The 71,518-nt window shown below is 42.6% G+C and overlaps 6 protein-coding genes across 6 annotated transcripts; 3 read left to right on the plus strand and 3 right to left on the minus strand.

Moving 5' to 3' along the window:
- Positions 1-2,640: 2,640 nt before the first annotated feature.
- LOC308151190 (amine sulfotransferase-like) lies at positions 2,641-3,454 on the minus strand. Its single transcript, XM_080524015.1, has 3 exons — positions 3,365-3,454; positions 2,991-3,162; positions 2,641-2,906 (listed from the first exon to the last, which is right to left on the minus strand). Exons 1-3 carry the CDS (start codon positions 3,413-3,415, stop codon positions 2,782-2,784), a joined length of 348 nt encoding a protein of 115 aa, XP_080380141.1. The 5' UTR covers positions 3,416-3,454; the 3' UTR covers positions 2,641-2,781.
- Positions 3,455-6,746: 3,292 nt separating this feature from the next.
- Positions 6,747-13,076, plus strand: eif3d (eukaryotic translation initiation factor 3, subunit D). The gene is made up of 16 exons (XM_080524563.1): positions 6,747-6,836; positions 7,531-7,656; positions 7,764-7,809; positions 7,960-8,096; positions 8,240-8,325; positions 8,433-8,505; positions 8,726-8,841; positions 9,100-9,232; positions 10,664-10,811; positions 11,037-11,167; positions 11,285-11,370; positions 11,628-11,757; positions 11,894-12,036; positions 12,209-12,401; positions 12,575-12,668; positions 12,981-13,076. The coding sequence occupies exons 2-16, from the start codon at positions 7,534-7,536 to the stop codon at positions 12,992-12,994; spliced, it is 1,653 nt and encodes a 550-aa protein (XP_080380689.1). The 5' UTR covers positions 6,747-6,836; positions 7,531-7,533; the 3' UTR covers positions 12,995-13,076.
- Positions 13,077-13,312: 236 nt separating this feature from the next.
- sult3st1 (sulfotransferase family 3, cytosolic sulfotransferase 1) lies at positions 13,313-15,090 on the minus strand. The gene is made up of 6 exons (XM_080524564.1): positions 14,821-15,090; positions 14,449-14,651; positions 14,195-14,321; positions 13,904-13,998; positions 13,530-13,701; positions 13,313-13,445 (listed from the first exon to the last, which is right to left on the minus strand). The coding sequence occupies exons 1-6, from the start codon at positions 14,960-14,962 to the stop codon at positions 13,321-13,323; spliced, it is 864 nt and encodes a 287-aa protein (XP_080380690.1). The 5' UTR covers positions 14,963-15,090; the 3' UTR covers positions 13,313-13,320.
- Positions 15,091-16,662: 1,572 nt separating this feature from the next.
- Positions 16,663-17,729, plus strand: LOC308150306 (GTPase IMAP family member 4; the record flags this gene model as incomplete). The annotated part of the gene is made up of 2 exons (XM_080523152.1): positions 16,663-17,537; positions 17,672-17,729. 2 exons carry the CDS (start codon positions 16,663-16,665, stop codon positions 17,727-17,729), a joined length of 933 nt encoding a protein of 310 aa, XP_080379278.1.
- A 30-nt stretch (positions 17,730-17,759) lies between these two features.
- LOC308150307 (uncharacterized protein) lies at positions 17,760-22,483 on the minus strand (the record flags this gene model as incomplete). The annotated part of the gene is made up of 5 exons (XM_080523153.1): positions 17,760-17,765; positions 18,838-19,777; positions 20,287-20,448; positions 20,720-21,316; positions 22,446-22,483. 5 exons carry the CDS (start codon positions 22,481-22,483, stop codon positions 17,760-17,762), a joined length of 1,743 nt encoding a protein of 580 aa, XP_080379279.1.
- A 9,881-nt stretch (positions 22,484-32,364) lies between these two features.
- Positions 32,365-41,205, plus strand: LOC308150308 (uncharacterized protein; the record flags this gene model as incomplete). Its single annotated transcript, XM_080523154.1, has 4 exons — positions 32,365-32,739; positions 33,404-33,612; positions 38,767-39,360; positions 40,155-41,205. The coding sequence occupies 4 exons, from the start codon at positions 32,365-32,367 to the stop codon at positions 41,203-41,205; spliced, it is 2,229 nt and encodes a 742-aa protein (XP_080379280.1).
- Positions 41,206-71,518: the final 30,313 nt, after the last annotated feature.

Raw genomic sequence — 71,518 nt, forward strand, 5'->3', positions numbered from 1 at the left:
CTTTGTAATTGTTAGCTAGTTATAGATAGTATGATAGTATAATAATAGTGTAATGGTAAGTTATAGCTAGTACACTGTTATTCTGGTGCGGAGAATTTATTAAGTATTAATTATAATTAAGTGCTGAATAGAATAGATTTCTAGATCCTTCTGCTTGTTTATTTGTTTGTTTTATTTATTTATTTGTTTTTGTTTTATTGCTTGTTTGTTGTGGCAGCTCTCACTGACGTCAGACAAGCGGTATGCAGGGGTGGTTCAACCCGTGGCTCGAGACCCGCATGTTCATTCTGTTCAAACCATCCAACCGTGCATGCTCGTCAGGTTCATTCAGGTGGGTTAAACGCCATAATACTGTTGGTTCAAATGTCATATATTAATGAACAAGTTCATGTCATGTTCTGTCAGTACAAACATGTTCTAATTAAATGTTATTTTAGTGAAAAACCCGACCTAACGTCACTCGCGATTGTGAAGTTAACTGTAACAACTAGCTAGTTAGCGAATGTTAAAGGGTACAACAGCTAGTTTAATGTCTCACACACACACACACACATACATACACACATAGTTTGTATATTTAAAGTGTTGTTTTGTAGCTTGTTCTTGGTGCTTGTAACAGGGGAGGCTGGTGGAGGTAGAAATAGCAGGAAATAGCAGGATCATTGTAACGCACAGGGAGAACAGAGATGGAGTCCAACGATGCTTCTGAGGTTCCAACGATGCTTCTGAGGTTCTTCTCCAAATCGGAGGTGAGAAGTAGTTAGTTCTGGTGTGGGTGTGGGCGTGTGCGCGTGTGTGTGCGCACTGACTGTCCTGTCTCCCCTTCAGATTCAGACTATGATCGACAAGGCAGTCGACAAGGCAGTCAAGGAGATAGATGCCAAAATAGAGAAGCTTCAGCAGCAGCTGGAGTGTCAACTCGACCTCACACAATGGGAGGTGTGTGTGTGTGTGTGTGTGTGTGTGTGAGTGTTAATTTTAATTAATTAATTAAAGAGTGTGTGAGTGAGACCCCCCCCCTCCTTCACTCTTTCCCAGTGTATCAACTCCAACTTTTTCCATGTATTTGTTTCTCTGAGAGAATGTTTTTTTATTTGAGTGACATGTCTCTCTCTCCCTCAGGCACAAGTTACGAAGATGGAGCGTACAGTGCGTAGATTGGATGCAGAGAGGAGTAGGACAAAGGTAATATTCATGTCTTTCCCTCACACCCGAGCACTCCACTAGGTGGAGTAATTCTCTTTTAAAACGTGCTTTTAATCTATTTTTAGTGTTCCTACTACTACGTAGTACGTCATCATCATGTCCTCTCCATGAAATGTAGTGTATTTGAGTACTGAGAAAAGCTGTATACAACATTGCATTATTATTATTATTATTAATACTATTATGATGATGATGATTATTATTGTTGTTGTTGTTATTATTATTATTATTGCTATTGTTACCCATCTAGATGTGGGTACCTACCAGTGATAATATACCGTAGCGCTTTTTTGTGTGACTTTATTTTACTTCATAATATCATAACAATGATGTTTATTGTTAAATATTACAAGTTGCAATTCGATACTTTCAGAAAAAGATATAGCCCCTCTTTACCTCTATGAACTTATTCTTAGCTGAAACCCCGGGACTCGTCTGTTGAGGTGGAAATGAAGGAGGAGGAAGGTGAGATGGAAATGAAGACTCCATGTTGCACATGGTGAACAGTAAATTTGCGTGTGGGCAGTAATCGAATTGCTCATTGCAACAGAAACAGACAACAGCTGTTCTCAGAATATTTGATAGACTTGAGTGAAGTGAATGATATTACAAGTATACTGTTTATTTGTGACATTTTTGCACATTACATTCAAACAGTCTCTACACTAGATGTTAATTCTATGATTATGTTTACTGGTGGAAACATTCTCACCTCCTTTACTCTTTCTCCTGTCCTTCCTTCCCTCCCTCTTTCTCTTCCTCCTTTATTGTTTCTAGATGAAGAGAACTGAGGTGTGGAGATGGCTCCAGTGACCAACAGGGGTGCAAACATGTCACCTTTCTGCTAAATTTTTATCTCGTTTTTATCTCGTTTTTATCTCAAAATATGTAATTCACGTGAATTGTGTAGATCTGCAAAAATATATTTTTTTGGGGGGGGGGGGCGGGGGTCTAAGTCTCATCCAAGTCACATGATGCGCAAGCTAACTAATCTCCCTGTCTGCTAAACTCTGCTGCTGTTGAAATAACCTTTAGCTTCAGGCAGCTAGGTACAGTTTCAGACAGCATAGAGAACACAGTCACAGTAAACTGTTTTCAAAGTAATTCTGCAGGTGTTGAGGTCAGGGCTGCCGCTACTTACACATGCATCATTGTTAGTCCACCGTTAGTGCTAGCGATATCTATTTAGCGCCATTAGTACTAGCACTAATCGTTTTCAGGCAAAAAAAATATGTCACCTTTTTGGGCCATCACCAGTTTGCACCCCTGGACCAAAGCTGTACCACACAAACACGTGTTGCCCTCTAAACATTCAAATAAAGATCTGAGAGAATGGCTGTCTTGTTTCAGTTATTTAGTCTTCTTTCCCTTTTAAAGATGGGATCATTATTCGTTAATAGAAAAATTATGGTTCAGCAGACATTAATCTGTGCATGTGTATGAAGTGTCGAGTTGATTTGAGTTTTTGTCATATCATCAAATGTTATGATGATGATACGGTTTATGTACACAAGTGTCCATGTTAATTCTTAGTGCCCCTCTGGGACATTTGTCGTTTAAAGCAGCTTCTCATCACTATGAGTGCTCGTCCATGTCCCAGATGAACTTCAGAGGCGTAGCCCCCATCCGCTCCTTGAAGACCTGGTCAAACCTCTCACTCTGGGCCACCGTAAACGTGTTCTTCCAGTCTCCGATTTGACCTGCCATAGAACATGGGCATGTTACTGTATGTTATGTTGTGTATGATAAGATACCAACTGTCTACAGTATATATGAGTTCTAACCTTTACGCATAAAGGGTGCTTTGAGCATATCCTCTGGAATGAACTCATAATTAGCCTTTGGGTCCTTCCTCATGTTGTTGAATGTGCTATTTTCCACTATTTTGACAATGGCTGCTTCACTAAGGTCTTTGCCAAGGAATTGGCTGATCTGGACCACTGCTGTCCTCAAATCCTGAGAAAATGAACATTAGGTCATCGAAGAAGAAACCTTCAAGTGTCAACTGAATTGTCAACAATGAACACATTCAATCACAATGAAGGTGGCACTCACTGCATGGAAGATGCATACATTCACATGATTATGTATTTCTGATAAACAGGGCTGCTCCTAATCTCTCTAGCTAGACATGGTGTAGTAAGTCTCCATCTCTTACCTTGACCATGTCCTCATAGGACAGGAATAGAATGTTGTACTGGTCTCTCATAGCATGCCACACTTTGATGTGATCAAACCAGGACTCAGCACCAACTGAAAGCACAGATTAGAAATACACATTTCTCACCATCCCCTTCCTTGAAAGATGCCCTTTTGTGATTCACAATAAAAACCATTTTAAAGTGTTTCCTCTCATTGTCATAAATCATTACACACGTATGTTGGCACTTGTCTCTGCCGATTGGGCACTCGCAGGTGCTGTACCTGACTGACTGACCCTCAACGTGCACCTGCATTGAAAACAATTGTATCCCTAACCACCCTTACATAAATAGCTAAACAATATTGCCAGTGCTGTCTGTGTTTATATTAGCTAACTATAGTTAGCCAGGGGGTGGCAGCTGTCAACTAGCCTAACATCACTAACCCTACAAAACCTGGCTGGTACTGTTAAGTGAAATGAATTATATGTCCTCAGTTGTATATAGATTGTGTTTATTCTATGCCCAGGTTAATAAGGGGATGCAGTCATGTTGTTATACCACAAAAGGCACCATCAAGAGGGCACAACAGCGGCTATACACCCTGAGATGCCTCAGGAAAGAACACAACAAGCAGGAGATACTGGTGGCCTTCTACCACGGCGCAGTGGAGAGCATCCTCACCTACGGCATCTGCAACTGGTTCCACAGCTGCACAACAGCGGAGAGAAACGCGCTACAGAGAGTCGTGAGAACAGCACAGAAGATCACCGGCGCCCCCCTCCCCTCTCTGGAAGAGCTGTACAACACACGCTGTCTCAGGAAGGCCTCCAAGATCTCCAGGGACCCGACCCACCCTGGGCACGAACACTTTATCAGGCTGCCCTCGAATAGGAGGTACAGGACCCCGGCCGCTAAGACAAACAGACTGAAGAACTGCTTCTACCACAGGGCCGTCAAGGCCCTGAACACAGCAAAGGCCTAAGTTCTGGGCCCAGGACAGTCCGGACGGATTGTATGGCAGCTAGTGCTGAGGCACAAACATGTACATTTCAAGCCTGCAAACTGTGACACTTTAAAATAACGTGAAAAAATACTTTTGTGCAATATGACAACCCTAGTTGACTATCTGTGCAGTATAGTACAGTGGATTGTGTACATAGCCTTTATTTATGTAAACCAGCTCCTTACCTTCTTGTGATTTTATGCTTTTTCTAAAATGTTTTTTTTTTCCCTTTCCTAACACCAGGGGAGCCACCCCTCCTAAATTTCGTTGTTTGGTACCTGTACTGTAGCAATGACAAATAAAGTCCATCCATCCATCCACTGAGGGGCGCTACGTAACCCTGCAGGCTTGTGTTCATCGTCTCCGTCCAATATTTCGTTTTTCATCTTCATAGCTAATAATAAAATAGCTACCTCAGCCAGAACATGGCATATCATCTCAACTAGCTAACTTACTGCTAACTTAACTCACCTCAACCTCGTAAATCTTTTTTTTCATGGATGCCTGGACACTACCCTTGATAATACCCCCTGAGAAAACCGTGACACTAACCACTTTGTTGGAATTGAACGAATTTAGACCCTTTTTAACTCTCAATGGTGCCTCACTAAAGAAATACGTGATCGTGAAAAGGTTCACAGGTTCAGCCATTGTTGACTAACTTTGTAATTGTTAGCTAGTTATAGATAGTATGATAGTATAATAATAGTGTAATGGTAAGTTATAGCTAGTACACTGTTATTCTGGTGCGGAGAATTTATTAAGTATTAATTATAATTAAGTGCTGAATAGAATAGATTTCTAGATCCTTCTGCTTGTTTATTTGTTTGTTTTATTTATTTATTTGTTTTTGTTTTATTGCTTGTTTGTTGTGGCAGCTCTCACTGACGTCAGACAAGCGGTATGCAGGGGTGGTTCAACCCGTGGCTCGAGACCCGCATGTTCATTCTGTTCAAACCATCCAACCGTGCATGCTCGTCAGGTTCATTCAGGTGGGTTAAACGCCATAATACTGTTGGTTCAAATGTCATATATTAATGAACAAGTTCATGTCATGTTCTGTCAGTACAAACATGTTCTAATTAAATGTTATTTTAGTGAAAAACCCGACCTAACGTCACTCGCGATTGTGAAGTTAACTGTAACAACTAGCTAGTTAGCGAATGTTAAAGGGTACAACAGCTAGTTTAATGTCTCACACACACACACATACATACACACATAGTTTGTATATTTAAAGTGTTGTTTTGTAGCTTGTTCTTGGTGCTTGTAACAGGGGAGGCTGGTGGAGGTAGAAATAGCAGGAAATAGCAGGATCATTGTAACGCACGGGGAGAACAGAGATGGAGTCCAACGATGCCAGAACTGTGGTTCTTCTTCTGAGGTTCTTCTCCAAATCGGAGGTGAGAAGTAGTTAGTTCTGGTGTGGGTGTGGGCGTGTGCGCGTGTGTGTGCGCACTGACTGTCCTGTCTCCCCTTCAGATTCAGACTATGATCGACAAGGCAGTCGACAAGGCAGTCAAGGAGATAGAGGCCAAAATAGAGAAGCTTCAGCAGCAGCTGGAGTGTCAACTCGACCTCACACAATGGGAGGTGTGTGTGTGTGTGTGTGTGTGTGTGAGAGTGTTAATTTTAATTAATTAATTAAAGAGTGTGTGAGTGAGACCCCCCCCCCTCCTTCACTCTTTCCCAGTGTATCAACTCCAACTTTTTCCATGTATTTGTTTCTCTGAGAGAATGTTTTTTTATTTGAGTGACATGTCTCTCTCTCCCTCAGGCACAAGTTACGAAGATGGAGCGTACATTGCGTAGATTGGATGCAGCGAGGAGTAGGACAAAGGTAATATTCATGTCTTTCCCTCACACCCGAGCACTCCACTAGGTGGAGTAATTCTCTTTTAAAACGTGCTTTTAATCTATTTTTAGTGTTCCTACTACTACGTAGTACGTCATCATCATGTCCTCTCCATGAAATGTAGTGTATTTGAGTACTGAGAAAAGCTGTATACAACATTGCATTATTATTATTATTATTAATACTATTATGATGATGATGATTATTATTGTTGTTGTTGTTATTATTATTATTATTGCTATTGTTACCCATCTAGATGTGGGTACCTACCAGTGATAATATACCGTAGCGCTTTTTTGTGTGACTTTATTTTACTTCATAATATCATAACAATGATGTTTATTGTTAAATATTACAAGTTGCAATTCGATACTTTCAGAAAAAGATATAGCCTGCCTACTGATGATTATAGGTTGTTGTTTTTTTACATACATAGTTGTATTCCACATTTTACGGATTGCACCTTTAAAAAGAAAGTCATTGTCGTAATAGAGCAGTGCTTTCACGACAGAAAGAACCTTTTTGCGGCACTTTACCACTTCCTTTCTCGCCGGCGCTTTGGAAGAAACATTGTGACACTGCAGGCTGGTTGATTAAAATCTCTCGATAGGCTGTCACAATCATTAAGGTGAGATACTAACAACATATGTAAAGATGCATGAAAATAAAACATTGACGCTGATGTATAAAGCCATAATGGTGAGAGACGTTCTCATGAGGAGATGGCGTCCCACCCAGTTAGCTTGCTCGCTAGCCGCCACCTGGCTAAGCTGTCGTCCACTGAACCAGCAGCAGACATGCTGAGTAGCATTCTTCATAGCATTAGCATGCTAACAGAGAGATGCTTGTTAACCAGCTGCCCAGCTGGATCCTAGCTTGTTTATGATGCCACGTATTTTGTCACATTACAGACCTCATATCTTGCTCTATATTGCTATTTGTGCCATAATATTGATTAGGCTAGGAAGATTGTCACTCCCGTTAGCTGGAAAGCTTACGGAGATTGCTTCATTAGGATTAGCTCAAATGCTACCTCAACAGCAGGTTTTTGCTGTTAAACAGTAAAACGGCTGATGGTCATGATGAGTCAGTGATGACTAGTCCACTGCGCAAGCTGACCGGTGCTAAAGTGCATTAGCTGGAGAAAGCAGTGCTGATCGTTGTCTGAGGCCGTCTCTGCGACCACGTAGTACCACTCCCATATGTAGACATCTATTAAACTCTAATCCTAATGTCATGTACTGTACGTGAAAAAGGCATATCCCAAATCTGTATTTTGCTTGAAATCCTCATGTGCTTGTATCCATGTTCTCCCACCTCAGATCATGGCGAAGTTCCATGCCCCTGAGATCCAGGACAACCCTTCAGGATGGGGACCCTGTGCTGTTCCTGAGAAGTTCAAGGACATGCCATACCAGCCCTTCAGCAAAGGGGACCGCCTGGGAAAGGTCGGCTTCCACCCTGCTGCCTGTTATCTCTCGTCATGAACTGCAGCTTCAAGAGTAGGCTTCAGTAAACCCGCTCATCTATTCTCTCTGTTTGTTCATCACTGCAGGTGGCTGACTGGACTGGAGCAACATACCAGGACAAGAGATACACAAGTGAGTGATTTTTTAAATATTTTTTTTTTTACTTCAGATGGTCAAATGCAGTGAACCCAGTGTGTCTCGTCCAGTCTAAACGTTTATGTTGAGTACTTTTTATTTTTTAAGCCAATGTCTTGATGCAAATGTGTGTCTGTGTTTTGACAGATAAGTACTCCTCTCAGTTTGGGGGTGGTAGTCAATATGCCTACTTCCATGAGGAGGATGAGACGAGCTTCCAGCTGGTGGACACTGCGAAGACGCAGAAGACTGCCTACCAGAGGAACCGCATGAGGTTTGCTCAGGTACTAACCCGTTGCCTGCTCCGCCATAAACAAACCACACACGCAAATGTACAAAAGCGTATATGTGACGCAAACACACACACACACACACACACACCGTGGATTTATTGTACTCAGCCTCATATCTTTTGTTACTTTTACAGAGGAATCTGCGTAGGGACAAGGACCGTAGGAACATGACCCAGTTCAACATGCAGACCCTGCCTAAGAGTGCCAAGCAGAAGGAAAGGTGAGCTACCTTCAGTCAGCCAATCCACCTCATACGTGACTCTCTATTATGACCCATGTCATTCCCTGCATCTCTCTTTAACTCTAATCTAATCTGGCTCTGTCAAGGGATCGCATGCGCCTGCAGAAGAAGTTCCAGAAGCAGTTTGGTGTGCGTCAGAAGTGGGACCAGAAATCCCAGGTATGTGATAGTGGCTTTTTTCAGAGTACACCACCTGACCGTCTTGTGGAACCTTGTTGTAATGTCTCAGACAGGTAAGGCATCTGACCTGGTGGTCACCCACTGCACACCTGCTAACGCTACCATTCTTCCTGTGTCTTCTCCACTCCCTCTCCTCCCCCCCCCCCCCCTCTCTTTCTCTCGTCATCCCCCCTCTTTACCTCTATGAACTTATTCTTAGCTGAAACCCCGGGACTCGTCTGTTGAGGTGCGGAGCGACTGGGAGGTGAAGGAGGAGATGGACTTCCCCAGGCTGATGAAGATGAGATACATGGAGGTGGCGGACCCTACTGAAGTGTGAGTATCTCATCCACACACAGTATCCACACACAGTACACACGCTTACAGAGTTCTCATGAAAAACCCACTCTTACCTGTAACGGGTCATGTGTGTGACTCATCTTCCTTCACTTCATCTGCAAGGGGCTAGCACAGTCAAGATGCTCAAGCTGCTTGTTGTCTGTGATGAGTCAGCGTTTTCACCAGAGGGACACTATTGTACAGGATGTTTTCAAATACAGTGAGGTTGATCTATATGCCCGTCTTCCATTTAAGTGAGAGCTGCGGTGCGTTGGAGCACTATGACAAGGCCTTCGACCGCGTCACCACTCGCAATGAGAAGCCCCTCAAGAGCATCAAGAGGATCTTCCACACCGTGACCACCACCGACGACCCCGTCATCCGCAAGGTACACGCTCGCACTACACACTTGAGAGATGCCGTTGTCAAGGAACGGAGGGATCAGGCATTTATGGTTTTTGGACTTTAGATTAGACAAATCGCATCACCTACGCTCTTTTCTCACACACACACGTGCGCACACACACACACTTGAATACTGTATATTCTGTCCTCAGTAAAGCATTACATCAAAGAACCCAAAATATAACAAAAGGTCATACAATTACACACACACACTATATATATATATAGTTATATATATATATACCGGTATATATATAGTATATATATATATTACATTAGTTAGTTTCAAGTTGATTTAGTTTTAAAGTACAGTGTCACCAGACAACTACATCATTATTACATAAAAGCACTTTGTTAGGAACACGTGTACACCTTCTCATTCATTCAGGTTTAATACCAATCAATCATCGCTTGAATGCCACCGCCTATTTGAGTATTCAGTGCCAATCCAAAGGACTTGCCACGAACCTGCTTCAAGACTTTCCCGCAACAGCGCGAGCAGTGCTTAAATACAGATGTAGTCTAAAGTGTGTGAGCTTACAGCAGCGGGGTGGGACTGAGAGACGCTTTGCTGAAGCAACGGCGCCCAACCCAATGTTAGAGATCTTTTATGTTATTATGAGAAGTGTAAAAGTATTTTAGGTTCGTTATGAAACTGTAGGCTGCCACAATTTAGGTAATTAATAGGAAACACTGTTTCAGTGTTCTTCAGTGGCCTTCCCAGTCACTGGATCTGAATCCAATAGAACCCCTTTGGGATGTGGTAGAACGGGATATTCACAGCTTGATAGTGCACCTGAAAAATGCAGGAATTGCGTGATGCAATCATGTCATTATGGACCAGAATCTTAAGGAAATGTTTCCAACATCTGGAGCCATGAAGAATTTAGGCTGTTTTGAGAGCAAAGGGGAGCCCTACCCAGTATTAGTATCGTAGTAAAGTGTTTGGTGAGTGTACAAAGTACACTCATGGAGTTGGGAAATGGCAGTAGGTAGACAGAGTTTCTACGGTCAACCGTATGCAGATCTAAATAAGGGCAGGAAGGCTTTTACACAGAACTGGTGCTCTGAGGGTGCGAGTGGGTTGGTAGGATCAGATCTGCTAAATAGTCAGGTGCAAGACCGTTTAGGGTGTTATATGTTAAAAGCAAGACTTTGAAGTGTTATTGGTAGCCAATGCAATGATGATAAAACAGGGGTGATATGATAACATTTTCTGGTTCTGGTCAGAAGTCTGCCAGCTGCATTTTAGACTAGTTGCTGACTTCTTATGGCTAGAGGAGCCAGATAGAAGTGCATTGCCGTAATGGAGTAGTAGAATGAATGCTGTGTCCATAGCCCTGTTGGAGTGGATCTTGGTCTTCTATGCTTTGTCATATGACTCCCTCCCCTGTATCCCCCCTCTGTTCTCCAGCTGGCTAAGACCCAGGGAAATGTCTTTGCCACTGATGCCATTCTGGCCACTCTGATGTGCTGCACACGCTCAGTCAACTCCTGGGACATCATCGTGCAGAGAGTGGGCAACAAGCTCTTCTTTGACAAGAGAGACAACTCTGACTTTGGTGAGGTTTTTCTAAAGTTCATCCACTCATGAGCTATTAGTCCGCCCTATCAAAAATAGTCTTGCATAGACTAACGGTGAATCACATCATATCCATCTTTATGTAGGAGTATTTACCTTTGTTAGGTGAAGTGGCTGTCTTAAGATTCTGTGAGATTTAGTTGTTTTTTTCCTTCTTTGTTTTCCTGGTTTGGTTGATCTAACCTTCCGTTACGATTCATCTCAGATTTGTTGACCGTGAGTGAGACTGCCAACGAGCCACCTCAGGACGAAGGCAACTCCTTCAACTCACCCCGTAACCTGGCCATGGAGGCAACCTACATCAACCACAACTTCAGCCAGCAATGTTTGCGCATGGTCAGTACACCTCCAACTAAATGCACTTGAGTGGTTTACAGTCACCAGCATAGGATTTCCCTTGTTTGAATATGTTCTTGTAAAGTAATTGTCTTTTCTTTCTTTTTTTACCACAAGGGAGGTGAGAGGCACAAGTTCCCCAACCCCAATCCCTTTGTGGAGGAGGACATTGACAAGAATGAAGTGGCCTCTGTTGCCTACAGGTGGGTACTGACCCCTACTGGTCTTAGTTAATACTACATACAGCCTCTTACACAGTTGGACCATTCATAGTCAATGTAACATTTCTTGGGTTCCTCTCCAAAGACACATTATTTCGATGTATTCCCTCTTTATTGAGTTCCATCTAATCTGTGTCTTGTAGCACTCCAGTCCTCTGCTGCCATGCCTCCATTGGGTTTGCAGTGTGAGAGCAATATCTGTACAGCACCACAAACTGCCCTGTGTGTTTGTGTTCCAGGTACCGTCGTTGGCAGCTAGGGGAGGACATCGATCTGATCGTGCGCTGTGAGCATGACGGAGTGATGACCGGGGCCAACGGAGAGGTGTCCTTCATCAACATCAAGACCCTCAACGAGTGGGACTCCAGGGTAAGAGAGAGCGGGGAGAAAACGAGTTGATAGAGAGGGGGGGGGGGGGGGGGTGCAAGAGTTGGTTTGCGAGAGCCCTCATTTTATCCCAGTACAGTATTAGTTGTTGAACTCCTTTGCCTCCCGTCTTCCTCAGCACTGTAACGGAGTTGACTGGCGTCAGAAGCTGGACTCCCAGAGAGGAGCTGTTTTGGCCACAGAGCTGAAGAACAACAGCTACAAACTGGCCCGCTGGACCTGCTGTGCCATGTTGGCTGGCTCTGAGTACCTGAAGCTAGGGTGAGGACCCTACAGCACAGTACACACACACACACACACACACACACACAGAGTGTACAACTGGAAAAATCAATACACACCAACAATTTCCAAACATTATCAGTTGATACGTTTCTTCACATCAGTACATTCTCTGTGAAATGACTGATGTTATTCCCTCCCCGACGTTTAGGTATGTGTCTCGTTACCACTCAAAGGACTCTGCTCGTCACGTGATCCTGGGCACCCAGCAGTTCAAACCCAACGAGTTTGCCAGCCAGATCAATCTGAGCATGGAGAACGCCTGGGGCATCCTGCGTTGTGTCATCGATATCTGCCGCAAACTGGATGAGGGCAAGTACCTCATCCTCAAGGACCCCAACAAGGTGAGCCAAGCCCGGACCACTCACCACTGCGTCTCTATGGGACCCCAGAGCAGGCCGTGTCTTCAAGACTGTCTGTCTTAACGGTTTCAATAAAGCTTCTATATTGATCTATAGATTTTAGCTTACATTATGTTCAACATGAGTCCACATCTTCTGCTTTTTTTCGTCAACAGCAAGTGATCCGTGTATACAGCCTGCCTGATGGGACCTTCAGTTCAGATGAAGATGAGGAAGAGGAGGAGGATGACGAGGAGGAGGAGGAGGAAGGTGAGATGGAAATGAAGACTCCATGTTGCACATGGTGAACAGTAAATTTGCGTGTGGGCAGTAATCGAATTGCTCATTGCAACAGAAACAGACAACAGCTGTTCTCAGAATATTTGATAGACTTGAGTGAAGTGAATGATATTACAAGTATACTGTTTATTTGTGACATTTTTGCACATTACATTCAAACAGTCTCTACACTAGATGTTAATTCTATGATTATGTTTACTGGTGGAAACATTCTCACCTCCTTTACTCTTTCTCCTGTCCTTCCTTCCCTCCCTCTTTCTCTTCCTCCTTTATTGTTTCTAGATGAAGAGAACTGAGGTGTGGAGATGGCTCCAGTGACCAAAGCTGTACCACACAAACACGTGTTGCCCTCTAAACATTCAAATAAAGATCTGAGAGAATGGCTGTCTTGTTTCAGTTATTTAGTCTTCTTTCCCTTTTAAAGATGGGATCATTATTCGTTAATAGAAAAATTATGGTTCAGTAGACATTAATCTGTGCATGTGTATGAAGTGTCGAGTTGATTTGAGTTTTTGTCATATCATCAAATGTTATGATGATGATACGGTTTATGTACACAAGTGTCCATGTTAATTCTTAGTGCCCCTCTGGGACATTTGTCGTTTAAAGCAGCTTCTCATCACTATGAGTGCTCGTCCATGTCCCAGATGAACTTCAGAGGCGTAGCCCCCATCCGCTCCTTGAAGACCTGGTCAAACCTCTCACTCTGGGCCACCGTAAACGTGTTCTTCCAGTCTCCGATTTGACCTGCCATAGAACATGGGCATGTTACTGTATGTTATGTTGTGTATGATAAGATACCAACTGTCTACAGTATATATGAGTTCTAACCTTTACGCATAAAGGGTGCTTTGAGCATATCCTCTGGAATGAACTCATAATTAGCCTTTGGGTCCTTCCTCATGTTGTTGAATGTGCTATTTTCCACTATTTTGACAATGGCTGCTTCACTAAGGTCTTTGCCAAGGAATTGGCTGATCTGGACCACTGCTGTCCTCAAATCCTGAGAAAATGAACATTAGGTCATCGAAGAAGAAACCTTCAAGTGTCAACTGAATTGTCAACAATGAACACATTCAATCACAATGAAGGTGGCACTCACTGCATGGAAGATGCATACATTCACATGATTATGTATTTCTGATAAACAGGGCTGCTCCTAATCTCTCTAGCTAGACATGGTGTAGTAAGTCTCCATCTCTTACCTTGACCATGTCCTCATAGGACAGGAATAGAATGTTGTACTGGTCTCTCATAGCATGCCACACTTTGATGTGATCAAACCAGGACTCAGCACCAACTGAAAGCACAGATTAGAAATACACATTTCTCACCATCCCCTTCCTTGAAAGATGCCCTTTTGTGATTCACAATAAAAACCATTTTAAAGTGTTTCCTCTCATTGTCATAAATCATTACACACGTATGTTAATTAATAAATTAGGCCTCTAGTTATTGTGGTATGAAATCTGAAATGGTCTGAGAAACGACATTACCGTCCCCTGCCAGATACTGCTCCAGAAACTCCTCAAAGCTCTTCGGCGTCTCAAGCTTGGCCCAGGCACAGGCGAAGTGAAAATAAGAAACCACATTGTCCTTTGGGTTCCTCATCACATAGACAATCTACCAAATAATAGAGCAGAACATTTCCCAGTCACTATACTAGAGCAGTGAAATTGAACTTTGTCACACAGGCTTGAGGCTGTGGATATGAATGACCGTAAAGCCTTCATCCTCTGCTAGAGCCTACCTTTGCCCTCTTATCCCTCAGGCCTGGGGGCATGAGCATAGGGGTGAGATGAGAGGCGAACAGCCGTGGAGAGGGGCGTAAGGAGTAGTCTAGACGACCCTCTGTATACTCCAGCCACGGCATGGTCTCCAGGTTGTTGGAATACACAGCACTGTCCTCTGACTCATAGAGGGAGGTGATGATCTGTTGTGTCCATATAGTTCCTGAGTCAATTATGTGTGAAAAGATCTTTGTTTTTTATTGTCTTTATCATCAATCCTGTTACTAGGGCATCCACTGTTTCGGTTTCTTTATGTATTCATACACAAATGTTGAGCTGCATTTCATGTGTTAAAGACTATTCATATTATTGCTATTAAAGTTGTCACTCACCTGATTTTGGATACGTGACTAAAAAGACGTCAGTGTCCCTAATCTCAAATCTCTGCAGGGAGTCAATGTACTCAGCAGTGGTGATACCAATGGCAAAGTTGTAGTTCTTGTACCTGCAGAGGTTGTTGTTCAGCGGCTCCATAATCGTACTTACAATAGCTTATATCAATATCATGTACAGTGGTTACAATGCTAGCAGATACCAGTTAGACGAAGGCAGACAGAAATGGACTTTAGAACCCTGACGTTTCCTTTTATGCACATCTGACACTGCCCTCCTGCTTCAAGCTTCTGAAGTGTCAACACAGAGAGCTGATCTTCTTCTACATGACTATGGGGGGGAAAGGCTGACTGAAGGTCTATAAGCATTGCTGCCATCAACAGGTTTGGAGTATAGATACAGAAGTCCCTGGTAATAAATATGGGATCAGCTGCAGTACATTTTAAAAAAAAGAATTTCCCCACATATTCGAAAAGAATTGAGAAGAAGTACAAACTTATTTAATCCCACCTCTTCTCCATAAATCATAAAGATGCTTCCTGTTCAAATACTCAAATTAATACCTTAATATTAATTGTATATATCTCATATATACAAATACTGCGTACCCAAAAGTCAAATATCGTATTAATTACATTAAAAAAGAAAATAAAGAATACAATACATATTTAGGAACCCAAATGATAAATGATAATTGTGGTAACCTTTAAACGTAATAAAGCCACATGACGCTTGATGTCCTTTCGGTTTGTACTTTATATAGAACGGGAGCATGGAGTCATACATACATGTCTGTGCGTCTTACACTGCGCACCTGTATTCCTATCTCTGAATACCGGATACGGAAACACATCCTGTCTACATCTCTGTAGTCCTAGAAATAATATAACTCCCCCTGGTGGGAAAACATAGATATTGCATCTCAATATAAATCCTAGGTATAATGCTCACATTATAACAATAATAAATAAACAATAACCCCTGTAAACACCTTGTGATTATTAACCCCCGCCCCCCATCATTCCTGTACATTATGAAGACCATGTTTTTATACCTTATTTTAAACTGGATTATATTTGGACATTGCTTTAACTCCACATTCAAAAACTGTTCCAAAGCTTCTCTCCACAGATTGATATACAAAACCCGTTCCTGGTGGTACGAATACTGTGTGTTTTGAAATAATAAAAAAACATTAAATGATAACCCCCCTCTCGATCACTGAACATTTTTTTTATATTTCCTGGTAGCAGGTTATATCCCTGAGGGCGGTATAACATACTGCTCTACTGTCTTCTGGAAGGTTGTGTTTATCTATGTGTGAACCTTGGATCCCAGTAACAGTAAAAGGGGCTGTACATATTGATTAAAAGGGAGTGGTTGTAGACAGAAAGCCATAGGCCTACCGATAACAAGATGGCCATCAGTAGAATAGGAACTGCGTGATGTTGTTGTTTTACTAATGCAGCTACCTGGCACTTATAGTTCAACGAATCAGGACATATAAAAGACATCATTCTCATAAGGTACTGGTCTCTTGTTGCCTTCTCATACAGTCATAGGGAAAACAGTGGATGTTAACATACAGAGGACGGTGAGTTGGAAATGGAAGCAACTGGCAGCTCATCAACTTGTCAACCAGGTCAGTTTCCTATGAACTAGCAAACATAAGACCAGAGAGGTGATTTGTTTCATTTCACTTTGCTGTATACACCAAAGTCAACACCAAAGATTATTTAAGAGAAACAAATATATATCCGGTGCCAACTTAATGTAATAGGGATTCAATTCAATACAATTAACAACCTATCTACTGCACCCCACTCATTTAGCATTGTATGATGTTTTTGCAATCTGTGGCAGGCAAAGCTGTCCCCCTCTCTATCATCTCAGGGTTGAGAATAATCCTGATTGGGGAGAGAGAGGTTGGCAAGAGTGCTGTGGGCAATGCCATTCTGGGCAAGGGGGTGTTTGATGCAGTGGGGGTGAGAACCACGGAGGCAGTGAGGAGGCGCGGCACGGTAGCTGACAAGCAGGTGACGGTGGTGGACACGCCGGGCTGGGAGTGGTTCCCCTCCAGGGGCTCCTCACTGGAGGTCAGAAGGGAGATCGTACGGGGCGTGACCCTGTGCGAGCCAGGTCCACATGCCCTGCTCCTGGTGGTGCCGCTCTCCTTCTCCTTCTCCAAGCGGGAGCAGCGGGTGGTGGAGGAGCATGTGGAGCTGCTGGGCGAGCGGGCGTGGAGCCACACCATGGTGCTGTTCACGGTGAAGGGAGGCCGCCTGAAGGACGCCACGCTGGAGGAGGAGGTGGAGGAGAGCGAGGAGCTCCAGGGTCTGGTGGACAGGTGTGGCGGCCGCTACCATGCCCTCTACGGACGGCCCCGGAAGGGCCATGACGCCGTGGCAGAGCTGCTGGGGAAGCTGGAGGACATGGTGGCTGCGAACGGAGGGAAGGTGCTCCCCAGCCAGGAGATCGTGGAGGAGGCCAGGAAGAAGGGGGAGGAAGAAGAGAAGAGGCAACAGGAGGAGGAGAGGGAGAGAGAGGAGGAGCTTAGGAGGGCCAGGGAGGCTTTGAGGAAGCTGGTGCTGGATGAGGAGACAGAGGAGGAGCAGGAAAAGGGAGAGGAGGCCATTGGACAGCAGAGAGCACGAAGAACAACAGAGGAGACCTCACACGACAGTAAAACTCCTACACTATTCCATGTCTATTCAATGTCTTCTCATTACAGAGACATTTTCGGAATGCATAAACATTTGGTACAGCTGCTTATGTCCACACATTCACTGACATGAGATGATGACATACATGTACCTATAATGTATGTATTCCTTGTGTGTTGTTCAACAGCAGCAGTGGAGAGCAGTCCAGCAGGTCCTACAGCAACTCCACACCTCAGTTGGTCTGACCTCAGGGCAATGTGCCCTGTGCCCTTCAGTCAGAGCTGTAAGACACAATGAGAAGAGGGGAGAGATATAGAGAGGTAGAGATGCAAATGTTACCTTAGATGCAGATGTCTCTGACTGCCTGACCTGCGTCTTTGTACTGTATACTGTCTGTCATAGCAATCCAAATCACAGTACTATCACAGTGCTGATTTTGAAATTGGACTTGATCTGGGGATCTCAAATGAACTGAAAATGATCCCCACTTAGGTGTTACTGTTTGCTATGTATGCACATACTGTACCATATTAAACACTGAAAGGTTCACCATCACATTTGCATGTCTTTGAATGGTTTTGATTTTCTGTACTCAGTGTGAGCATTTGAATTGTTATGCCAAACCCCACCAGTACTAAAAACAGAGCTTGCTCTGATTATCACAATCAAGCCAATCAGCCTTTTATTACCAGCCCTGTTCACTGTTGCCAAGGCCACATGGGGACAGAGGTCTGGCAGTATTCCAGAAGATCAGTTCCTGCTCCATGCAGTCGATGAGGAGCGACTCTGGGACTGCACAGTCTTTAAAAACTGTGTGAGCCTCGATCTCTTGTGAATCTCAAGCACATTTTTTTGGAGCATCATGTGTGTGAGTTGTTTATCACATCACATTAAACATTACAGACAGTTTACATAACAAGGCAGCATAACTCAGTCATCTGTGCATGAAAGTTTATGCCACAAACAATTAATACTGTTTCAGTTATAGTATGTTGACAGTCTAAGGAAAATCTTAATCTTGGACAAACCACTATATCTATCACTGGAAATCATGTCTTAATTACAACTGATTGATTGGACTGCTAAGCTGAATGAAGTGGGGTGTGTGAGTCTTATTATAAATATTACAATTTAGAATGACAATGACAATGTTATCATGTGATTCATATCATATCTTAAACGGGCAGAATAGGCTCTATTCAAATGCTAAATGTGTTGTATTCAAATGCTTGATGATCCAGCTACACTTGAGGGAAACAGACTCTAAAATGCAAATACTAGTGCGTCATTGCTGCTGTCATTGTGTCATACAAAAACAACTTTTTTCTCTTCTCTTTCAACTTTTCCCCTCACTCTATAAAATTGTGTCTCCAGGATTCTCTGGCTCTTCCTGAACCTCCAGATTCCTCGGCACAGAGAGTCATGGATCTTCTGCCATGAGTCCAACTCTGAACGCCACAGCGCCGCTCTGGCACGGATGAGCTGGGAGACCTCACTCTTGCTGCCTTTGGCCAGGCTGAGGCTGTCTTTACAGATGAAGAAGACGTCCAGGCCAATGAAGAGGGCATTGAGGGTGATGAAACCAGCCCGCGCTGTCTTGGAGAGGGCGAGTGGGGTCCCTTTGGCCATCTGTCCAATGTCTGTGATGTCCGCTGTCAGACTAGGCACATTCCGGACCACCTTTCCCTCCTGGAGCACCAACTTACCAGCAGCACTTGCGATCATCTCTTTGGGCTTAAGAGCCTTGACTGCTGAGGCACAGTCAACCATGGAGTCAATGCCCTTTCCAATAACCCCGGCTTTGGCAATCACCATGCCTGCTCCCAGCACTATGAGCCCCTCACTCCCCCCCACTATGGGAACAGATTTGCTGGCCACCTCTTCCAGACACTCCTGGTGCCTCTGCACGTCCTTCATGAAACTCTGGTAGACTTTATTGGCTTTCTTCTGATAATTACTATTGACTGTTATCTTTGTGACCGTGGTGACTGCACTGTTGATCCCACTGGTGACACCCAGTCCCAGTCCCATGCCGGTGAGTGCCAGCGATGTCCCAACGGTCACAGGGGCAAGAGCAATACCCACAATGGACAGGATCCTTCCAACTGCCCCTACAGAGCTGCCTGTCACACTAGACATCTTTGCTCCCTTCCTCATACTGTCTAGCTGGACAGCGCTCTCCTCCAGCTCAGTCAGAAACTTCAGCATTCTGGGCTGGCGCTGACTGAACACACCAATGAAGTTCAGAGAAGCCTCCTGGAACAGGAAGGCCAGTCTGAAGTCCTGGTCCATCCTGACAGACGGGAGAGATTCATCATCAATCTTATATGCACTTAGGTGGTTTACACTAACAAGTACTACAGTATATAAAATGTGACAGAGTCTGGTAAAAAAAAGTCCTCAAGTCGCAGATTGTAAGCTTTCAAATGATGTGTCATACATTGAAAGCTGAAAATAGTTCAAGAAGATATGCTTATTGAATGTTGGTACCCTTCAAACTAGATATCCAATTCACTAATTTATTGTAAAAAAAGTATTAAAAGTATTTAGTGATCCTCAAACTGTTGTTTTTAATATCGAGTGGGCACTTCAACACTATAACTTTCGTAATATGCAAAAAAAAGGTAAAACACATAAAAAATAATATATATATATATATATACTGTATATATCTGTTTGGTCATTTGTGACTTGAGAATTGTCGACATGCAGACCTTTTGACCAGACCGTATCACAAATGTAGTACTGTAACTTGGACAAACACATGTTTTGAAGGAACAATAAACTGAAAGAGTACCTTACCTTATATCATTCAACTGATTAAGATGGTCAAGCATGTTTTGCATAGACTCTTCACTCACCTGAGCATTGAGGTAAACCACAGGCTTGTCACTCTTCTTTCTCCAAAACAGCATTCGGCTGATGGAGTAAAGAATTAATACAATGAAGGCTGGCATGGTGTAACTGATTTAATATGACATGGCAATTTAACATGACATTCATTATTGTAGCATTATCAATTCAATGCTATGCATTGTGCATCATGGCTAGACATCATAACCAGCATTCAAAATGCATAAATGTGACAAGTTCCCAAATCTACTCTTTACTCTTTACTAAACTTAATCGAGAGGGAACAAGGGATATTAAATATTGTTTAAATGTCACTGAGGAACAATAAGACTAATACATTAAAAATAGCCTTCTACAGTGGCTGATTTAGAGTTCCACTTACGTTTTCTCCATCCTGTCACAGAGCTGCTGGGAAGTGCGTATGTAATTGTTCAGCTGAATGGCCAGCACCTCTATGTTGAGAAGGCTGGGGAGGAAGAAGGCCCCTACATCCCTCTTAAAGTGGATGAGGAGGGGGAAGGCCAGTCTTGCAGATGTGATGACCGCTCGGATACTTACAGGACCAGTACCTTGAGGCAGATGGAAAAACCAGCTCTCCTCAGCAAACACAGACAGAGAGGTGACCGCCAGCTTCTCCACAGCATCCAGGAAGTAGTCAAACCTCTCCAGCCCACCCAGAGTGTCCTTTAGTACCGCGCCCAGCTTCTTCTCCAACTCCTCACGCTTGCTGTCAGCAGTCACCTGGGTCAGGCCACTCCATACATACTCCCCAAACGCCTTGGCCTTGTCGCCCGATTTACGAATGTGATCAAACTTGAGGTTGATTCTATCAGCCCTGTCCTTGATGTCCCTCATCTTCTCCAGTTCTGTCTCCCTCTGCAGGGTCCATTTTGAATGCCTGTTGCAGAATTCCCTCACAGTGTCGATGTAGCTGAGGGTGTCTGAGATGTATTGGCACAAGACCTTCCTCAATTCCTCTCTGTAATACAGAGGAGATTATTCAAATCGTTTCTTTCAAAGCATTTGAGATGATAGTGTAAATCATCATTCATCCTTCATTCCCATGAAGTACACTACACAGTAGCAGATAGATTATATAGCCTACTTCTGTAAAAAGATGCTCCAAAAGGTTATTTACTAGCAAATTTCATGTGATATGCTGTAAGGGTGGTATACGCTGGTTGTATCTGCTACTCTACAAGAGGTTGCACAAGTAAACATAAACTGAAACCCAAAAACACATAGTGGCTCTATCGCTGAATAAAAACCTGCTTCAAGATATCCAACTTTTTTGTTGTTTCTTTCTCACGGACAGTTGAAAAGAAGTCAAAATATGTGTGCCGTCTCATGCCAAGTACACCCCTTTTCCCTTTGTTAGGAAACTGACAGACAGTCTGGAGCAATACTCTTATATTATATACAATACATATATATATATATATATTTTATAATGTGTCAGAGACTACTGTACCATCTGCAGAATAGGTCATCAGCCAAACTATGGACGAAGGTGTCAGGTACAAGTCAGGTTACAGTTTGCTAAAAACTACCTAAAAAGCCTCCAGAGGTCTGGATAAAGGTCTTGTGGACAGTTAACATAAATATTATCATACATAAAACCATATATTAGGTATTAGGTTTGGGCATGTATAGCTACCACTAGAACTTACTAGTCTGAACTGATTATTGTAACTGCTAAGATGATGACCCAAAACATACTAGGGAGTTTTTCAGAGCCAAAAAGTGTAACGGTCTTGACTGTCCTAGTCAATCTTCAGATTGAAATCCAATTGAACATGCACTTAATTTCCTGATAAGATTTTACATCAAAACAAACAATAACTGCAATACAGAGCTTCACCAGAGAAGATACCCAGTGTCTGGTGGGGTCAATGGGTCGCAGACTTTTTGACATTTGATACATCTGTCCCATTACTTTTGGGTACCCTGAAATATGCATATAAACTGGTGGAATTTCTGAATGGTGAAACCAATACAAATAAAAGCTGAGAATCTCTACAGTTGGTTGACAGTGTGGTGAAGTGTAGGCCTACCTGTTAGCACACATTTGCACATCATCAACAATAACACACATTTCCCAGTCTCACCGTAAGCGTGACAATCGCCATCTCTCATGTGAATCCATTGAAAGGTCAGTAGTTAGCAGTACTCAGATATAGGGCCTACATTTATAGGACGCCTCCGTTTGGAAACTTCTCAGTGCCCAGTTTTCTCTAGTCCCATTAGGTGTGAAGATTAATATAAATATAAAATAACAACGTAGCTTTTGCTTCGATCTACCATAACCTTGTTCCCAGGCTAGTACATACAGCTTATACAGTATATGCTTGTAACAGTGACTCAGACTTGGCATAAGTTGTAACCAAAAGGAGGTTTTCTATTTCTGATTCTCGGAGGGGAGGGAGCTACAGTCAGGTGGTAGCGACAGTCAGAGTAACTTGACACTTTTCATGTCATGCCATGCTCTTCGTGGTGCCACTCTCCTTCTCCTTCTCCGAACAGGAGGACCGTGCCCTCTTACGGACGGGCCACAATGCTGTGGCAGAGCTGCTGGGGAAGCTGGAGGACATTGTGGCTGCAAACAGAGGGGACATGCTCCCCAGCCAGGGGAGGCCAGGGAAATAGGAGGGGAGGAAGGAGGAGGAGCTGTTTTCACATAGTGTGTGAATCGTTAACTCTTTGACTGCCAGCCATGTTCAGAGCGGAGAGCTCCACACTGCCAGACTTTTGGGGCATTTTCGCTGAACTTTGAAGACCCACCAAATATTGACTTTTCGGACTACATAAACATTGAACATATCTACCAAAACTTTAGACTCTCTTCTTTCATCAGAAAAATAAAGTTTGTTTCTAGCCTCTTTGAGTGTTTAGAAATCGGCCGTAGAACATAGGGTGGTTTCAGCAAAAACACCTGATTTTGACCAATAAACAGAGAAAACGAGCTTTTTCTGCAGAACTTTTTTTTTTTTTTTTTTTCTGCACTTTTTCTGTATCGTCCGACTCTGAACTGTTTGAAGAGTCGCGCGATGGCCGCGATGCTCCGCAATGCTCCGCGCCGCAATGCTCCGCGCCGCGTTTGGCACATACCCTGATCCGTTTTGCCATTACTACAACCCACAGCAAGCCACTTCCTTCTCCAGGCTTTTATTTTTTTTGATTGATTGAAAACTTTATTAGAAGATTTGCAGAAGTAGGTACATGAAAGTACATATTACATACAAGGTCAACTAACAGGATAAAAACCCAAGAAAGCCACTGGCTTATTTCAATTGGGGTCCTTGATACTCAATTAATCGTTACATGTAAGACAGACAAAAAACTAGTACTATCTACAAGATAATACAGACAAATAACTAGTACTATCTACAAGATAAACATACATCCAACATGGGAAGAACAATACAACAAAACATAAGGTATGTACAGCGGGTAGGACAGGTGGGGACATACACCACAGGTGGGGGCGGGGGACAAAACACAAAGTATGTACAGTGGGTAGTTCGGGCAGGGGGACAGACATATAATATGTACAATGGGTAGTTCGGGCGGGGGGACAAAACAACAAGTATGTACAGTGTGTGGTCATGGTGGGGGGGGGGGGTACAAAAACACCAGTAGATTTAGGCGGGGGGGAGGGGGGGGGGGGGACATAATAACATTGCGTTTGCTCAGAGTGTAGACCAGGTAGGGGGGTGAGGATTGGGGGATGGGGGGGGGTTGTCCATTGTTCCACGGTTTCGGTAGAGAGTCTCCGGGTGGTGGGGGAGGGGGGGTCGTCGCCGGGTGGGGGAGGGAGGGGGGAGGGGGGTCGTCGCCGACTGAAGCCTTTGGTCGTGTAAGCCTGTCTAACCTCGCTGCAGCTCCGGGCTTTCATCTCCCCTCCAGACAAGGACAGCAGCACAGAGAAAGTGAACCACAACACCACTTGTATTCTCCACATCGCACACGTCGGTAGTAAATCCCAGTAAATGTTTGCGTAAGAAATATATCCGTTATAGCCGAGACCCCCAAAACGTCTGGCTGGACAATCCCCGACGGTCCGCGATCTCTCACTTTCTCCCTTCTGCAGAAAATGTCAAATGTTTATCAACCAACCCCCGAAAAAAATAAAACATAAAAATCACTCTCCACTTTCCATCCGTCCAGCTCCTAGCAGGAGCGTCTCTCTCCTCTGTCCTCCGCCGCGGAACAAGAAGAGCGCGAGTGTTAATTCCCAATATAGTGAAAATACCACCGCTCATCCGTGATCAGACTTAACTGGGGTGCTGCAGCTGAAGAGTATCATATAGAGTGCAAAAAAGCAGCATCTGCACACTCAAATCTGTGCAAAAATCGATGTTTATGGCAAGCTTTCGGTCCCCAGGCTATCGGACAATGTATCGGACAATGTAAACAACAGCTGTGTCCCCATCTGGGACCGAAATACATTACACCCAAGTCTGAAATTCACTCGCTAGGTGTAGAACATGTCAATAACGCGATCCCCGCGAAAAAAAAAAAAAAATCCCAGTCAGTCAATGAGTTTTAATGAGTAATGAGCAAACATTTTGTTAATCATTTTGTAATGCTGGTAATTGATATTTACATATTTCTTGACATATGTAAAATGTACTCGACAGAAGATCTTACATCAAACCCATACCGCAGCTGGACTGACCTCAGAGCAAACTTCAGTCAGAACCATAAGGCCCAATCACAAGAGAAAGATGCAATTATTTGTCACCAGCTTTTACGAGCAACCTGAAAGACTACTACTGTTTACACAAATGTGCTCTTAGTTTAACTGACACAACGGTGCCGCCACGTTGTCATAAACATGACATAACAAGACAACATTATGATAACTTATGTTACTAAATGTCAAGACAAATTCATTTTCCATTCATTGGAATGTTATGACAGGTTTTATGACCAATGATGTGATACTATGTCTAGGTGAAAACAACACACACAATTGTACAAACTATCAATAATTACCTCATAACATGTGATCACATGATTCTCACTTATTATCACATGACTTTCATTGGCTTAGTTTAGATGTCAAGTGCATTGTGCAATGCATAAGCAGTAGCCTGACAACTGAAAATATTATTGGCTTAAATGGTAGAAGGTAAAATGCAGATCATCCGGTCTCAGATTTCAATAGTGTGGAGGCTGCAGGTATGAATGAGTTCCTGAACTGGTTCTTCAGCCTGGTGTGTCTGTAAGGTGAGCCTAGGCAAGGGCTGGAATTCTGAGCAGAGGGGGTAGACACATGTACATTCCATTGTTGGCATTTAGCAGATGCCTTTATCCAAAGCGACTTAAAACAAATACATTTGACTCACATTGGTCGTAATGCTAGAAGAAGGATTTTTTTGTTGTTGTTATGCCAGGTGATTCCATCTGATCTGAAGTGGCATCTATAAACCACGTAAACAGGTAAGACATTTAAGAGGTAGGGCTTGAACAGAAAAATAAAGGGAGAAAATGAAACTATAATATCCTTCTGGACAGCCCATTATAAGTAGGCCTGTGCTGTTAATTCACCACAGAAGACAAGTCTGAAGAGACACCATAGGCTGCATTTACACCGCAGACCGTAATGCCTAGTTCCGATTTAGATCAGATTTCTTTTAACGCCTGCTTACATCTACTTTCTAAAATGACCCATATCCGATACCTGTGCTTACCAGTGGCGGCTGGCCAATAGAGGGCGCTGGGGCGCCGCCCCCACCTTCACTTCCTAGTTGCAACATTGTTTATTCACAAAATGCGGCTGATATTCTGTCGGCGCCTATCAGCATTCATTAAAAATCCTCCAATACAATAAACATTTTATCTGTGTGTGTGTAAAATTCACTGTTAAAATACATAGGGGAGGAGTCGGGGCGCCGGCCGAATGCAAGTCTATGGCACTGCAAATACTTTTGGCTTACACGTGAGCTGTAGCAGCGCTCCAATTGGCTGTCTCCTATTTCTCGGCCGGGGCGCAAAAATTGCGCCCGAGCATGCGCAGATTATAGGCTTACCTAGGCTGCAGCCTAGGGCCACTACCACTAGGGGTAGTAAAAAAAATAAATGCGCTGAATATCCCTGAATATCCGGTTGTTAAGTCTGACGTCAAACGTGACGTTTTGCAATTTCCGGCTCCAAACCAGAAATTCTCGGCACCAGAGTACCAGTGAACTACAGCGGTAGAATGACAGTTTAATCGTTTTTTAGACTCGGATCTATTCATACAACAAGGGACACAGCAGCACTTTCACGTTGTCCCCATATTGTCAGGGTATTTGAGCCTCGGAAAAGCGCTATATAAATATAATTAATTATTGTTATTATTGCGGCATTTCGAAGACAGCGCCTCAGCCAACTTTGGACCCGGAAAGGACAACAGGAGAGGAGAGCAATAGAGACAGAACTGAGGTGAGGTGAGCAACAGAGATAGTTCAGGATGATAACAAACAGTTCAGTATGACAGAGACAACTAATAGAAAGACAACTGTATGATTATAGAGTTTACATGTTCAAGGAAATATTGTATGATAATAGAAAGGTACACTTTAATTTAATTAAAGAAGTAACAAAGAACACATTTATTATCACAATTGCATTGTGTTCCATGTCTTTCTCCATTGAATAAATAATGCCTAGTTGAATGGCTAAACAAGACAACTGTCTGGACAGTACTATATACAGTATATTCTCATGCTAAAATCGACTGTAAATCCAGATTTTAAAGTTGATATTCTATTCATCACAGTGGAGAACTCTACTGTAACCCCCTCCCTGACAGCCAAGAACCTTGGAGTGATCCTGGATAACCGACTATCCTGTGCGGAGAACATTGCAGCAACGGCTCGCTCCTGCAGATTCTTCCTCTACAATATCAGAAGGATACGACCATTCCTTACCAGAGAGGCAGCGCAACTCTTGACCCAGGCACTGGTCATCTCCCGCCTGGATTACTGCAATGTACTCCTGGCTGGGCTCCCCGCTTCAGCCATTAGACCTCTGCAGCTCATCCAGAATGCTGCTGCCCGGCTGGTATTCAACCTCCCCAAATACTCGCATGTCACCCCTCTCCTTCGCACCCTGCACTGGCTCCCGATAGCAGCTCGCATCAGATTCAAGACCCTGGTGCTTGCATACCAGGCAGCTAAAGGGACAGCCCCTGCCTACCTGAAGGAAATGGTAACCCCCCAAACTCCTGCCCGCTCACTCCGCTCCTCCACCTCGGCTGGCCGACTGGCCCCACCTCCTCTACACAGCAGTCGGGCTGCCCGATCACGTCTCTTCACAACACTGGCTCCCCGCTGGTGGAATGAGCTCCCCACGGCTGTCAGAACGGCAGAGTCACTACCCATCTTCCGTCGTAGACTGAAGACCCATCTCTTCAGGTTACATCTTAACTGCTCCTCCTGAGACATCTTCTGACCCTCACCACTACGTCTCCTAAAGACACCCGCTTTCCCCTCTACTGTGTCCCTAAGAACTTCTATTGCCCCCCTTGTACTGTTTCTCAGTTTCTCCAGTAATATAATAATAAAAAAAAAGTTTTAGTAGAAGGCGATAATAGGGAGAAGGTTTTTCCTTCTATCAGTGGCCCCGGGCCCGAGCTAGAGTACTCTTCCTGCAACGAATGGTGGACTGCTGATTCACATGCTTAGTATTCAAATGTATTGATTGTAAGTCGCTTTGGAATAAGGCGTCTGCTAAATGCCAAAAATGTAAATGTAAATTTAGCAAAAGGTACAAACAACTGAGAGCAATACAACTAAAACAAAATGGTAGACCACATCAGTAGAATGTATTATCAGTAGAAAAGTACAATACATCTTTATTTCTTTTAACAAAGCGTGGTGTGCATCTCCTGCAGTGTGATATCTGTAATCATAACATTTGTAGACTCTGGCAGTCAGTGACAGTGTGAACCTGGCCGGACCCTGCCCTTCTGCCTGAGTTTGAGTATGATGCTGCCCAAATAAATTTTATTGTTTAGTGCTGTACGCTTTCGTGGTATTATATTGTGTGAATTATCATCTGTATGTTGTTTTTCTTTCACTCGACTAACCGCCGAGATAATACTTGAGACATGTACTTCCGTAAACATGAATCCAACTGTCCTGCAGTTCTAATTTGACGATGTGTCCCCGTCTATACCATGGCGGAGTGGTCAAAAACAACTCTCAAAAGGTTTTTGACGGACGCGAAAAACACAGAAAATCGAACCTGTTCCGAAATTTTTTATGACGGACGAATATTTCGGATTCGGTGTGCAAGCGTGATTGACACAACATGAGTTCTACTTTTTTTGTTTTGTTTTTTAGGACGTAAAAAACGCATTGGTGTGCAAGGGCCATTATGTGACAGGCCTGGTTAGATCGCAGTCGAAATTACACATTATCTGACCGTGGTAAAGTTGTTTTTATATTCGACATTCAACAGACATTCACATTCGGCATTTTAGGGACCGTGGTAAAAGTGTGGTAAAAGTAGTGAAAAACCCAATGGAGATATGGCTGTCCTGATCAATAACTCTGTCAATATTGGGCCAATGCACCTCAAACCAATTGTAGATTGTTCTGGGAGTGGCCCTCCAAAAATGGCAACCTTTATTTTTCCCAATCAATTGATTAGGAATTTATTAAAATTCAAGAACTCAAAAACCCTATGGAGATTTGGCTTTCCTGATCAATAACTCTGCCAATATTGGGTCAAAACACCTCAAACCAATTGTAAATTGTTCTGGGAGTGCCCATCAAAAAATGGCAACCTTTGGATTTCGCAATCAATTGATTAGGAATTTATTAAAATTCAAGAACTCAAAAACCCTATGGAGATTTGGCTTTCCTGATCAATAACTCTGCCAATATTCGGTCAAAACACCTCAAACCAATTGTAAATTGTTCTGGGAGTGCCCATCAAAAAATGGCAACCTTTGGATTTCGCAGTCAATTGATTAGGAATTTATTAAAAATCAAGAACTCAAAAACCCTATGGAGATTTGGCTTTCCTGATCAATAACTCTGCCAATATTGGGTCAAAACACCTCAAACCAATTGTAAATTGTTCTGGGAGTGCCCATCAAAAAATGGCAACCTTTGGATTTCATAATCAATTGATTAGGAATTTATTAAAATTCAAGAACTCAAAAACCCTATGGAGATTTGGCTTTCCTGATCAATAACTCTGCCAATATTGGGCCAATGCACCTCAAACCAATTGTAGATTGTTCTGGGAGTGCCCATCAAAAAATGGCAACCTTTGGATTTCATAATCAATTGATTAGGAATTTATTAAAAATCAAGAACTCAAAAACCCTATGGAGATTTGGCTTTCCTGATCAATAACTCTGCCAATATTGGGCCAATGCACCTCAAACCAATTGTAGATTGTTCTGGGAGTGCCCATCAAAAAATGGCAACCTTTGGATTTCGCAATCAATTGATTAGGATTTTATTAAAATTCAAGAACTCAAAAACCCTATGGAGATATGGCTTCCTGATCAATAACTCTGCCAATATTGGGTCAAAACACCTCAAACCAATTGTATATTGTTCTGGGAGTGCCCATCAAAAAATGGCAACCTTTGTTTTTCCCAATCAATTGATTAGGAATTTATTAAAAATCAAGAACTCAAAAACCCTATGGAGATTTGGCTTTCCTGATCAATAACTCTGCCAATATTGGGTCAAAACACCTCAAACCAATTGTAAATTGTTCTGGGAGTGCCCATCAAAAAATGGCAACCTTTGGATTTCGCAATGAATTGATTAGGAATTTATTAAAAATCAAGAACTCAAAAACCCAATGGAGATTTGGCTTTCCTGATCAATAACTCTGCCAATATTGGGCCAATGCACCTCAAACCAATTGTATATTGTTCTGGGAGTGCCCATCAAAAAATGGCAACCTTTGTTTTTCCCAATCAATTGATTAGGAATTTATTAAAAATCAAGAACTCAAAAACCCTATGGAGATTTGGCTTTCCTGATCAATAACTCTGCCAATATTGGGTCAAAACACCTCAAACCAATTGTAAATTGTTCTGGGAGTGCCCATCAAAAAATGGCAACCTTTGGATTTCGCAATCAATTGATTAGGAATTTATTAAAAATCAAGAACTCAAAAACCCTATGGAGATTTGGCTTTCCTGATCAATAACTCTGCCAATATTGGGTCAAAACACCTCAAACCAATTGTAAATTGTTCTGGGAGTGCCCATCAAAAAATGGCAACCTTTGGATTTCAAAATCAATTGATTAGAAATTTATTAAAATTCAAGAACTCAAAAACCCAATGGAGATTTGGCTTTCCTGATCAATAACTCTGCCAATATTGGGCCAATGCACCTCAAACCAATTGTAGATTGTTCTGGGAGTGCCCATCAAAAAATGGCAACCTTTGGATTTCGCAATCAATTGATTAGGATTTTATTAAAATTCAAGAACTCAAAAACCCTATGGAGATATGGCTTCCTGATCAATAACTCTGCCAATATTGGGTCAAAACACCTCAAACCAATTGTAAATTGTTCTGGGAGTGCCCATCAAAAAATGGCAACCTTTGGATTTCGCAATCAATTGATTAGGAATTTATTAAAAATCAAGAACTCAAAAACCCTATGGAGATTTGGCTTTCCTGATCAATAACTCTGCCAATATTGGGTCAAAACACCTCAAACCAATTGTAAATTGTTCTGGGAGTGCCCATCAAAAAATGGCAACCTTTGGATTTCAAAATCAATTGATTAGGAATTTATTAAAATTCAAGAACTCAAAAACCCCATTTGGCTTTCCTGATCAATAACTCTGCCAATATTGGGCCAATGCACCTCAAACCAATTGTAGATTGTTCTGGGAGTGCCCATCAAAAATTGGCAACCTTTGGATTTCGCAATCAATTGATTAGTAGTTTATTAAAATTCAAGAACTCAAAAACCCTATGGAGATATGGCTGTCCTGATCAATAACTGCCAATATTGGGCCAAAGCAGCTCAAACCAATTGCAGATTACTATCGGGGAGGTGACAGCAGAATCTGCTGTAATCACTGTAGCACAACAATACAAGGCTTAGGCTATCAGTAGGTGTACTTATTTCAGTCGAGGAGCAGATTTTCTCAGACTCAGCAAAATGGACACAAAATGTTTATTTAAAAAAAATATTGGCACAAAAAATAAACTATTATAAAACTATCTCTCCTAACCAGCTGGAACAGAGAGGAGAGAGGGAGGAGTGATGGAGGAGTGATGGAGAGGAGGAGAACAAACAGCTGATATGACGCACAGAACAACACTGGTGGGGAGGGGTGAGGCGTCGAAGTCGTTAGTTAGAACAGGGCACTGCGCATTCTGGTGTAGTCACTGAGCTGCTCAATGGGCCCTGTGGAATGGAGGAAGAGCGAGAGAGAGGGAGAGAAGGGTCAATGCGTAGACAGGCCACATAGCCTGAACCCTGGCGTAACGCTTTTGGACTGGGACATTTCCTCACATTTAATTCAAACCCATTCTCTCTTTCTTTCTACATAATATTTACTTCAAAGTAATAATTCAAAGACATTCTCTCTTTACTTCTCCATATATTCTGACACATTAGGCTGTGGTGTTCAGAAAACAATGCCACCAGTCCATAGAATGGGTGGTGATAGTCTTATTTGGGATGGAAATTTGTTACAATTCAGTCATTGATAGTAAGGTGTTTTTCCTTGTGTCAATGGGCTTTAAGGTGCTACATTCCTATGTACCTGAGTTTACCCTTTTTACTGTCACAGCAAAGACGGCACTTCCAGACTGGAGCTCGCTTGGCCTCATTCTGGCCCAAATCTGTCATTCTGGTTGATGCAGACCCTCTTGAGGATCTCCAAAGTGACAGTCATCCGAGTCCACCAGGTGGAGCTTGATTACAGTTGGGCCTTAATCCAGAGTGCCCTTCTGACCTTCAATAAGGAGAATGTCATCATTTACATCGAGAAGGCACACCTTCTTATTGAGGGGAGATTTACCAGGAGACAAATGAGGAAGATGACTGTTGTCCACCTCTGCTCTGCTCATATCATCAAGGCTGTGAGTGGGGCGTTCAGCAGGAAGACCACAGACAAGGCTCTTAGAGAGTTTGCAACTTACTGCGTTGCACAGCTGTTGAATAGCACATGCATGCTGACTGCTCTCACAGTCTTTCGTCACATGTGTGTTGTGTTCACGGCAAAGTACTCATCAGAGGTGATAAAGAAGAGTATCACTGTCTTGCAAGGGCTCATAGCCAAAACTGGCACACTACATGGTGATACACAAACAAAGCCTCTCCTCCAACAGAATGAGCTTCCAACAGATGCTGAAACCATCTTTGCAAGGTGGAGCTGGGGTCTGAACCGCCGCACCTCGATGGGAATGTCCATGGTTTGTCAGCAAGACGATGGCGAGTGCTTCGGACACGTCTCTGGTCTCGAAGTCGCAGCCGGGGAAGGGGCATTCCACCTTCATGGTGTTGACATGAAGAAGACTCCTCAATGTCTGTTTGTGATATTTATTTAGACAAATATGTCAACACCCTGTGGGTGAGAATACAACGTATGAGTGAATACAATGACCATAACAAGACACACATAACAAGATATAAACAAACATATCATACACAACAGACATGAGACAATACTGTTAGCATACTATAACACATATAGGTAACAGCACTAACAATAGGTAACAGCACAAACATGAGCGAATGCTATGGACATAACTTGTAATACATACATATATATGAACACAAACATGAGCGATTACTGTTCACATCAATCTGATATCAAAATACATATATATATATATCTACAAATTTGTCAAAGTGTACATACCGTATGACACATATTGATATGTAGTATGATGTTGTCTAAGAGGGTCTGAAATCATATTTAACAATTTCAACTAATGTGTTTCAGATCAACTCTCTCTGGGGGAAGGAAGACAGTGGGGTGGTAGTGGCATTGATTCATTCCAAAGAAAACAGGAACGTGTCCTACACCCTCCGCCATGCTCTTAACACTTAACCCAGTACTCCATCGCCCGATAGCGGTCGGGAGTACACTTCACCCTGCAGTCACCTTTTACAAAGGAGTTCAAGGGAGTGTTTGAGGAGGTCTCTGGTGAAATCCGGATGGAGAGTAACCATCAAGCACTTCCAAACCACTACTACTGTCCTGAGCTACTAGATGTGCTGTTCAGTGACTACTTGGGAATCTTCCCATTGTGGAGTGGAATCCTCCTTGGTGACCTCTGCCGGTATGCTGTGGATGGAGACCACATAAAGGAATTTTAATAAATGCCTAATCAATTGATTGGGAAAATTAAAGGTTGCCATTTTTGGAGGGGCACTCCCAGAACAATATACAATTGGTTTGAGGTGCATTGGCCCAATATTGGCAGAGTTATTGATCAGGAAAGCCAAATCTCCATAGGGTTTTTGAGTTCTTGAATTTTAATAAATTCCTAATCAATTGATTGCGAAATCCAAAGATTGCCATTTTTTGATGGGCACTCCCAGAACAATCTGCAATTGGTTTGAGGTGCATTGGCCCAATATTGGCAGAGTTATTGATCAGGACAGCCATATCTCCATAGGGTTTTTGAGTTCTTGAATTTTAATAAATTCCTAATCAATTGATTGCGAAATTCAAAGGTTGCCATTTTTTGATGGGCACTCCCAGAACAATCTACAATTGGTTTGAGGTGTTTTGACACAATATTGGCAGAGTTATTGATCAGGACAGCCATATCTCCATAGGGTTTTTGAGTTCTTGAATTTTTATAAATTCCTAATCAATTGATTGCGAAATCCAAAGGTTGCCATTTTTTGATGGGCACTCCTAGAACAATCTGCAATTGGTTTGAGGTGCATTGGCCCAATATTGGCAGAGTTATTGATCAGGACAGCCATATCTCCATAGGGTTTTTGAGTTCTTGAATTTTAATAAATTCCTAATCAATTGATTGCGAAATCCAAAGGTTGCCATTTTTTGATGGGCACTCCCAGAACAATCTGCAATTGGTTTGAGGTGCATTGGCCCAATATTGGCAGAGTTATTGATCAGGACAGCCATATCTCCATAGGGTTTTTGAGTTCTTGGATTTTAATAAATTCCTAATCAATTGATTGCGAAATCCAAAGGTTGCCATTTTTGATGGGCACTCCCAGAACAATCTACAATTGGTTTGAGGTGTTTTGACCCAATATTGGCAGAGTTATTGATCAGGACAGCCATATCTCCATAGGGTTTTTGAGTTCTTGAATTTTTATAAATTCCTAATCAATTGATTGCGAAATCCAAAGGTTGCCATTTTTTGATGGGCACTCCCAGAACAATCTACAATTGGTTTGAGGTGTTTTGACCCAATATTGGCAGAGTTATTGATCAGGAAAGCCATATCTCAATAGGGTTTTTGAGTTCTTGAATTTTAATAAATTCCTAATCAATTGATTGCGAAATACAAAGGTTGCCATTTTTAGAAGGGCACTCCCAGAACAATCTACATTTGGTTTGAGGTGCATTGGCCCAATATTGGCAGAGTTATTGATCAGGACAGCCATATCTCCATAGGGTTTTTGAGTTCTTGAATTTTTATAAATTCCTAATCAATTGATTGCGAAATCCAAAGGTTGCCATTTTTTGATGGGCACTCCCAGAACAATCTATAATTGGTTTGAGTTGTTTTGACCCAATATTGGCAGAGTTATTGATCAGGAAAGCCATATCTCCATAGGGTTTTTGAGTTCTTGAATTTTAATAAATTCCTAATCAATTGATTGCGAAATCCAAAGGTTGCCATTTTTAGAGGGGCACTCCCAGAACAATCTACATTTGGTTTGAGGTGCATTGGCCCAATATTGGCAGAGTTATTGATCAGGACAGCCATATCTCCATAGGGTTTTTGAGTTCTTGAATTTTTATAAATTCCTAATCAATTGATTGCGAAATCCAAAGGTTGCCATTTTTTGATGGGCACTCCCAGAACAATCTATAATTGGTTTGAGTTGTTTTGACCCAATATTGGCAGAGTTATTGATCAGGAAAGCCATATCTCCATAGGGTTTTTGAGTTCTTGAATTTTAATAAATTCCTAATCAATTGATTGCGAAATCCAAAGGTTGCCATTTTTAGAGGGGCACTCCCAGAACAATCTACATTTGGTTTGAGGTGCATTGGCCCAATATTGGCAGAGTTATTGATCAGGACAGCCATATCTCCATAGGGTTTTTGAGTTCTTGAATTTTTATAAATTCCTAATCAATTGATTGCGAAATCCAAAGGTTGCCATTTTTTGATGGGCACTCCCAGAACAATCTACAATTGGTTTGAGGTGTTTTGACCCAATATTGGCAGAGTTATTGATCAGGACAGCCATATCTCCATAGGGTTTTTGAGTTCTTGAATTTTTATAAATTCCTCATCAATTGATTGCGAAATCCAAAGGTTGCCATTTTTTGATGGGCACTCCCAGAACAATCTACAATTGGTTTGAGGTGTTTTGACCCAATATTGGCAGAGTTATTGATCAGGAAAGCCATATCTCCATAGGGTTTTTGAGTTCTTGAATTTTAATAAATTCCTAATCAATTGATTGCGAAATCCAAAGTTTGCCATTTTTTGATGGGCACTCCCAGAACAATCTACAATTGGTTTGAGGTGTTTCGACCCAATATTGGCAGAGTTATTGATCAGGACAGCCATATCTCCATAGGGTTTTTGAGTTCTTGAATTTTAATAAATTCCTAATCAATTGATTGCGAAATCCAAAGGTTGCCATTTTTAGAGGGGCACTCCCAGAACAATCTACATTTGGTTTGAGGTGCATTGGCCCAATATTGGCAGAGTTATTGATCAGGACAGCCATATCTCCATTGGGGTTTTCACTACTTTTACCACACTTTTACCACGGTCCCTAAAATGCCGAATGTGAATGTCTGTTGAATGTCGAATATAAAAACAACTTTACCACGGTCATTATCTGATTCGTATCTGATTGAGGCCGACTGGTATGAGATTGAGGCCTGAATCGGATCTGAGAATATCAGATTCAATGTGCTTTTTTACTGGTTACATGTACATGTTACATATCCGATCTGTGCCACATGTGAGCAAAAATTCGGAATTGTGTCACTTCTACATGGCGGTGTAAACAAAGCCATATATACAGTAAGGTCAGGAACTGTTTGCTGTATTTCAAACATTCATTTTCTTATTTGAGTGCTTTATGTATTTTTGGGCTTCTATAAAAGTAGTGAGTTCTATGAATCTAGTGTAGCCACATACCACATATTCAAATCCATTGAATGGATTTAGATTTTGCTGTTGTGGTGTAGGCTAGTTTAAATAAATGACAATATGCACACCTCACCTAAAGTATGTAACATTAAATCTCTTGTCTGCCAATTTGGTATTATTCATCTGTCACAAATGTGTTTTTTCCCATTTTTAATCGTAGGTCAAAGTAGGCTATATCAGAGACGGACAACATGAATTCCAAAATGAAGAGCAATGATGACTTTGTTACAGTTACTGAACGGTGAGTTTACAAAGGCTGAGAGGCCATTAATGTGCCTAAATAACTATCACTACTACGAAGACATGAAAATACACTCACTGGCCACTTTATTAGGTACACCTTTTCAACTGCATGTTAACGCAAATATCTAATCAGCCAATCATGTGGCGGCAACTTAATGCATTTAGGCATGTAGACATGGTCAAGACAATCTGCTGAAGTTCAGTATGTTTCAGTATGTTTTGTTAAATAACAATAATTACCATATCAAGTCTCACAATACTCGACTGAAGTTGTAAGCTTGCAGAAGTGGATTTGTACAAAAAAGTAAATTTATACTGTGCCCAAGTCATGAAAATTATCTTCATCTACTACAAGATAATAAGAAACTGGAAATATATGGGGTATCAATGATATATTATACAGTCATTAACCACTGTGTTACTTGATTATATTTAATAAAAGCTCTATGAAAAGTTTTATATAAAATAGTATCAAATATGAAATACTATACGTTGACACATTTAGCAACACAATTACTAAAGACAGAAGTACTGCATACTACAGTTAAGTCAAGATGAGATCAGACCACCGGAGTCTGTAAAAGGTTTAATACAATGTGCACAAGGGAGATACAGCTTACAGCATACTGAAAAGTACAAAGGATATTTGATGGGACCTGGCCCTGCACCTGGCCCTGTCATAGCCAAAACTTCAAGCAGTGGAAATTCTGCAAAGAATGGGATTGGTACCAGCATCAATTAATTGAATCCAGTAGTCAAGATACCAGTTGAAGCGGTGTTACAAAGCAGTTTTATTTTCCTTTATTAAAACTGGCAATATTTAAAAAGGCTCTGCTGGACCTACTAAAGAGAGAGCGGGAAGAGAGAAGGCAGGCAGACAACCCACTAGGCAGCACGGCAAGGGAACACAGGGGAGGGGAAGTGAGGGGGTAAGACCCACATCTGACCTGGAATGGCCCAACACCAAACCACTATAAACCACTGCAAGCGGAAGACTGCCACACACACAAAAAAAACATTCCCTTCACAATGTTTAAGGGTAAGCCCTACAGAAGGACAGAAGCTACCAGCGTTATGAGCTGTTGGGAATAAAAATGCACACAAGTGAAAAACACTTCATAGAGGCAAACAAGTGGTTAATAATCTGCAGTGCAAAGAGGTAACAATAGGTTTGGGTTTTATAATGTACTGCAGTTGGCCATCATATCACATTTCCAAAACCTACCTTTAAGTTGAATCACACAGCATTTCTTTTAGAGAGTTAACACTCACTCACATGACTTCTAAACACAAGAAAATTATGATTACCATGAAAAACAATATTACACAAGGATAAAAGACACTAACATACTTCTCAGGATTGCCCTTTCACTAGGTTCACAGTCAGGTAACTGCAGCTAACCTCCAACTGATATTTGCTATAATAAACACAAGATGGAATAACACAGAAGTCAATTAGATACTAAGAATTTGTCTGTTTTGTCTCATTGTTATTGTGCTTCAAACAGACACAATGCCCATAGAGATCTACCTCTCACAGCACTTCCTCCTTTACTGTAGAGCAATTGGTTTCCAGTTGGTCTTATTTCCCACCTGCTACAGTTCAACCTAAGACAAAAGCAATCCTTCTGGGAACAGAGGGATCGAGCAGTCTTTAACTATTACCGACTATTACTAATGCAACTTATAAATCAACCAGAATCACTATTCCCATCAATAGCTGGGATAGTGAGGGTTGAGGCTTACAAGAAATTAACATAGTTCTCAAGAGGAAAGAAGCTGTTGATGTGTGTGCAAACCAACTGCTCTGCTTTTTGTTTTGATATTCCTGTATGATGTAGTCTGTAATGGGACTCCTCTTGTGTTAAAGAGGGACATTGAGGGAGCTCTTCTGCCAATACATCTCAGACACCCTCAGCTACATCGACACTGTGAGGGAATTCTGCGACAAACATTCAAAATGGACCCTGCAGAGGGAGACAGAACTGGAGATGATGAGGGACATCAAGGACAGGGCTGACAGAATCAACCTCAAGTTCGACCATGTCCGTAACTCACAAGACAAGGCCAAGGCGTTTGGGGAGTATGTATGGAATGGACTGACCCAGGTGACTGCTGACAGCAGGCGTGAAGAGCTGGAGAAGGAGCTGGGCGCGGTACTAAAGGACACTCTGGGTGGGCTGGAGAGGTTTGACTACTTCCTGGATGCTGTGGAGAAGCTGGCGGTCACCTCTCTGTCTGTGTTTGCTGAGGAGAGCTGTTTTTTCCATCTGCCTCAAGGTACTGGTCCTGTAAGTATCCAAGCCATTACATCCTCAAGACTGGCCTGTCCCCTCCTCCTCCACTTTAAGAGGGATGCAGGGGCCTTCTTCCTCCCCAGCCTTCTCAACGTAGAGGTGCTGGCCATTCAGCTGGACACATACATACGCATCTCCCAGCAGCTCTGTGACAGTATGGAGAAAATGTAAGTATCATACAAATCCTCAACCCTTATTCAGATATTTAAATTAAATCAATCTCACCAGTATGATACCATGTCCTTTCTCTCAAGCAGAACTACTTGGACTTTGCATGGGTAAGTTCCAGATATTGTTAAAAACAAATCAACTAAATCAAAACGAGTCAGTCAAATACAGCAATTCCCAGCCTACATCCTAAAGGAGATGGGATTACTGTAATAACTTCTAAAAGAGAGAGAGAGAAGAATATGAAGTTCATGACTGACCACAACTCTCATTTGGATAAAAAATCCATGGAAAAATCCCTTGATCCCTCATTCAGATATTTTAATTAAATCAATCTCACTCCAGTATGACACCATGTCTTTTCTCTCAAGCAGAACTCTGCTATCTACTTGGACATTGCTTGGGTGAGTTCCAGATATTGTTAAAAACAAATAGGTCAATCAAAATGAGTCAGTCAAATACAGCAATACACAGCTTACATCCTAAAGGAGATGGGTTTACTGTAATAACTTTTTATAATAAAATAATAATAATAAGATTTTGCAGAGAGAAGAATACAAAGTTCATGACTGACCTCAACTCTCATTTGGATACAAAATCCATGGGAAAAATATCTGTCCATCTCAGCCAGTTAAGTCATATCAGGTGAGACTTAGTGGGGGGGGCTGTGGTGTGTTGATTTGTTTAATCAAAGGGTGGACAGTAGCTGGTCATGTATTCCGTTTTTTCCAAATATTAGAGCTGCAATATTGATTTATTTAATTAAAAAAGTGGTACATGTTTGCTTTCCCAGGATGGACCAGGACTTCAGACTAGCGTTCCTGTTCCAGGAGGCTTCCCTGAACTTCATTGGTGTGTTCAGTCAGCGCCAGCCCAGAATGCTGAAGTTTCTGACTGAGCTGGAGGAGAGCGCTGTCCAGCTAGACAGTATGAGGAAGGGAGCAAAGATTTCTAGTGTGACAGGCAGCTCTGTAGGGGTGCTTGGAGGGATCCTGTCCATTGTTGGATTGGCCCTAGCTCCCGTAACTGCTGGGGTGTCTTTGGCTCTGACAATGACTGGGGTGGGGCTGGGTGTCACCAGTGGGGTCAACAGTATGACCACTGGCATCACAGAGATGGCGTTTAACAGTTGCCAGGGCAAGAAAGCCAGCGAAGTCTTCCAGAGTTACATGAAAGATGTGAACACCATACTTGAGTGTCTAAATGAGGTGGCCAGCACCAAGGACCTCATCGAGCCAGATGAGACAGGGTTAAACAAGCCAGATGAGACAGGATTGACAATGGAAGCTGGGACAGTGATAAACAAGCCAGATGAGACAGGATTCACAATGGAAGCTGGGACAGGGATAAACAAGCCAGATGAGACAGGATTGACAATGGAAGCTGGGAAAGTGATAAAAAAAGTTCCTGGTGTTGGAAAGGGCATTGACTCCTTAGTGGACTGTGCTTCTGCAATAAAGGCTCTGAAGGGTAAAGATATAGCCATGAATGCAAGCAAGGTGGCACTCCAAGAGGGAAAAGCATCAAGAAACATACCCAATCTGGCAGCAGATCTACCTGACATAGGGCAGTTAGCCAAAGGAACCCCCCTCGCCCTCTCCCAGTCAGCGCGGGCTGGTTTCATCACCCTCAATGCCCTCTTCATTGGCCTGGACGTCTTCTTCATCTGTAAAGACAGCCTCAGCCTGGCCAAAGGCAGCAAGAGTGAGGTCTCCCAGCTCATCCGTGCCAGAGCGGCGCTGTGGCGTTCAGAGTTGGACTCATGGCAGAAGATCCATGACTCTCTGTGCCGAGGCATCTGGAGGTTCAGGAAAAGCCAGAGAATCCTGGAGATGCCATTTTAGAGAGTGAGGGGAGGGAAGAAAGAGTACTTTTTTTGTTGTTTATATCATATTTCTTAACGAACTACAGTAACAGCTATATATGATATGCATTCATTGTGTTTTGAATAAGTAAAATTCAACACATTATTATTCATATCATGATTTTGTTCTTTGTCGTTTTTGTATCTACATTACTGCTTGGAAGTACAGTAGGGTAATAATTCCCAACTACACACTAATCAGTTAAGAGTTATAGCATTTATGGTTTTGGCAATTTTTCCTTTCTATCTATTTTGCTCTACTTTTTTAAAAAAAACTTTGAAAAAACAACAAAAAACTTTTTTTACTGTATTATTAAGAACAGAAAGCTTTGTTTGTTTTTGTAAATTCAAGTAGATTTCTAGAAATGAAGGTTGGAGGGCACAAAAACCAATTATCTTCTAATTCTCTATCTTCCATCCTGACTTGACAATAAAGACTTATATACCAGCTTATGTCAGGCTCCTGTTTACATATTACAGCTTGCTTCACAACCACATCATTTGGAGGACGTGAAATGTCAAACCCAGAAATCATAAAGTATTAGTTTGACCAGCCAAAACATAAAGGGCAGATGGAAGTCATTTGTGTCTGCAAATGGGAAGGAAGGAGCTGGAGTAGGCCAGGGAGAGGGAGAAGGAGAGGAGGAACCAGGAGGAGGAGAGAGAGAGAAAGTATTATCTGGGGAGTCAATGGATCTCTGAAATGGATCCCCACTGGCGTGTTAGTTTGCTAATACGCACATATACAAATCTGTGAACATTTAATTTGCATGTCTTTGAATGTTTTTATTTTTCTCTATTCAGTATTTGAATCATTATGACTGCCAATCTCCCTCCTCCAGTACTGAAAACTGAGGCAATCATGATCTGATCATCACAATCAAACCAATTAGATTTTTATTACCACACCTGTTCTCTGTTGCAAAGGCCACACAGGGACAAAGGCTGTGTTCGAAATGGCATACTAGTATACTGCATATTACATACTCAATGAGTATATACTGCATACTGCCTAATAAATTCATAATAACTAGCCGACTGTTCACACTGAAGTATGCAGCTCATTATCCCGGAACGCATTTCGCACCGGCCGGCAGCGGGGATTTTAAATCAGGTTAAACCTCCATGGGCTAAAAGCTGTTGTAGATTTGGCTCTACAAGTGTTAACATGTCATTTTATTAAGTTTAAATATGTTTTCAAGCGAGAAGGTAACCATGTATATTCCCAAAATGTGGCCAGTTTGTCAAAATAACCTGTTTATATATCTGATCTGACGTTTGTTTTCCACTTCTGTAGGCTAACGTTAGCTAGCTAGTTATGTTAGTTAGATACCTTTACTGCGGGGCTCGACAGAAACGTCGGAACATAATAGCTAAACAAGTTGTAAAATTATTTGGGGGCCAATATCTTTAGCTAGCTAAAGTAACTGTGTGTGTGTGTGTGTGTGTGTGTGTGTGTGTGTGTGTGTGTTTAAAGTGTTAGCTACAGCTATTGTGTGTTGCTACAGGTTGTAGTGTGTACCGGTGTGGGTAACTTTGACTTTGAGAGTGCGTGTTAGTTTTGTGTTTGGCCATACTTTAAGTTACTTTCTACATTTAACCATGTCTTTTCTACAGTTAACTGCTAACTATATAATTTACTTGTTACATTGCTTATAAATATTCATTTGCTTTCTCCTTTTTTAATAGAATGTAGTTTTTAGTTAAGAGTTTCACGGAAACCTGTTTATTTGACAAATTATACAATAAATCTTGGTTTATTTATATTCTCCTGTCCGCCTCTTGGTCTCGTCTCCCGGTTCTATTCTATTGTTACTCCCCTCATCCCCTGGATACTATTTGGGGACATAACAAAATGTAATATACATTTAACTGACTTCATCTGTATTCCAGGTGCAATTGAGTAATATAATGTTATTTGAACAGTAGATTCAGTCAGGACTATCAGTGCCTGACAGAGAGCAGAACGTACCCTGCGGAAGGTGTCAGTGATGGGAGCGTTGGCCAGACTGGTGAACGGGTCCAGACTGAAGGCAGAGTGCACCACAACGGCGCTCCTGCTGGGATCACTATGGATTACCTGACACGGACAACACGGTCAGTCAATGACGCTTAGACGTAATGGTGCCAAGAAGATGTATTAGGTTATTGCTACCCACACAGCCAGTTGCATGCATTCACACATTCCTAAGATGCTGATCCAAAGTGCTTACGGTGACATCTGATGAATCGACGTCTGGGTTCAGAGGGTCCGGGTTCAGAGGGTCCGGGTTCAGCAACTGCAACAACCTGCAGAGACACAGCGGCAGCTCGGGTCACTGGTATGATTCTCAACGCACTGAAACTCCCACCATAGCCCAATGCCACGGTTATGAATTGTCAGCACATGTGTATTTCAATTTCTAGTGAGCGCAGCATTAAAAGACTCCAAAGAGAGCAGCACAGGGCAGGATGACCATACCGTGCACAGGCTAGCTCGTCCTCAATGGTTGGCTGCTCAGCAAAAGCCTCCTGTGTAAGAGCTCCAGGTGGGTCACTGGGAGTACTGTCATTAGAGAGGTACAACACAGTATAGGAGCCTTTACACAGGTACAACACAGTATAGGAGCCTTTCAAACCAATGACCAACTGAACGACATTGTTAACCACACAGAGAATGTACAAATCACTTTCCTTGGCGTTTAATATGATAAAGTACGATCAAATGTTTAAAATTGTATTTTTTCAAACAGTAACATGGACTTCCCGGTGAAGACAGACATGAAGTAGAACATCAGACAGAGAAGGACTGGCACACCTTGGTTCAGTGCCCTGCTGTTCAATAGGATCATCAGTTTCACATCCACCGTTACTGCAAGAACATAGAGATCTGGACTATTACAACAGGTCATCATCACGTCAATAGAATACAGTGTCATTTTAAAATTATTATTAAGTATTGGAAAGAGGAAGTATTTTGTCTTCTTTTAGCTCTATACTTCTAGCTATATACTCCAACAATTTGGAATTTAAAATCTAACAATTACTTAGGGGTGGTAGTAATAGCAGTTGTGTAACGTGCATTCATACCATCCTGCTGTTTCATCTACGGTCTGCTGGGTTGCACCAACCAGCTCCTCTTCATCTTTAGCCCCAGAGATCCCATGAACATCATCTTCTTCATTCTCTTCCTCAAGATCAGTCTAAACATCAAAACATCCACAGTACTTAAAGGGACGGTTCGGCCTATTTTCATGCTCAGGTGAAATATCATCTTGTTGTCCACAAAAGCCAGTAGTGAAAGATTCTACTTTGCTACCGCAGCACAGGCTAACAGTTACACTAGGGCCACACTGGCTACCTCTACCTCAGCAGGGCTACCTCTACCTCAGCAGCGCTACCTCTACCTCAGCAGGGCTACCTCTACCTCAGCAGGGCTACCTCTACCTCAGCAGGGCTACCTCTACCTCAGCAGCGCTACCTCTACCTCAGCAGGGCTACCTCTACCTCAGCAGGGCTACCTCTACCTCAGCAGGGCTACCTCTACCTCAGCAGGGCTACCTCTACCTCTACCTCAGCAGGGCTACCTCTACCTCAGCAGGGCTACCTCTACCTCAGCAGGACTACCTCTACCTCAGCAGGGCTACCTCTACCTCAGCAGGGCTACCTCTACCTCAGCAGGACTACCTCTACCTCAGCAGGACTACCTCTACCTCAGCAGGGCTACCTCTACCTCAGCAGCGCTACCTCTACCTCAGCAGGGCTACCTCTACCTCAGCAGGGCTACCTCTACCTCAGCAGGACTACCTCTACCTCAGCAGGACTACCTCTACCTCAGCAGCGCTACCTCTACCTCAGCAGCGCTACCTCTACCTCAGCAGGACTACCTCTACCTCTACCTCAGCAGGGCTACCTCTACCTCAGCAGGACTACCTCTACCTCAGCAGGGCTACCTCTACCTCAGCAGGGCTACCTCTACCTCAGCAGCGCTACCTCTACCTCAGCAGGACTACCTCTACCTCAGCAGGGCTACCTCTACCTCAGCAGGGCTACCTCTACCTCAGCAGGGCTACCTCTACCTCAGCAGGGCTACCTCTACCTCAGCAGGACTACCTCTACCTCTGCAGGGCTACCTCTACCTCAGCAGCGCTACCTCTACCTCAGCAGGACTACCTCTACCTCAGCAGGGCTACCTCTACCTCAGCAGGGCTACCTCTACCTCAGCAGGGCTACCTCTACCTCAGCAGGGCTACCTCTACCTCAGCAGGACTACCTCTACCTCTACCTCAGCAGGGCTACCTCTACCTCAGCAGGGCTACCTCTACCTCTACCTCAGCAGGGCTAACTCTACCTCAGCAGGGCTACCTCTACCTCAGCAGGGCTACCTCTACCTCAGCAGGGCTACCTCTACCTCAGCAGGGCTACCTCTACCTCAGCAGCGCTACCTCTACCTCAGCAGGGCTACCTCTACCTCAGCAGGTCTACCTCTACCTCAGCAGGACTACCTCTACCTCAGCAGCGCTACCTCTACCTCAGCAGGGCTACCTCTACCTCAGCAGGGCTACCTCTACCTCAGCAGGACTACCTCTACCTCAGCAGGACTACCTCTACCTCAGCAGGGCTACCTCTACCTCAGCAGGGCTACCTCTACCTCAGCAGGGCTACCTCTACCTCAGCAGCGCTACCTCTACCTCAGCAGGGCTACCTCTACCTCTACCTCAGCAGGGCTACCTCTACCTCTACCTCAGCAGGGCTACCTCTACCTCAGCAGGGCTAACTCTACCTCAGCAGGGCTACCTCTACCTCAGCAGGGCTACCTCTACCTCGGCAGGGCTACCTCTACCTCAGCAGGGCTACCTCTACCTCTACCTCAGCAGGGCTAACTCTACCTCAGCAGGGCTACCTCTACCTCAGCAGGACTACCTGTACCTCAGCAGGGCTACCTCTACCTCAGCAGGGCTACCTCTACCTCAGCAGGACTACCTGTACCTCAGCAGGGCTACCTCTACCTCAGCAGGACTACCTCTACCTCAGCAGGACTACCTCTACCTCAGCAGGGCTACCTCTACCTCGGCAGGGCTACCTCTACCTCAGCAGGGCTACCTCTACCTCTACCTCAGCAGGGCTAACTCTACCTCAGCAGGGCTACTTGTACCTCAGCAGGGCTACTTGTACCTCAGCAGGGCTACCTCTACCTCAGCAGGGCTAACTCTACCTCAGCAGGACTACCTCTACCTCAGCAGGGCTACCTCTACCTCAGCAGGGCTAACTCTACCTCAGCAGGGCTACCTCTACCTCAGCAGGGCTACCTCTACCTCTACCTCAGCAGGGCTACCTCTACCTCAGCAGGACTAACTCTACCTCTACCTCAGCAGGGCTAACTCTACCTCTACCTCAGCAGGGCTACCTCTACCTCAGCAGGGCTACCTGTACCTCAGCAGGGCTACCTCTACCTCAGCAGGGCTACCTCTACCTCAGCAGGACTACCTCTACCTCTACCTCAGCAGGGCTACCTCTACCTCTACCTCAGCAGGGCTACCTCTACCTCAGCAGGGCTACCTGTACCTCAGCAGGGCTACCTCTACCTCTACCTCAGCAGGGCTACCTCTACCTCAGCAGCGCGTGTGTCGCGGAGCTGCTGCGGCTCTCACTCGTGCGGTATCTTTCTACATTGAGTTTGCCTTTCGGAAAAGTGAAGACAGTCATCTATGAGCAATATCTGCCGATACTAGGGATGCACCGAAGGTTCGGCCACCGAATGTATTCGGCCGAATAATAGCAATAACAATGCTTCATTATCAGACCATGACAGAATAACGGTGCTCTAACCTGTATGCAACCTGTGCTCCTACCCTGCCAGTCTGCACTGATATAGGACAACAGTGCAACAACTTCGCGGCTGAACTTCTTGTTGTGACATTTTTGTTCATCCCGCCCCTTTGTCACTTTGATTTCTTGGAAACAAAACATGCCCCCCACCCCCAAACCCTACTGTTAGCAGATAGAAAAACAAGCTCACTTTGCTGACAAATTAAGCGTATTTAGTGATCGTAAAACAGTTGCTTGTTATATCGCGTGGGTACTTCAAGTTGCGTATTATGAAAAACTAAAATCACATTTTGTTCAAAAGAAAGCTATGTTTAGGATTCACAAGGTTTCACAGTTGACAACTGGTTGCACCTTTCATCAGCTGCCATCACATATGGACCTAACTGTATACTTCCTGGATTTGGATGATGAATCACCAATATGTAGGAATGAGACATTAGGGGATGTGAAATATACTGCAAGTTTAGAAAACTAAAAACAGCCACACTCACATTAGGAACCGGCCTTTGAGCACTCGAAGCAGGATTCAGAAACGTCAGGAATCTGTTAAGAAAAAGTAGGAATTAACTTGACTCTCTTTGGAGCTATTACAAAACTAAAAGTCAATATCTTACCTGACCCGATTCAGATTTTTTTAACAAGTCTGCCACCAGAGAAATTTCTGTGTCCTGTGTGTCCTCTCTCAACCCATGGTGCCTAAACCCACACATGTTTAAACAATTCAGATCTAATTACATCATGCTGCATATAATGCAGCCATATTTCTGAGTTTATTCTCAAAACGATGTAAAAACATTTGTACCCCTCGTCACTGTCAAGCTCTGGATGGTGCGCCTCCTTTTGGTTAATTCCGCCTCCCTCAGAGAGCTTTCTGACCTTTCCTTGGCCCTTAAATAAAACCACAAAGAACATTTAAATTAATTGGGGAAATTCAATTGCAAATCACAGTAATCTCTCCTAGACGTTGATATGGGCAGTGACACTGACCTGTGATGCTCCATTGGAAGTCTGCAATGCCACTTGCCCTGATGTTATTACCGGTCTCTGATTGGTCACTGAAGAAATCAATATAGAGGGCTTTTTTTATAAGTGGTACCATCAAAATCTACCCCTTTCAAAATACATGCATTAGCATTGTGGAAAAGGGGAAAATAATAATAATAATAATAATAATAATAATAATAATAATAGTGCATTCACCTTTCGTGACAGCAGGGTGCCTGGGTGAGACCAGGGGTGACAGTGATCGTATGGTGCAGCCATTTGTGGCCAGGAAACTCTCCGTGTCAGAGTAGATGTCACAAGTCAGGATGGCAGGGGATCGATCCACAACACCATTCTGTGCAGGGGAATGACTCTTCCCGCTTGGGAAACATGCAAACCTCTTGGTGACTAGATCGTCATTTACACAGATCTGGGAGAGAGAGTGGGAGAATTAGCTTCTATGACTAACGTTAAACAAATGTACGTTAGAAATTCTGCACACTTTTTTCTTTTTGCAAATCCACATTTCCGCACCATCGCACCTTCATGTTTCTTATGGTCAGGTAGAGCTCAATGAAAGTGGAATCAGCTTGTGTTTCACGCAACACTGCCTCCATCTGGTTGGATGCTTCAGGTAAACAATTGAACAGACAATATAGTTATTTTTATGAGTGGGGCAGTCCCACTCATAGTTTTCATTTTATTGGACAGATATAGTGAAGATAATAATTAATTACATTTTAAATTAATAATAATAATTTTGCCATTTAGCAGACGCTTTTATCCAAAGCGACTTACAATTACGAATTACAGGGACATTCCCCCTGGAGTAACTGAGGGCTAAGTGCCTTACCCAAGGGCACACTAGTAGTGGTGTGGCTTCAGGCGGGATTTGAACTCACAACCTTCCGATCCCAAGTCCAACTCACTATCCACTAGACCACCACTACCCCTGAAGACAGACAGGAAAGTAGGGAGAGAGGGCATGTCAGCAGGGCATGGGCCGGATTCGAACCCATGCCGACATGGGCATATGTGTGCACTGTAGACCGCGGTGCTAGACCACTGGACCACCCCAGGCCACACAGACAATATAGTTAGTGCTGATTTGGGGCTGATATAAGAATCTCAACACTGAAGTTGTACAAGACTATCTATCAACAAAGATGTTAAAATCACACTTCTCATCTTACAATGACACAGAATTATCTTTACAATGCTACAGAATTATCTTGCAATGGACACAACATTAGTTTACCTTGTAAGAGGTTGTGCAGATAGCGAGTAGCAGAGCTGTCCCCTTGATTTGACGGTCTAGAATGAAAACGTAAGCTCTCAAGGATCCGTAATAACCACACAATTCAAATCTAATAGCACAATTGCAATTACAGTGATTTAAGACCAATATCAACCCTTACACTAGTCCAGTAGTTAGTCAAACCTTACACTAGTTCAGTAGTTAGTCAAACCTTACACTAGTTCAGTAGTTAGTCAACCCTTACACTAGTTCAGTAGTTAGTCAACTCTTACACTAGTTCAGTAGTTAGTCAACTCTTACACTAGTTCAGTAGTTAGTCAACCCTTACACTAGTTCAGTAGTTAGTCAGCCCTTACACTAGTTCAGTAGTTAGTCAAACCTTACACTAGTTCAGTAGTTAGTCAAACCTTACACTAGTTCAGTAGTTAGTCAACTCTTACACTAGTTCAGTAGTTAGTCAACCCTTACACTAGTTCAGTAGTTAGTCAACCCATACACTAGTTCAGTAGTTAGTCAACCCTTACACTAGTTCAGTAGTTAGTCAACCCTTACACTAGTTCAGTAGTTAGTCAACCCATACACTAGTTCAGTAGTTAGTCAACCCTTACACTAGTTCAGTAGTTAGTCAACCCATACACTAGTTCAGTAGTTAGTCAACCCTTACACTAGTTCAGTAGTTAGTCAACCCTTACACTAGTTCAGTAGTTAGTCAACCCATACACTAGTTCAGTAGTTAGTCAACCCTTACACTAGTTCAGTAGTTAGTCAGCCCTTACACTAGTTCAGTAGTTAGTCAAACCTTACACTAGTTCAGTAGTTAGTCAAACCTTACACTAGTTCAGTAGTTAGTCAACTCTTACACTAGTTCAGTAGTTAGTCAACCCTTACACTAGTTCAGTAGTTAGTCAACCCATACACTAGTTCAGTAGTTAGTCAACCCTTACACTAGTTCAGTAGTTAGTCAACCCTTACACTAGTTCAGTAGTTAGTCAACCCATACACTAGTTCAGTAGTTAGGCAACCCTTACACTAGTTCAGTAGTTAGTCAACCCTTACACTAGTTCAGTAGTTAGTCAACCCTTACACTAGTTCAGTAGTTAGTCAACCCTTACACTAGTTCAGTAGTTAGTCAACCCTTACACTAGTTCAGTAGTTAGTCAACCCATACACTAGTTCAGTAGTTAATCAACCCTTACACTAGTTCAGTAGTTAGTCAACTCTTACACTAGTTCAGTAGTTAGTCAACCCTTACACTAGTTCAGTAGTTAGTCAACCCTTACACTAGTTCAGTAGTTAGTCAACCCATACACTAGTTCAGTAGTTAGTCAACCCTTACACTAGTTCAGTAGTTAGTCAACCCTTACACTAGTTCAGTAGTTAGTCAACTCTTACACTAGTTCAGTAGTTAGTCAACTCTTACACTAGTTCAGTAGTTAGTCAACCCTTACACTAGTTCAGTAGTTAGTCAACCCTTACACTAGTTCAGTAGTTAGTCAACCCTTACACTAGTTCAGTAGTTAGTCAACCCTTACACTAGTTCAGTAGTTAGTCAACCCTTACACTAGTTCAGTAGTTAGTCAACCCTTACACTAGTTCAGTAGTTAGTCAACCCTTACACTAGTTCAGTAGTTAGTCAACCCTTACACTAGTTCAGTAGTTAGTCAACCCTTACACTAGTTCAGCAGTTAGTCAACCCTTACACTAGTTCAGTAGTTAGTCAACCCTTACACTAGTTCAGTAGTTAGTCAACCCTTATACTAGTTCAGTAGTTAGTCAACCCTTACACTAGTTCAGTAGTTAGTCAACCCTTACACTAGTTCAGTAGTTAGTCAACCCTTACACTAGTTCAGTAGTTAGTCAACCCTTACACTAGTTCAGTAGTTAGTCAATCCTTACACTAGTTCAGTAGTTAGTTAACCCTTACACTAGTTCAGCTTTCTCTTCGTAGATGGACACCTGGAGCCTCACAGGTTGGATACCAGCCAGCTGGAACTTCCTGACCCAGAAGGGCAGCTGCAGAAACTTCTCCAACGGGGCTCGGACCCTGGAGAAAGAAATAGAAGGGTTCTTTGGAGACAATTATAATGTCATAATCATTATATATTTAGGGATGTACTGATTAATTGGGCAGCAATCGGTATTGGCCGATAATGGTTAGGAAATTGATCAGCCGAATGCTTTGAAATGGCTGATAGTTCAAACCGATATTGCGATATCTAACCTGGCATGATAATTTGATTAGGAATATTTTCTTAATGTCTGTATGTGATCAATTCACCGAAGGAATATACTGTCTTGGACAATAGATCCTAATAAACACTGGTGGCTGATTGTTGTAACTAAAAACCAGCGTGAATTCTCTCTGAAAAGTCCGTAAACCCAGACATTCTGCTCCTCTGAATGAGCCTTGTACGTGGTCAAAAGGGTGAGTTTCTGAAATTCAATGGATGCAAAATGCTCATAGGTCCAGAGATGCCAGACACACACACACACACACACACACACACACACACACACACACACACACACACACACACACTCAGGGATTACTGAAAGGCAGTAATCTGCTCCTGCTCATTAACAAACCTATTTGTCAGATCATTTGATCCGTTTTAATCTCATGTTTGTTTTTTGAGTGAGAGAGTGATTATAACAGCCAGCTGGGATGGATTGGGCAAAGCATGCTGTAAACTGAGATTATGTTAAGATTAAGACAGTGAAGGCCTATCTGAAGCCTCTCTCTCCGGAGGTCTTTCCAACTCTGATGGCCTGTCAGACCAATTTACCCATAATGACCTAAGATCAGTTTTGCCCTTTCCTACATAATGATTACGCTATGGTAAACTGACTCTAGATCAGAGCCCTGTTTCACCACCTGAACCCGAAGCGTTGCAGAGTGCAGTGTCACTTGTCTTAGGTCAATGTCAGGCGCCGGCTAAAAGCCAACAATGTAAATGTAACAAATAATCGGTATGGGTATTGGCCGATTGTGTTATGAATAATCGGTAAGGGCCCTGAATTTTCATACTAGTGCATCCCTACTTGCAGCCCACCACAGCATAGTTTGAGACAGATCTAGATGAGAATGTATATAATAGGAATGACCATGAACGGTTTTCAAATCTAACTAATTAACCGTAGCAACTAGTATGGTTGTTTTATTCCCTTCTACATGTTACCTATATTTTTTTGGGGGGAGAGAGAGAGAGAGAGAGAGAGAGAGAGAGGGGAATTCAAGCACTTTCAATGACCCATCTCAATTTTCAAATACTTTTAAGGCCTTGATTTTTTCCCCCTCAAATTCACAAACTTTCAAGGATTTCAAGGACCCATTTGTTGGGAATTTGTATTAAAATAACTAGAAGTGATAAATCATGTACTATGTGCTCATTTAAATAATATGTGACTGAGGTCAGTTGAGAACAATAGGAAGGTCACGCAAAGCCAAAAGAGAGGTTCTGTTTTTGAGCGACAAGAAGAAGACAAGCTCCTGACTAAAAGAACGTTTTATGATTCAAACTGCCTGTAAATTACTTATTTTTACCTATGTGCTAACAACCATTGTATACCTGCTGTTATGATATTCTATTTTTCTGTACTAATTTTATACTTTCATAACTAATGATTAATGATAAGTCTATTCTTCTATACTATATTTTAACTTGTAAATCGAATCCTAACTCATATTACTGTGTAACTTCAAATGTTTTCACAAGCTACTGATAAGGACTCACTGCTCTGCTCACACAAGTACGGATATCACCATGACAACGGGAGGCCAGAAGGAGATAACACACAGAGAGGAGTGAAGGCCACATACCTAATTAAAACACTTGCTCGCAGCTGCAACGGATTTTGTGCTGACAATTGGAAAACTACCAGATAGGGGGGGGAGGCACCACCCAGCCCCAAATGTTAAATCAAATGTATAAAGACTATGTACCAAGGCTAAACGGGACTCTTGTTTGGTGGAGCTTCTGCAGTTAACTTGTTGACGGCTAGCTGAGACGGGCCTGCAGAGGTGAAACTAGATGGGACCACTTTTCCATGGAAATGAACTATTATTGCTTGCTGATGTGCTTGAATAAATATTATCTTAATGAACAGTTCAGTAGTGGTGCCTAATATTTGATTGGATCATAGTATCTTAAGAAGTGATATCAAGGACGTCTCGTTGAGATTAAACGAACTCGCTTGTAAGTGACGACTCAATTAAATCGATTCTGGAGAAATTGATCGCCTTACACGTGGGAACCCTGATTACAGCAACGCATTGTTCTTCTAGTCCTGTATTGTTTCAGTAGCAGAGTCGAGACATACTCATCTGAGCAGACGACGGTGTGTTCTCCGTGGTCGACCAGGAAGCACATGGCCTGACTGCCGACGGTACCCAGGAAGAGGGACTCCACTATGGCTCTGCACCAGTTCTTCAGGCCAGAGACGTACACCACACACACCTGGGGGAGCAACACAGTAGACCCAAGTCAGGGTATATACAGGAATCTTGAGGTTAATTTCAATACCTTTCTAAGACTTTTTAAAGACCTTGTCAATATTTTTCCAGACCTCACCGCCACTTCGAGCTAGGGCTGCCACGATTACTCGACTTGCCGCAATTTCTTGAATTCCAATCTCGAGTTGCCTGATCGCCGCATTTATTTATATCGCCGCTATACTGATCCACCTTTAGTGGAATGGCCCCCAGAAAGGTGCCGGTGTTGGTAGTGAAAACTCAGCCATCCTCTTCGCCAATGTTATATTTCAGAGGCATGAAAGAATTGAGGTCCACACCGTTCCGTGGTGTGTTTGTAGTTTTAGTGACGTCGCAAACACCAAAACACAGTGTCCTACATAACAGTCGCATGCTCAATAACCTAAATGTTTCCACTCTCCATGGAAAACAAGCTTTGATTGAATTCATATTATTTATTTATTTTGTTTGCAATAATGCAAAGCGGTTCCAAGACATAATAAGGTCATTTTTGTTTCTTTTTTTCCAGCCTAGTAATAAATAAATAATGTGTTATTTAATTCACTATTTGTATTCTTGAATCCATATTTCTTTAGACTACACCAGATTAATGTTAATTATGTGTTAATTAAAAACACAAATCTTCATTATTATTATTATTTTATTGTTTTAATATCGGTATTGGCAGTATATCGGCAGATATTGCTCATAGAGGATCGGTGGCCAAAAAAACCGTATCGGGGCATCCCTAGTATCAATAACATCTTATCAATCATCCCTATTCACCTCCACATTCAAGTCATGCATGGGCTAAACCAGTGGTTCTCAAACCTCTCCTCGGGCCCCCCAGCCGCTCCACATATTTGATCCGTTCCACCACCAGCACACCTGATTCAACTAATCAAGTACAAAGCGATTATGATTTGTACTTGATTAGTTGAATCAGGTGTGCTGGTGGTGGAACAGACCAAATATGTGGAGTGGCTGGGGGCCCCGAGGAGAGGTTTGAGAACCACTGAGCTAAGCCATGTAGAAATGCAGGCATACGTTTACTAGAAACTACAAAATGTGTTTCTTATACCATGAAAATGTCTCCAGAACAGGTAGATGGAGAATGTGTGCAACAGTTCACAGTCATTACCTGCCCTTCGTGTATAGATGAAGGCTTTATCTTCTGCACATCCTGGTTGACCTCATGATAGAAGAGGTTCATCTTCACCTGCAGGTCTTCATACGCTTTTGGACTCTCTGGTTCGATCCCTGGTCCCTTCACGATCCGGCCCCAGAGACAGAACGGATTCTCAGCCTTCGATACAGAGCATGTCAAGTCAACTATACAGGTTAGGTCTCAAAGATGCAAGGTAACAATATGGTATGGGGGAGGCGGTAGCCTAGTGGTTAGAGAGGCCGGCTAGCAATCGGAAGGTCACTGGTTCGATCCCCGCCTCATGAGGGAGCTGCATGTGCTCTTGAGCAAGGCACTTAACCCCTAATTGCTCCAGGGGAGCCGACTATTGCTGACCCTGTGCCTAGAGCAAAAAATACCAAATTCCAACAATTGATTGACAAGTTGATTGCATGGCAAATAAAACATTCATTCTTCTTCTAACAAGGTCAGAACTTGAACCGACATCAGCCACTATTAATACTACACATTTATGCAATGATGAAATAATTACCTTCAAAATTGATATGTGAAGCATCGTTCAAACCTCCAACAGCTTGGCCAACTGCAAGTTAAAACAAAGAATATCGCACGTGGCTGTATTCCATATAATTGAAACTTGCTTTATGAGCTTAGCTTCCACAACACAGCAACAAACTCAGCTTGGTGTGTTCTTCAAATCTATAAGCTATATAATAATGGTTAAAATAGTTAGTTATAGTCGTGCATTTTATGATTTTGCTCAATAAAATAACTAAGCACGTGCGGTTAGCCTGCTTAGCTAATGACTTCACGAGAAACGCAGTCTGGTAATAAACTAATATGGTAAACGGAGATTTTCTTGGCTAATTATAATTTCAGCTAGCAGATAATTCGCTTGCACATGCCTTTTTGAAACGTGATAGCTTAGCAATTTCCCTAGTTTTGTACCTTCTTAAAGTTCGCTGAGCAAGAAGTCCAACGCACCGAACACAGACCTGACTGGATCACCTGCAATGTGATTGGTCAATCACAGCGAGCTGCTACTTGCTATAGCTAACCCGTTGCCACTGCTTCCCTGTATGAATCCTATGAATCCTGTATGAATCCTGTATGAATCCTTGTATGAATTTCGTACCTGTTTTAGTTGAAGTGTAAGTATAAGTGTATATGGATTAGTTTTAGTTTTTTGTGTGTTTGTCGTCCAGGTAGAATCAACCAACGGAATTAGCTAACCGGCGTCATCCACATCAGCAACGTGGTTATCGAAGTGATCGGGTAGGTAAATGTGTAATGTTCTCTACTGCCACCAGGTGGCGGTGTAAGATGTATTCACTCCGCTGCCCACCAGATGGCGGTATAGATGTATTCCCTCCGCTGCCCACCAGATGGCGGTATAGATGTATTCCCTCCGCTGCCCACCAGATGGCGGTATATATGTATTCACGTCCGTCAGAAACTTCACTTTCAGTCCCTGCCGTTTTTCACCAAATGAATTAGGATATTAGAAATAGAATTACAAACCCTTAAAAGCAATAATTGAGATGTTTATTTCCATAGATAAGTTAAATATAAATGTGTCGTTCACGGGACACAGATGCAATTCTGGAGGCAAACTAATCCCAGGAAACTCGTCCTCGTTCGTAATTCCAAATGGAGACAAAAAGGGCAGTGCTTGTAAATGCTGTCCCCCCCTTATGGACACATCATTGCCAATGAGAAGTGGAGGGGCTCAGTACTCGTGCAAAGTTTGAAGGGGAAGTTAAACTCGCTAAGCAACCTAGTCAAAACAAACAGCCACTTGATACGACTGCATGGTAACTTGCCTTCTCAACTCACCCATCAACTTTGATGTTGTAGTTTATTTGTACTTAAACACACACACATGCATGGATTGTATATGATATGGGCCTGTCTGTGGGGGAGTGTTGTGGAATGGCTCTTGTGGTCTGTGACCTGCCCCCTGACTTAAGGCCAGGTGACATCATATTGGGCTCTCCCCTTTTCACCCCTTGACCATCTGTAGTGGCTGTGATAGGATCACTGGTAGATATTTGCATAAGAAAAGGGAACAAAAAGGGCAAGACAAGAGCAGAGGGGGCTCTTTAACGACCCCAGCCCAACAGAGGAGAGCAGACCAGAAATCCAGCTGTGGTAACTGTATACTTTTGTACTTTAAATAAATCGTCTTAAGGGCTCTGCACACAGCGTGCGATTTCTGTTGCGCGTCAACGTTCCATTTTGAAGTTTGAATTGAAGTCTATGAGAACATACAACAGAAATTGCATCGCACGCTGTGTGCATTGGGATGCGATGTTTTATGATTTTCTCATAGACTTCCATTCAAACTTCAAAATGGAACGTTGACGCGCAACAGAAATCGCACGCTGTGTGCAGAGCCCTTTAAACTCAATAACTGTTCTTTGATTCATAACCAATAAAGATAAAATACACAACAATGTTCAATCAATTGATTCTCAATTGACATCTGGTTAAATAAAATAAATACAACTTCCCCCAGCAGTTCGGAGTAACGCAGGACCAACCAATCAAGGTGATGAAAAACACCTCAAATGATCATGTCCTTTTGATCAAAGTTCAACTGATGAGTGAGTTGGGAAGGTTGTCTGACTCGGTGGTAAAGTGCCATGGAGTCGGATAAGACAACAACTGTCTGATCTGTGGGTAGACAACACTACTCATTTGTTGAAGCACTTTTTTTAGCCTTTACATTTTTGGGGGGGGGAGGACACAAATGACCCTGACAACACAAACGATAGAATAAGCCTTTATGGTGTAGCATGTATTGCAGGCTAAACTTCTTCGTATAGAATTGTACCTTTCATTGACTTTTTTGACTCTAGGAAGTGTGAAAATCATCTTCGAGAATGAGCTTGGCGTGGTTGACTTTCATCTGTCCAATAAAAGCTGTATCCTGTACGACTCTGAGTGTGACATTGTGGCTGGAAATAACTACAAAAGAAAACTTGTTCGGTTTAGAAATGTAAGTTTAAATTCAATTTTGTGTTGTACATCCTGGCCGGAATAAACATCCTTTTTTATACCATAACATCGGTATCCTTGTTCCTTCTTCCCTAGACAACCAGAATGTAACACAGGGAATACTGTGGCTGCAAAAATTATTATAAGTACTGCAAAAATAATGATTTACTGTTGTAAATAAATAGTTCTTGTGTGAAGACAAGTATAAGTATGTAATAAATCCCTGATGTTATTAACTGTCTCAACGCCCTCTTAAGTGAACTGCAGGGTGAGAGAGGTAGAGCTGAGAGTGCCACACAGCAGGATATCATAGGTTAGTCAGTGTAGACCGAGGGTTTGTGACATTGTTGGTGCTTTAAGACGTGACTCAAATGTGAATTCATTTCTGTGAAAATTGCTTTTGTACTAGGAAAAAAACTTTTACTGTTCACGTTTAGATGAAGAATCTAATTTTTTATTGTTTACTTTTAGATGATCAAAACATTTACAGTTTCCTGGTGACTAAGCTGTGGACTGTGCTAACTGCTTTTACTTATTACTTCTTTATTAATAGAACCAGCAGGATCCTCCACAGCCACTCTCCCCTCTGCTGCTGCAGCAGGTTCCTCTGGCACCCTGCAATCAGAGGACATGTAGCACATGTACAGTGTTAAAGCTGAAGTAAGTAAAGTACCGTAATTGTATTTAATCCCCTTCCCATCACACTACTATACTTGTTTCCTGGTGACAACTGTGGACTATATTGATAACAGCAGCAGTTGCATCTGACATCTGGAACTGGGATCATGGGTTTCCTGGTGACTAAGCTGTGGACTGTGCTAATTGCTTATCGTTATGCTTAGACCCAACCCACCCTGGGTACGAACACTTTACCCGGCTGCCCTCGAAAAGGCGGTTCAGGACCTTGGCCGCAAGGACAAACAGACTGAAGAACAGCTTCTACCACAGGGCCGTCCAGGCCCTGAACACAGCAAAGACCTAGGTTCGGGGCCCTGGACAGTCTGGACGGATTGATGGCAGCTGCTGGACTGAACAAATCAGGTGTAGTGCTGAGGCACAAATATGTACATTTCAAGCCTGCAAACTGCGACACTTTAAATAAATGTGCAATAACACTATTGTGCAATATGACAACCCTAGTCGTCTATCTGTACAGTATATGTAACAGAGTTGGGAATGTATGTTTAGTTGTGGTGAATGTAGATGAGTTTCGCCGTGCTTGAGCAGCCCTGGTTGTTGTTGGAGCCCCCTTTGGAGTTTGGGTGTACTGCAGGTCTGCGCGTTCTTTTGTCCTTCTGTTGTTGCCGTACTTACGATGGTACCAGAATATGGCTGCCATCTTAATGGGTATGTGCGCGATGTAAAATGCTCCTCGTGTTTTGTTGTTTGTGTGGAGAATCTTGTAATGTAGGGTGAAAATGTTGGTGTAGTACTGTGCTGTTTGTTTTTACATGTATTGTGATGATGTGATGTATTGTGATGATGTGAAACAGAACATTTATTGTATGTTATTTTGAATGCGCAGATTCACAAGAGTTGCAGACCAGAGAAGAATTGTGTTTTATATGTCTTCTATGCAGGTATGTTGCTCCACATGTTGTTTGTAATTGTTATTTGTAATGTTTGAGGGAAATTTGTGTTCTTTCTGTAAACAAATTATCCTGATGTGAAATATACATACACGGTGGGACAACCAGAATATGGCTGCCATCTTAATGGATTCACAAGAGTTGCAGACCAGAGACAAATTGTGTTTTATATGTCTTCTATGCAGGTCAATAAAAAGAATTGGTTGAAAGAAGGTTGCCTGTTTGACCATCGTTACACTGGTGCCGTGACACGTCGATCTCAAGATCAGCTGAACGCCGATCTCCGTGGATGCTGCGTGGATGCCAGGTCTTAGTGTGATAGATCAAGTGTGGTCAGAGTATTATAGTAAATGGTCATTCAGTCTGAGGTCTGTGATTACATCAGTTTAAAAAGTGCTTTGATTGTTTTGGTTTTTATGTCCTGCTGTAACTTTATATATTTTTTTAAACATTATTATTATTATTTATTTTTTTCATTCAGTAATATTACACAACGCAAGTCTGTACCACTATGGCTCAGAGGCCAGGTTTTAATGATGAGATGTTTGCCAGTCCAGTGTTGCCTATGGGGAGGGGTGCATGGGGGGCATGTCAGAGCTTTTCTGACAGTGCTGTCATCGGTGGGTTGAATAGTAGGGAGGTGGGGTGTTCCCAGTTGTTTACTGACAATGGTAGAGGCACAGGGTCAGGTCAGGACCCAGGTTGTGCTGCTGTCGGACAGTTTACAGGGGAGGCTCCTCCCACATCCACACCCAGTGTTAATGACACTGAAGCTCTTCATCACCTTTCAGACATGATGGGTCAGCTAGGTGCTCAGATTGGCGAGTCCATTGTAACCAAGTTAATTTCAGCTGGTGTAGTTCACCCAAGTAGTATGAGCAGTGCACACCTCAACTGCACATCGCCTCCAGATCCTGTAACTGATCCTAATGTTGTTAGACAGGAGGTTCCGCGCGTTACTGTGAATGTAAAATCAGACAGGGAACCACCAATGTTCCGAGGTGATAGTTCTGATAAGTGTTCAGTCCAGGACTGGATTGACATGTCTAAAGCTTATCTGAGAAAGCAGAAATGTCCAATGCATGAACAGGCTGAGGAGATACTGGCAAGGCTGATGGGTAAGGCAAAGGATGTCGTGAGGGTTGGTTTGCGTAGCGATCAGACACTTGATGTGAAGCAGAACCCTGATCTCATCTATGATATCCTTCTCAAGTACTTCAGTGATGTGTCATCATGCCTCCCGTTGTCAGATTTCTATGCCACTCTACCCAGACCCAATGAGAACCCTGTAGACTACTGGTTGAGGATCAACAAAGCAGCTGATGTAGCTGGTGAGGGCCTTCGCAGACAAGGTAGGAGGATGGAGAACATGGGTGAAGAGGTAGCACGGATGTTTGTCAGGCATTGCCCGGACTCTGGACTATCCCGTATTCTGGAATGCAAGGCTATTGAGGAGTGGAGCTCACGAGACATACAGTTGAAGATTGATAATTATCAGAGAGAGCTGAGAGCCTCTGGCAGGACCGGTAGTTCTGTGCCATTGAAGAGCCATGCCACCGCCCTCCACACTGTGCAGTCTCATCCAGAGCCTTCGATTCAGTCTGTGTCTGAGCAGTGTTCCACCCAGTACCCCCCTGCTCCTGCCCATAGTCCAGTGTACCACACACAGTGTCCGCCTTCTACCCTCATTCCTTCCCAGGACCATGCTTTAGGCCAGCTTCCGTGCCGTGTTTTGGCTTCTAACGGGACATTCTTGCTGCGGAAGTCAACAGAATGTTTTTTCTGTATCTTCAGCATCTTCTTGATGTTGGAGTCGTCATATGGCATACATCCACAGAGCATGATGGGGTTGTATGGGATTCCCTCTAAAACCTCTGGTGCTGCATAGGCTGCGGTGCCGCAGAACGTTTTACTGAGGATTGTATAGGAAACAATAGGAATTATTGTTTAGGCTATTTAGGCCAGATTACTGCAATGTCCTTCTGTCGGGATTGCCAAAAAAGAGCTTCCATGGCCTACAAATGGACCAGAATGCTGCAGCTCGCATTTTGACTGGGTCAAAGAAATATGACCATATTTCACCAGTACTGGCTTCCCTTCATTAGCTCCCTGTCCATGTTAGAGCGGACTTCAAGTTGTTGTTACTAGCATACAAAGCTGTAAATGGCACTGCGCCTTCCTATCTAAAGGACCTTCTGGACCCAAATGTCCCCTCAAGGTCTCTGCGCTCAAAAGGCTCTGCCCTGTTGACTGTTCCCAGAGTCAGGAAGAAGAAAATCGGTGAGCGGGCATTTTCTTTCCGTGCACCAACTCTTTGGAACCTTCTTACATTGGATATCAGACAGGCAAGCTCAGTGGAAGTGTTGAAGACCCAACTGTTTTCTGTTGTCTATATGTCATAGCTTGTGTATTTGTGTTGTGTAATTATGTGTTTTTTTAAACTGGAATAGCTGTTTTAATTGTTGCTTACCTACTGTAAAGCACTTTGACAAAGTGTTATACAAATGAAGTTATTATTACTATTATATGTAGCAGTAGTTGTTGTTTAGGTTGTTGCACTGAGAGATGACTGAACGAGACTTGTATGCTGAACTCCTGTGCTTAAGTTTAAAAAATCTCATACCCAGTTGGGTAGAAATTAGAAATTCTGTAGTCTTCATATGCATAAAAGATCAGAATTTAACAAGGATCATTTGTCCATCATCATGGTAATTGATTCTCCTGGCGAATCCAAAGTCTGACACTTTGAGGTGGAAGGTCCTTGTCCAAGAGTAGGTTTTCACATTTTAAGTCTCTGTGGACAATGTCTAAAGGTCTTTGCACACCGATGCGTTTTTTTCGCATGCATATTTTTAAATCCGTCATCCGGAAAAAAACGTTATGCACAGAGACCTTGCACACTGACCTCCGATGCGTTTTATTAGAGTCCGATGCGTTTATTTGTTATATTGACGTTGCGAGATTTCGCAATGTGCACTCTACATTCTAAATGCTTGATTTAGCAAAAGGTACAAACAACTGAGAGCAATATAACTAAAACCAAATGGTAGACCAGTAGAATGTATTATCAGTAGAAAAGTACAATTTATTTTAACAAAGTGTGGTGTGCATCTCCAGCAGTGTGATATCTGTAAACATACCATGTGTAGACTCTCCGCTCAAGGTTGCCAGATGGGATTGACAATTTCCAGCCTAACCAGTCTAAAAACCGCTAAATCCACCAAAATCCAGCCCATCTGGCAACCCTGTCTCCGCTGCTTCAGAGTCTTCCACTTTACTACTTACTTTTACTTGTTGCGCAAAATAGGCCAGGGTTTGTCAAATCCTTTGTTGGGCATCTCGTTTCTTAAGTCCTGGTATATTGTGGCATTTCTTTACTGTTTGCCATCTAAAACATGTTTAGTAGACATGTTTTCATCACGCGTAAGGGAATACCCAGGGTGACGCAGACAGCAGAAGTAGAATAGAATAGTAGAATAGAGAAAGAAACGGCTATAACCATGCTGAATTATGTACCTATATGATGCATTGGCAGTCTGTGACAGTGTGTGCACCTGCCCGGACCCTGCCCTTCTGCCTGAATTTGAGTATGATGCTACCCAAATGAATGTTATTGTTTACTGCCATACGCTTTCGTGGTATTATATTTTGTGAATTATCATCTGTATGTTGTTTTTCTTTCACTCGACTAACCGCCGAGATAATACTTGAGACATGGAGCATTAATCCAACTGTCCTGCAGTTCTAACTTGACGATATGTCCCTCTATATCATGGCGGAGTGGTCAAAATCAATTCTCAAAAGGCTTTTGACAGACGCAATCTTTGTTTTAATGTCGGACGAATATTTTGGATTTGGTGTGCAAGCGTGATTGACACAACATGAGTTCAAATTTGTATTTTAATGGACTAAAAAACGCATTGGTGTGCAAAGGCCTTAAGTCATGTGCACATTTTGGAATCGGGATACTTCATTGCAGAAATCCTTGGGTAAAGCACCTCTGAATTTGATGAACTCCAGTTAAGTCCCCTTGCGCACCAAGCTCCATAATCATAAACACCTTTCCTTCCGACGTCTCGAAAATCTCAAAGACCTTAACAATGTTGGGGTGGCTTAGGGATGCGCCCAACAACAGGCTACCCAACAAACGTTCACGCAGCTAATGGGTATGCTAATAGCGCTATTGGCCGTTACCGTTAGCAACACATTCCAAGCACTAGCTAGCTAGCAAGCACATCGATGTTTGTTTGCAACAATGCACCATGTGCTTGCCAACCAACATTGATAAACCCAAATTTTGAACGGCCACAGACAGTTCCAAGCCAACTACTTACATTTGAGAATAAACTTCCATTATTAAAGGTTTTAGAAAGCCTATCAAATTTTCCAGGACAACACAAGATTTCCATGTTCATTTTACATTTTGCTCAGTTTCCATGCCTTTTCCAAGTATGGAATAAATAGGGCTCGATAATTTCCATGTTTTCCCTGTTTTCCAGGTAGCGTGGCAACCCTGTGTAGCCAGGAAAGGCTATAAACAGGTGGGATCTTTGACCTCTGCCGAGAGAGGAACATGGTAACTCTCTCCTGTGCCATCTCCACCACCGGGAACAGTATCCCCCCATTCTTTATAGTGTTAATTTTGGCAGCTATTTTTAATTTTAGTTTCAGTCTTTTTTTTTGTGCAATTTTCTTTTTATTCAACAATAAGAACAATAATACAACAATTCAACATCAACAAAAACAACAAAAGAAAAACATTAAAAGGAAAAGAAAAAGCTACTGCTGTCATGTCTCAAGTCTGTGTCAATTGCCATAGAGTCCACTTCATCCATTTGTTGTCCATCTGTGGTCCTAAAAGTCGTAGTCTGTGAGTCAGTCTTTCCATAACATGGATTTTCCTCACTGTGTCTACCCATTGGGCCTGAGTAGGTAGGTCTTCCGTACCCCATTTCCTTGTGATAGCCTTTTTCCCAGCGACCATGAGTATCTTGAATAGATATCTCATTTTCTGTGTAATTACACATATAGAGCAGCTTGTGATTCATAGGAAATTTGTAACCCAGAATTTCTTGTGTTATCCCATGTATCATTCCCCAAAACCCTATTATTTTGTGGCAATTCCAGAATATATGGGCATGGTTAGCCTCAGATACCCCACAATTCCTCCAACATGACTTCCTTGTATCCGAATAGGTATTTACTATTTTGGGTGTGATAACAAAACGTATCAGATTTTTCCAGGAAAACTCTCTCCATGCTCGTGAGCAGGTTGAGGTCTGATGTTTTTCCCACATATTATCCCAATCATCTTCGGATATTTCTATATCAAATTCTGTTTCCCATTTTTCTTTTATATACCCTGTTGTGTTTTTGCCACTCATCAATGCCTTGTACAATGTAGTTATAGCCCTGACATGCTTCCCTTTATATGCATCAATCATAACTTGTACCACCTCATTCACTTTTAGGGAGAGTTCCTGTCCAATCCGTTTCCCAAAGTAATCCCGCATCTGAAGATATTTGTAGAATTCCCTCCAATGTATGTAGTTTTCAAGTCCTGGAAACTCACTACCTTTCCCTTATCTAGCATAACAGCGTGCACCAAGCCGTAATGCCTTTATCCGCCCACTGTCTGAAACCCCCATCGTGCCCAGCTGGTTTAAAATTGCTATCAAAAGCCACCCATTTCAATAAATGTGCATCCTTCTCCGCCTTGTTGTGTTTGAGTATTCTGAACCATATTTCCATTTTGTGATCGGGTAAATTTTGTGATCGAATCCCAATTTTTTTTGATTCCTAACCTTCTTAAATGTTTCCCTATCTCCTATGACACTCTGTATCGGGTACATACCAAATTATTTTTCCATTTCTTTCCATTTTGCTCCATAATCCGGTTTACACCAACAATTTATATATTTCAACTGGGCTGCGTGGAAGTATTCTTTCAGGTTCGGTAGACTCAAGCCCCCCTTCTCCCTCTTTAGTTGGAGAGTTCTGAATCTCACTCTAGGCCTCTCCCCCCCATATGAATCTAGAGATCATCCTGTCCCATGATGTGAATTGTATTTGTGGTATCTCTATTGGTAATGCCTGGAATAAATATAAGATTCTGGGTAATACATTCATTCTTACTAAATCAATCTTAGAGCTAAAATCCAATGTTAGGGTGGACCAACGATGTATGTCTTTTAATAATTCTCGGTTAATCTTATCATAATTTGCCCTATATAGTCCTGATAAGTGTCTAGTCACTTCTATCCCTAAATAATTGATTTTCTTTAGATTCCAATTTAAATTGAATTTTCCCTGATCTCCTTTGGTGGAGTGTAATTAATGGTGAGTATTTGGGTTTTACTCATATTTATCTTGTATCCTGATAGCTGTCCATATGTGTTCAAGAGATCCAGTAGTTCAGGCAGCGATTCACTCAGCCGTTCAAGGAATGCTATGACGTCATCTGCAAAAAGGTCCACTTTATGTTCTACTCCGCCCACTGTCACCCCTTGGATTCGACTATTTTCACGTATGGCTTGGGCCAATGGTTCAATATAATATGAGAACAGGGTGGGCGACAAACAGCACCCTTGTCTGGTTGATCTCTCTAGATTGAATTTGTTAGATAAGCTTCCATTTATTTTGATTCTAGCTGTAGGTTTTTGATATAGGGTTAGAATAATCTGTATTGATTTATCATTGAATCCAAATTTCAATGATAAATGTAAACAGGAAGTTCCAATTAACCCTATCAAAATCATTTTCGGCACCAGAATCGTGTCTCTTTTCTGTATGTTTGCCTGATCTATGATGTGCAAAGTCCTCCTAATGTTATCATGTGTCTGACGCCCCCTCACAAATCCTGTTTGGTCCTCGTCAATCAAGTCCAATGTAAAGGTGTCCAGTCGTCTAGACCAGTGTTGCCACAGTTACTTTGAAAAAGTATTCTGATTACTGATTACTGATTACTCCTTTAAAAAGTAATCTAGTTACTTTACTGATTACTTGATTTTAAAAGTAACTAAGTTAGATTACTAGTTACTTTTTTAGTTACTATTGGCAGCTGCCTAGGCACCCGACCCCCCCCCCCCCCCCCCACCCGCAACATAAAAATGAAAACTGGTTTTGCCAAAACTCACTTTATTTTAACAGTAACTTAAATTACATAATTAAACTTTAAACAATAACTTAAAACAACAAAATAAAGAGTCTTTCTTTGCCTCACCCAACATAAATACTTGTTTTTAAACAATAAAATAAATATAATCTTTATTTAAGTGGGGCTACCCCCCTCAAAACGCAATTTCCCATTTTTCCCCGATTTTGAGATGAGTTGCTCTTTTGCCTCCTAAACATGTTTTCTTTCATATTAGTGACAATACAACGTCGACAAAAACACATTTGGTTGTTTATTTTACTTGATTGTGGTGCATGCGTCCGTAAAATCCTCATAAATTCGCCAAAAGTTAGTAGTTTACGCACAGCGTTACCGAAACGGCTGCTGTCTGAAATACATCAAGCCTGGCCTTGTTTGAAAGATGTGTTTCTTGTGCTCAAAATGGCCGCTTCCAAAATTTACAACGCCCCTTGTATCAGCAACCAATCACTAAAATAGATAGGTTGCATTCTTTTAGAATACGCGATTCTATTGGTTGATGCGAAAATTCTCGAATGTGATTGGTTGTCGTGTCCCATGTGACGCGGAAGGCGGAACTAGCCTCTCCACTCAGCCGTTTAACATTGGCGACCTACTGAACTTTAGGGACACTTTTGGGACACTTCCTATGTAGCCAGGGGAACAGAAAAAGACACACACCATCAGTGGGATGCCAGCTTTCAGACAAAAGTGATTTCAAGTCTCTAGCCCAATGTATCACCAAACAGCGCTCAATTTAGTCAATCACTGTGACCCACCGTTTAACATTGGCGACCTCCTGAACTTTAGGCTCACTTTTGGGACACTTCCTATGTAGCCAGGGGAACAGAAAAAGACACACACCATCAGTGGGATGCCAGCTTTCAGCCAAAAGTGATTTCAGATCTCTAGCCCAATGTATCACCAAACAGCACTCAATTTAGTCACTCACTACCCCTCCCCACTCAGCCGTTTAACATTGGCGACCTCCTGAACTTTAGGCTCACCTTTGGGACACTTCCTATGTAGCCAGGGGAACAGAAAAAGACACACACCATCAGTGGGATGCCAGCTTTCAGACAAAAGTGATTTCAAGTCTCTAGCCCATTGTATGGCCTCCTGTGGCCAGAATTCATAACTCCCCTCCTGAGTGAGCTAGAGGTCTGGTTTTCACAAATGTCGAACATCTTCGGTCGCGCCTAGCAGAAAAAACTCGACAGAGTACGGGTGCCAAGCCCCTTACGAATGACCTCGTCGAAAACGGTGCGTCTCTGCGCCTCGGAACGGCCGCGCTGACCGAAAAGCATTTAAAAATAACTCAAATTCAGGCTTCTCGGCCTAGGCACTTCAGGTCAAAGTACCGCTGCGTCGCAACCGTACGAGCCACAGACGCCGTTCTAATATTTCCTGAATCGGCTCGGGCCCGCCGAACACATATCCGAGCCCCGACTCGGTTGCGGCGCCAGTACCAGGTTCTGTCCCTCTCTCACACACAGGAGAGGCAGATGTGCTCACACACCAGTACCAGGTTCTGTAACTAGGCTTGACACAAGTGTGTGTGTGTGTGTGTGTGTGTGTGTGTGTGTGTGTGTGTGTGTGTGTGTGTGTGTGTGTGTGTGTGTGTGTGTGTGTGTGTGTGTGTGTGTGTGTGTGTGTGTGTGTGTGTGTGTGGCTGGCTGGCTGGCTGTAGTTCTGTGTGCTGATTACATGGTGGTGCCAGAGGTTTGTGAGAGAGGGAGACACTTTCTATTCCATAACAGCCACTATTTGTAGCCTGTGTGCATTTCTGTTCAGTTTATGTTATTCAGTTATCAGTCAGGTGTTTAGGATGTTTATTGCTAATGGTTTGATTAGGTTTTGTGTTTGTGAATAGCAGTTTCAAATAAAAATGTTTCATATTTCACAATACAAAACTTTGAGTCTGTTTTCCCGAAAATTTGTTTTTATGTGTTTGTCCACACACTTGTCCACACACAAGGATTTTCCTTGCACCAAAACAGACCAAACTTTCCACATTTCTTCCTATCCATATTCTGCTTCTCTGCACACAAGAGTTTGATGATATATCATTCATAGCCCTGTTTATAGTACATTTTATACCAAAACCATGGCGAAAATAGATTTTTTTATGACTATGGACAGTATTTCCTGATGTATGGGCTGATACGAGGACATAGACACAATCTGCTGTGTGCAAAGTTTGTTTTCTTATGTGTCAACATAAATAAAAAAAAAATAAAAAAAATTTGACAAATATGATGGTGTGAGTGATCCTGGAGATTTGGGTCCAATTAGCATCTAATTTGCATAATAAACATAAACAATAATAAATTCAGAAAACTTGCAATACATTTTTTCATAGTTTTTATGTACATAACAAACTGGGAATGTGTTCATAGTGATATCTATTTTCTTTCTTTTTTTGCCTATTGGCAAAGTCTAGGGGGGGTAGCCTCCCCTTAACAGTAACTAGCAAGGAGGGGTTTCACAAAACCTAAAACCTACCCTGACCATTCAGGCTTTTACCACAGGACAATATTTTCTTGCCAGCACAGAGTGTACAACGAACATTTATGTTCTTGTCATCCTTTGCTGACACAAACTCAAAATAATCCCTATATTTCCAGCTATTTAACGCATATCTCTGTTCTCGCTCCATTATACGCTTCTGTTTACACTGTGCAATCAGCGTGGTGATACACGTGAGCGATTCTGCTGCACCTCGTGTTGAAAACGTGATCACTGACGTCACTCCCCAAGACGCGAGAAAAGCAATAAATGTTTGTTTACTATCGAACATTACAAAGAAATACTGCATTTAGCCTAAGTTATGAGGTAGTAACGCAATAGTAACGCACAGTCACTCGAATAAGTAACTTTAATCAGATTACTGATTTGGAAATAGTATCGCGATAGAATAGTCGTTACTGGGAAAAGTAATCAGATTAGAGTATCGCGATACTTAGTATCGCGTTACCGGCATCACTGGTCTAGACTAGAGATAATAGATGTATATATTCTATAGTCCAAATTGAGTATTGAGATCGGCCTATTATTCCCGCATATTTCCTTATCTTTTCCCGGTTTAGGTATGACCGTTATTATCGCTTCTGCCCATGTTGGTGGTAATTTACCTTTTTGTAATGTCCAATTAAAAGAGTCAACTAACAACGGAGACAGTTCGTCCTTGAATGTCTTATACCATTCTGCCGGGTATCCGTCGCTGCCCGGTGATTTCCCATTTTTAAATCTGTTTATTGCCTCCACTACCTCCTCTATCGTAATGTCTCTCGTTAGAGTATCATTCTGTAACTGTCCTATTTTTGGTAGGTCTAGTGCAGGGGTCACCAACACGGTGCCCGCGGGCACCAGGTCGCCCCCAAAGACCACTTGAATCGCCCGTAGGCCTGTTCTAAAAATAGCACAACTGACTAGTGAGCTGCGTCTAAAATGTATATATTATTTATTCTATAATTTATATATATTTTATTCTGTTGCTATTCTTTTTTAATCACACTTGCATTCATATAGATTTAAAAATGACAATATCTCAAAAAATGTTTATTATACATAAGTTTAGGTGAACTCTGACCTACTCTAGTTCTAACGTCAGTATTGTGCGCGTGACAAGTGGAGAGTAAGTTGGCGGGGGCAGCGAAGATGGGCGCTTAATGCAGTTTAGTACCCCAAAAACATGGCAGAAAAAAGAAAGAAAACGTATCACTTTCACAACGAATGGGAGGAGGAGTTCTTTTTTACGACTGTGAAAGAAACCTGCGTGTGTCTCATTTGCGGGGCGACTGTGGCCACGGCAAAGCGGCACAATGTGGAGAGACACTTCACTACCTGTCACAAAAGCTACCATGCTAACTACCCACCAGGGAGCGCACTACGGGCAGAAAAAGCCCGCGAGCTAAAGGCAGCTTTGGGTAAGCAACAGTCTTTTTTCACGAGGCCGGCGAAAAAGTCACAAAAAGCAACCGAACCCTCGTTTAGAGCTACACATTTTCTGATCAAGAAGAAGAAGGCATTTTCAGACGGAGAAGTTGTCAAAGAAGCAATGCTTATAATTGCTAACACTGTACTAAAAGACGAGAAAAATGGAACCGATCTAATCTCCACTCTCTCCGACGTCCAACTGGGGGCATCTACGATGGCTAGACGAGTGTCAGCTATGTCTGGTAACTTGGCCGATCAGCTGGACCAGGATCTGGCTAAGTGCAGCTGGTTTAGCATCCAGTGCGATGAGTCCGTGGACAGCAGCAGTACAGCGCAGCTGTCGGTTTTCATCCAGATGGTGTTTGAAGATTTCTCCACAAGAGAAGAACTCCTGACACTACTGCCCTTAAAGACAACTACGAGGGGAGTTGACATTTATAACACGGTGAAGGAGTTTTTCGTGCAGAAAAAGGTACCGTTGGAAAAGCTGGTAGCGGTGACTACAGACGGGGCTCCTGCTATGATCGGCCGACATACAGGTTTCATCGCTCACTGTAAAGGTGACCCAGACTTCCCAACATTTCTGCATTACCACTGCATTATTCACCAGCAGGCGTTATGTGCAAAAGTGATCGGCTTTGGGCACGTGATGACTCCCGTTGTGAAAATCATAAACAACATCCGCTCCAAAGCAAAACAGCACAGGATTTTCAAGGTGCTATAGGAGGAGATGTCAGCTGAATATGGTGACCTGCTGCTACACACAGAAATCCGATGGCTCAGCAGAGGACGAGTTTTACTTCGTTTTTTGTCACTTTTGGGTGAAATCAAAGAGTTCATGCAGTCCAAAGGCGAAGATGTCTCACTGCTAGAGGACACAGAGTGGACACTTGACCTTGCATTTTTGACAGACATTACTGGGAAACTAAACAACTTGAACTGCGAGCTGCAAGGCTAAGGTAAGA

Source organism: Nansenia antarctica (genome assembly GCF_963989245.1).
Source record: "Nansenia antarctica genome assembly, chromosome: 2".
Classification (NCBI taxonomy): domain Eukaryota; kingdom Metazoa; phylum Chordata; class Actinopteri; order Argentiniformes; family Microstomatidae; genus Nansenia; species Nansenia antarctica.

Excerpts from the sequence above, each read along its gene's own strand:
- eif3d (XM_080524563.1), top strand. The coding sequence starts at position 7,534 with ATGGCGAAGTTCCATGCCCCTGAGATCCAGGACAACCCTTCAGGATGG. Across the intron at positions 8,326-8,432 it reads AGTGCCAAGCAGAAGGAAAG|GGATCGCATGCGCCTGCAGA; the intron begins GTGAGCTACCTT and ends GGCTCTGTCAAG. Across the intron at positions 12,402-12,574 it reads TCCTCAAGGACCCCAACAAG|CAAGTGATCCGTGTATACAG; the intron begins GTGAGCCAAGCC and ends TTTCGTCAACAG.
- LOC308151190 (XM_080524015.1), bottom strand. The coding sequence starts at position 3,415 with ATGAGAGACCAGTACAACATTCTATTCCTGTCCTATGAGGACATGGTC. Across the intron at positions 3,163-3,364 it reads CCTATGAGGACATGGTCAAG|GATTTGAGGACAGCAGTGGT; the intron begins GTAAGAGATGGA and ends TCATTTTCTCAG. Across the intron at positions 2,907-2,990 it reads AGCACCCTTTATGCGTAAAG|GTCAAATCGGAGACTGGAAG; the intron begins GTTAGAACTCAT and ends GTTCTATGGCAG.
- sult3st1 (XM_080524564.1), bottom strand. The coding sequence starts at position 14,962 with ATGGAGCCGCTGAACAACAACCTCTGCAGGTACAAGAACTACAACTTT. Across the intron at positions 14,652-14,820 it reads AGTCACGTATCCAAAATCAG|GAACTATATGGACACAACAG; the intron begins GTGAGTGACAAC and ends TAATTGACTCAG. Across the intron at positions 14,322-14,448 it reads TGAGGGATAAGAGGGCAAAG|ATTGTCTATGTGATGAGGAA; the intron begins GTAGGCTCTAGC and ends ATTATTTGGTAG.